Here is a 72089-nt window from a genome sequence, read left to right as displayed (position 1 = left end):
TTACTTTGCCAGATCTCAAACAGCAGTTTGTGGTGGAAGTCGATGCGTCTGATGCCGGAATAGGAGCAGTGCTCTCCCAGAAAGTTCTGAGGTGCGGGGTTCAATCCCCGTCCCCGCCTGTGTGGAGTTTGCATGTTCTCCCCGTGCCTGCGTGGGTTTTCTCCGGGCACTCCGGTTTCCTCCCACATCCCAAAAAAATGCATTAATTGGAGACTCTAAATTGCCCGTAGGCATGACTGTGAGTGCGAATGGTTGTTAGTTTCTATGTGCCCTGCGATTGGCTGGCAACCAGTTCAGGGTGTACCCCGCCTCCTGCCCGATGACAGCTGGGATAGGCTCCAGCACGCCCGCGACCCTAGTGAGGAGAAGCGGCTCAGAAAATGGATGGATGGATGGGTTTCCCAAAGAATGTGGTGTCTGATAGGGGTCCCCAATTCATTTCGCAATTTTGGAAGGAGTTTTGCAATCTCATAGGTCAGTCTGTCATCTGGGTTTCATCCTGAAACCAACGGCCAAACCGAGAGGCTGAACCAGGACCTGGAGACGGGGCTCCGATGTCTCGCTTCATAGGAGCCGCGATCCTGGTCTCAGAAACTGGTTTGGGTCGAATTCTCCCACAATTCCCTCCCCTCTGCATCCACTGGTCTATCACCTTTTCACGTTGTGCATGGTTACCAACCATCTCTGTTTCCTGCCATAGCCCCAGAATCCACAGTTCCAGCGGCATTAACCTTGGTGAGACGCTGCAGGAGGACCTGGGAGCGAACCCGCCAGATGCTGCTGCGCCAGGGAAGGTCCTACAAGGTCGCTGCTGACCGTCGGAGGACACCGGCCCCGAACTACAAAGTGGGTCAGTGAGTTTGGCTCTCGACCAAGCATATTCCACTCCGGGTGGAGTCCAAGAAGCTCGCTCCCAGGTTCGTTGGGCCCTTCCCCATCACAAAAATCATCAACCCTGTCACCGTGAAGCTGAGGCTCCCAAGGTCTATGCGGGTCCACCCTACTTTTCACGTCAGCCTACTCAAGCCAGCCCGGGAGTCCCCTCTGGTCCCGCCTTCCAGGCCCCCTCCTCCCCCCCGGTTTGTGGATGGGGGCCCTGTCTTCTCTGTGAAGCGGCTGTTGTCATCTCGTCGGAGGGGCAGGGGGTTTCAATATCTGGTGGACTGGGAGGGCTATGGGCCTGAGGAGCGTTCCTGGGTACCGTCTGCGTTTATCGTGGATGATTCGCTCATTCGGGACTTCCACGTTGCTCATCCAGGGGCCCCAGGGCCGTCTGGGGCCGGCCGTTAAGGGGGGGGGGTACTGTCATGTGTGTGTGTGTGTGTTCCGGGTTTTGTCTTCCCCCCCTGTTTCACACACACCTGCTCCTGTGAGCATCTTCACCACCTGTGCCTCGTTCACCCTAATTACCCCTTGTATATAACCTCGTGTCTCATTTCCTCTCGTTGCCAGTTCGTTGTACCTTGTTGTCGCGTTCCAGCATTCCTTGTTTCCACGTCATAGACTCACAGTAAGGCTTGACCCTGTTCCGATTATCGACCTTGCCTCTTTGCCTCATGTTTTTGGATACTGTTGCCTCTCTTGGATTGCCTGCCTGTGTACCGACCTATGCCCGTCTATTAAACTTCTCTTTTTGGAAACTGTCCATCTGTTTTGGAGTCGTGCATTTTTGGGTCCTATCCACTGTTCCGTTCATGACAGTTGCCTGACTTCGGTGCAAGCCGCGTGGGTTCAGTTTCCACTCGGTGACGGCGTGAATGTGAGTGCAAGTGGTTGTCCATGTCTATATGTACCCTGCAGCTGAAGGGTGCCCAGTTCAGGGTATAGTCTTCCTTTTGCCTGAAGTCAGCTGGGATAGGCTTCAGCACCCCGCGACCCTAAACAGGCTAAGCGGTATTGAGAATGGATGGATAGACAAAAATACCAGACAAAGTGAAAACAGAGCAATGTAAATAAACAGAACACAATACATGAAAGAAAATAAGCCCATTTTAATCCATTTGTTTTTTGCTAGGATCTGGTAAAGTAGGGTGTCATCAACAAAGCAGTACAACTGGTTTATATTGTTTTATTTACAGAATATGCCAGAGAGAGGGAGAAGGTTCAGTGGATAAAAAGTATACACATCCCTGTTCAAATGCCAGGTTTTTGGGATGTAAAAAAAATAAAGATTAGACCAATTAATTTCAAAATGGCGGCAGGGTGACTGACTGGTTAGCACATCTGCCTCACAGTTCTGAGGACCGGGGTTCAAATCCCGGGCCCGCCTGTGTGGAGTTTGCATGTTCTCCCTCTGCCTGCATGGGTTTTCTCTGGGTACTCTGGTTTCCTCCCACATCTGAAAAACATGCATGGTAGGTTGATTGAAGACAATAAATTGCCCGTAGGTTTGAATGTGAGTGCGAATGGTTGTTTGTTTATGTGTGCCCTGCGATTGGCTGGCGACCAGTTCAGGGTGTGCCCCGCCTCTCACCCGAAGGTACCTGGGATAGGCTCCAGTACGCCCGAGACCTGCATGAGGATAAGGGGTACAGAAAATGGATCGACGGATGGATAATTTTCGAAACTCAATTGAATATTGATCCCAGCTATCTTCAGGGGGGGGCAGGGGTACACCAATCACAGGGCGCATAGAAACAAACAACCATTCGCACTCACAGTCACACCTACGGGTAATTTAGAGTCTTCAATCAACCTACCATGCATGTTTTTGGGATGTGGGTGAAAACCGGAGTTTTCACCCACATCCCAGAACTGTGAGGCAGATGTGATAACCAGTCACCCATCATGCAGGCCGAACCCAAAACAATGACTGCTATATTGAACTGTTCATAATTCCCTCTGCCACTGATGCTGGCACCACCATGCTTTACTGAAGGGTTGGTGTTGCTTTGGTGATGAGCAGTGTACCCAACATACGAACCTTTTGTAACTGTGGCCAAAAGGTTCAACCTTGGTTTCACTGGACCTTAACAAAAGCTCTACACTGCACTCATGTGGAAAAGTGTGTTATAATCAAATACCATGGTTGAACTTTTTGGAATTATTTCCAAAACTTATGTTTGGCATAAACACAACACTGCTCATCAGCAAAAGAAAACCACACCTACAGTAAGCATGGTGGTGGCAGTATCATGCTTTGGAGCCATTTTGTTCCAGCTGGAACTGGGCCCTTAAACAAGGTGGAAGGAATTATGAGGTTTTATATAACAGCTCGGCGTCAGAAAACGTAGCTTCGTGTACACGAAAGCCCACATTTCAAATGCACGCATGCACAATTTTCTGCTACAAAGTGAAAATGGCACGAACAGCCTACTAGAACAGCTGATTGTTTATTTTTTGAGGGGGCTGGGGGGGAATCAGAAGCACTTTAAATGGTGGCAAATTTGTGCTGACTCCCATTATTTCAGTTATTTATTTTTACTTCACTCCAGTGTCCGTGTCGCCCGCTCCACTGCCCACTCCAACCACGTTGTCAAGCTATTCCATCAGCTCATACTCCCACTTCCTGCATGCTCCTTGTTCCTACAAACCACCATGATGCCTTGGAGATACAGACCCTGCGCTATCCCCAAATAAACCATCCATCCATTTTCTGAGCCGCTTATCCTCACAAGGGTCGCGGGAGTGCTGGAGCATATCCCAGCTGTCATCAGGCAGGAGGCGGGGTACACCCTGAACTGGTTGCCAGCCAATCGCAGGCCACATACAAACAAACAACCAGTCGCCCTCACATTCACACTTCAATCAACCTACCACGCATGTTTTTGGAATGTGGGAGGAAACCGGAGTGCCCGGAGAAAACCCACATAGGCACGGGGAGACAATGCAAACTCCACACAGGGGATTGAACACCGGTCCTCAGAACTGTGAGGCAGACGCTCTAACCAGTAGTACACCGTGCCGCCCAAATAAACCATCCATCCATCCATCCATCCATTTTCAGAGCTGCTTCTCCTCACTTGGGTCGCGGGCGTGCTGGAGCCTATCCCAGCTGTCATCGGGCAGGAGGCGGGGTACACCGTGAACTGGTTGCCAGCCAATCGCAGGGCACATACAAACAAACAACCATTCGCACTCACAGTCACACCTACGGGCAATTTAGAGTCTCCAATTAATGCATGTTTTTTGGGATGTGGGAGGAAACCGGAGTGCCCAGAGAAAACCCACGCAGACTCCACACAGGCGGGGCCAGGGATTGAACCCGGGTCCTCAGAACTGTGAGGCTGACGCTCTAACCAGTCGTCCACCGTGCCGCCCCCAAATAAACCATTATTAATTAATTCCTCTGCCTCCGACTGCTTTTGGGTCCAGTGCAATAGCGCTCGATTACAAATCGTGACAGACTACTCTGGCCTTCATGGACCCAGCAACACCGGAAGCATTGAGGGAGGCGCTCGTCCACCAAGGTGCCCACATCGGCTGATAGGATAAAGTTCTCCAAGAAATCATGGACTCATTAAGCACCTTTACACAGCAAGTATCTCTCCTGTCGTCCCAGATGCACTCCGGCAACCCCCACCTCATCAAAACCCCCATGAGTATTCCTTCCAAGCCCGTTGCCACCAACCAACCTCTCCTCCCATACAAACAACCTCACGTTCCTCCTGCCGAACCTTATTCTGGGGACCTAGGTTCCTGTGGTCCATTCCTATTGAACTGCTCACTAGTATTCGATGTTTCATAATCAACCTCCTGCGTGGAAGAGCTGCTAAGTGGGCTGAAACGCCTGCCGCCTCCTCATCACCCCACACTGGACTGGAGGAGCCCATGTAACTTGGCAAGACTCGATTAGACCCTCTGGAGCGTCAGCGCTGCATGAGTCAAAGGCTGTGTATCTACTGTGGACAGCCAGGCCACTTCATCGCCATCTGCTCACAGAAACCAAAAGACAGGGCTCCCCACAAACCGAGAGCGCCGTCGTGAGCCAAACCAAATCCTCTCCCAGCTCTCCCTCCCGCATGACCGTTCCGTCGTTTATCTTTGGTTCCGATTGCAATATTGCAAGGACGTAGTCTCTCCAGCGTGTCCTGGGTCGTCCCCGGGGTCTCCTCCCGGTGGGACGTGCCCGGAACACCTCACCAGGGAGGCGTCCGGGAGGTATCCGAATCAGATGCCCCAGCCACCTCATCTGGCTCCTCTCGATGTGAAGGTAGCAGCGGCCCTACTCTGAGATCCTCCCGGATGACCGAGCTTCTCACCCTATCTCTAAGGGAGAGCCCAGACACGCTGCGGAGGAAACTCATTTCGGCCGCTTGTATCCGGGATCTTGTTCTTTCGGTCACGACCCACAGCTCATGGCCATAGGTGAGGGTAGGAACGAAGATCGACCGTTAAATTGAGAGCTTCGCATTTCGGCTTAGCTCCTTCTTTACCACAACGGACCGATACAAAGTCCGCATCACTGCAGATGCTGCACCGATCCGCCTGTCGATCCCCCGTTCCATTCTTCCCTCACTCGTGAACAAGACCCCAAGATACTTGAACTCCTCCAATGGGGGCAGGATCTCATCCCCGACCTGGAGAGGGCATGCCACCCTTTTCCGACTGAGGACCATGGTCTCAGATTTGGAAGTGCTGATTCTCATCCCAGCCGCTTCACACTCAGCTGCGAACTTCTCCAGTGAGAGTTGGAGGTCACGGCTTGATGAAGCCAACAGAACCACATCATCAGCACAAAGCAGAGATGCAAAACTGAGGCCACCAAACAGGACCCCCTCTACCCCACGGCTGCGCCTAGAAATTCTGTCCATAAAAGTTATGAACAGAATCGGCGACAAAGGGCAGCCTTGCCGGAGTCCAACCCTCACCAGGAACGAGTCCGACTTAATGCCGGATATGTGGACCAAACTCTGACTCCGGTCGTACAGGGACCGAACAGCCCGTATCAGGGGGTTCGGTACCCCATACTCCCGAAGCACCCTCCACAGGACTCCCCGAGGGACACGGTCGAACGCCTTCTCCAAGTCCACAAAACACATGTAGACTGGTTGGGCGAACTCCCATGCACCCTCGAGGACCCTGCCGAGGGTGTAGAGCTGGTCCACTGTTCCAGGGTCAGAACGAAAACCACACTGCTCCTCCTGAATCTGAGATTCGACTTCCAGACTGACCTTCCTCTTCCATGCTTCCATGCTCCCAGGACACGCTTCCATGTCCTGTATTCCATCCATCCATCCATTTTCTGAGCCGCTTCTCCTCACTAGGGTCGCGGGCGTGCTGGAGCCTATCCCAGCTGTCATCGGGCAGGAGGCAGGGTACACCCTGAACTGGTTGCCAGCCAATCGCAGGGCACATAGAAACAAACAACCATTCGCACTCACAGTCATGCCTACGGGCAATTTAGAGTCTCCAATTAATGCATGTTTTTGGGATGTGGGAGGAAACCGGAGTACCCGGAGAAAACCCACGCAGGCACGGGGAGAACATGCAAACTCCACACAGGCGGGGCCGGGGATTGAACCCGGGTCCTCAGAACTGTGAGGCTGACGCTCTAACCAGTCGGCCACCGTGCCGCCATGTCCTGTATTATTCTAACATATTTCTCTGCCACTCCAGACTTCCACATGCAGGACCACAGTTCCTCTCTGGTGACTCTGTCATAGGCTTTCTCTAGATCTACAAAGACACAATGTAGCTCCTTCTGACCTTCTCTGTACTTTTCCATCAACATCCTCAAGGCAAATAATGCATCTGTGGTACTCTTTCTCGGCATGAAACCATACTGTTGCTCGCAAATACTCACTTCTGTCCTGAGTATAGCCTCCACTACTCTTTCCCATAACTTCATTGTGTGGCTCATCAACTTTATTCCTCTATAGTTCCCGCAGCTCTGCACATCACCCTTGTTCTTAAAAATGGGCCACCTCTCCTCGATACTCCCATACCTCCCATACCTGTGTTACTTCTTCTTAGCTCCCCGCTTTCCTTGTACAACCCCAATTCCAATGAAGTTTGGACGTTGTGTTAAACAAATAAAAACAGAATACAGGAAGTCCTCGAGTTACGATGTACTCGACCTACGACATTTCAACTTTACGACGCCCATGCCTCGTCCGCCATTTTGTCCCCAGCACCATAGTGTTTCTGCTTAGCTAGTGCATAGTGCTTGTCTGTGTGTCTGTGCACCGGGAGTATCTTTGCCTTTTTCGCCCTCCTTTTTTCACACTCTTAGCAGTAATGGTAAGTATAGCATCTTATTTTTTTATTTTAATGTATTTTAGTTTCTTGATACGAATTGTTAACTTTTCCTGCCACGGTTACCTGACCGTGGTCGGGAGACGCAGGGGAGACACCTTCTCCAGGGCCGAGGTTATCCTCCTCGGGGGTTAACTCCCTTCTCTCGTTGCACAGCTGAGCTGGGTGGCGGCGACAATAAAGGCACGAAGCACCGATTTGCTGCTTTAATGGCTTTATTCGCGCCTCTGCACATTCAACGTCAACGGGTCCTCCACTAATCGCTACTTTTCCGCCGTCGCCGTCACCACACTTGTCACTGTACACACTCGCACCTGCACGCACTCCTTCCACCTTCACAGTCCCGCCGGACGACACCTGCAAAGTCTCACTCACACATCGACGCACATGCCCACACACACTGAGCTTTCTGTCACAATCACGTGGGACAATACCCATAACAGAAGTATTTCTGTTTCACTTTAACGGTGAAATCCGATTGACGCGGAAATTCGGGTTACGTCGCCAGCCTAGGAACAGAACTCGTTCGTAAATCGAGGACTTCCTGTTCAATGATTTGCAAATCATGTTCAACCTATATTTAATTGAATACACTACAAAGACAAGATATTTAATGTTCAAACTGATAAACTTTGTTTTATCAAATAATCATTAACTTAGAATTTTATGGCTGCAACATGTTCCAAAAAAGCAGGGACAGGGTCATGTTTAACACTGTGTTACATCACCTTTTCTTTTAACAACATTCAATAAACGTTTGGGAATTGAGGACACTAAATTCCCATTCTTGCTTGATGTACAGCTTCAGTTGTTCCAACAGTTTGGGGTCTCTGTTGTCGTATTTTACGTTTGGTTTTCTGAAGTGTTCCTGAGCCCATGTGGTGATATCCTTTACACATTGATCTCGGTTTTTGGTGCAGTGCTGCCTGAGGGATCGAAGGTCACGGGCATTCAATGGTTTTCGGCTTTGCCGCTTACATGCAGTGATTTCTTCAGATTCTCTGAACCTTGTGATGATATTATGGACCGTAGATGATGAAATCCCTAAATTCCTTGCAATACGTTGAGGAACATTGTCCTTAAACTGTTTTGACTATTTTCTCACGCACTTGTTCACAAAGAGGTGAACCTTGCCCCATCTTTGCTAAGGAAAGGCTGAGCAAGTGAGGGAAGCTCCTTTTATACACAATCAGGGCAACCACCTGTTCCCAATTAGCCTGTTCACCTGTGGGATGTTCCAAACAGTTGTTTGATGAGCATTCCTCAACTTTCTCAGTCTTTTTTGCCACCTGTCCCAGCTTTTTTGGACCATGTTGCAGCCATAAAATTCTAAGTTAATGATTATTTGCTAAAAACAATAAAGTTTTGTCAGTTTGAACATTAAATATCTTGTCTTTGTAGTGTATTCAATTAAATATCGGTTGAACATGATTTGCAAATCATTGTATTCTGTTTTTATATATGTTTAACACAACATCCCACATTCATTGGAATTGGGGTTGTATGATTTCCTGTACTTTGAGGTTCCACCAGCAAGTCTCCTCTCCTTTCCTGCCAGAAGATACACCAAGTACTCTCCTGCGTGCCTCTCTGATCACCTTGGCTGTAGTGGTCCAGTTTTCTGGGAGCTCCTCCTGTCCACCGAGAGCCTGTCTCACCTCTTACCGAAAAACCTCAGAACACTCTTTCTTTCTCAGCTTCCAACACTTGGGTCGCTGCTCTGCCTTTGTCTTCTTAATCTTCCTCCGCACCACCAGAGTTATCTTACACACCACCATCCTATGCTGTTTAGCCACACTCTCCCCTACCACTACCTTACAGTCAGTTAACCTCCTTCAGATTACATCGTCTGCACAAGATGTAATCCACCTGCATGCTTCTACCGCCGCTCTTGTAGGTCACCCTATGTTCGTGCCTCTTCTGGAAAAAAAGTGTTCACTACAGCTATTTCCATCCTTTTTGCAAAATCTACCACCATCTGTCCCTCCAAGTTCCTTTCCTGGATGCCATACTTACCTATCACTTCTTCATCACCCCTATTTCCTTCACCAACATGTCCATTCCAATCTGCACCAATCACGACTTTTTCTCTGTCTAGGATGCTCAGAACTACGTCATCTAGCTCCTTCTAGAATTTCTCTTTCACCTCTACATCCTACCTGCGGGGCATAACCGCTAATCACATTATACATAACACACTCAATGTCAAGTTTCAGCCGCATCCCTCGATCTGATACTCTTGTCACCTCCAAGACATTCTTAGCTAACTCTTCCTTTAAAATAACCCCTACTCCATTTCTCTTCCCATCTACACCATGGTAAAATAATTTAAACCCTGTCCCTAAAATTCGATCCTTACTGCCTTTCCACCTGGTCTCCTGGACACACAATATATCAACCTTTTTCCTAGTCATCATGTCAACTGAAGGTGATATAGAGTTTCATTGTGTAACTGGTCTGGCGGGTAACTGGGTGTTTATTACAGTATAGCATATAATGTAAATCAGATAACGGTGTGGGAGTGTGTTGCAAGAAGGCTCCTAGCAGGGTGCATGTGGAGGCCACAAAGAACAGATGTCGAGGAAGACAATGGCTGCGGGGAGCCACTGTAAACATGAGATGCAAGACTGTGGGACGACGTCTGGAGACGGCGTCTGGAGCCAGCGGCAAATGGTCATCATTATGCAGAGCAATGATGATGTCAGATGGGACCATGGACCAATCAGACGACAGCGATTCCATACTTCCTCTTTCAAACATTGTATAAGTCCTGCCCGTTGATAGCTGGAATAGGCTCCAGCACGCCTGCGACCCTAGTGAGGAGAAGCGGCTCAGGAAATGGATGGATGCTTAGAGATTTGTCTGGTGTCCACTGCCATGCCAGCTGTTCGGCAGAAAAACAAAAACAAAAAAAAGAGCGACAAATTCCCCCATTAAATCCAATTGCGGCCCCCAGTGCCTTCCCTTTATCCGGCTTTGCCGGTCAAGGGAGCTGCTCAAATGACAGACCAATTGGAGAGGGGAAATAAAACTCCCATCAATTCCGCACGAGCCTGCATTCAAAAAGGTGGGTTAAAATACCAAAAATTGTCTTCAAAAAATTTTGAGTTTTTACAGAAACGGCTGCCCGGACTGGCTGCTGTTGGTGAAATTTGGATCCAGGGGCTGAATCAATTGACGGACAGCATGAGCCTGGCGTGTGCTGACGTATGTTTGCGGTCATCCGTGACATGTTCCCGCTCTCCGAGCCGACGGTGACGAGGCACCCGGACTACAAACCTATCATGGATCCCATTTCTCACTTTGAAAATTGCTGTCCAAAAAGTATTTGGACAGATAAGACAAGGTCATATCCCTCCCGTTTAAAGGAGGCAAATGTTATTTATATAATTGCTTTGCTTGACACATTGCCAGCTGAAGTTAGGACTGAACTTATTAAAGACCCTGACCTCATGAAAGGGGGAGATAGCTACTTTAATCGTCATGTGTCACACCATTTGAAACTTTTTGTCGACAGAAACACAAATCATCAGATGAGGTAAAGAACATGCAGGAACAACTTTTGAAGTTACAATTGGCCCAGGCCCGTAAAGTGGCCATTAAAAGAAAAAAATGGAAGCAGAAAAGCAGATGTGGATGGTGCAGGGTTCAACGAGGGGATGAGGCGGGAGTCGTGACAGGCGATACACCAACGGGGGCAGGGGAAGCGCTCGCCGACCTCCACTGGACCAAGCGTGCTTCAACTGTGGTCAGTATGGACACTGGTTGCGTCAATGTAATGCTCCCCCACTGATGCAACAGAGACCTCCAGTGGGACCCGGAGAGGCCCCACCTCAAAGAGGAGGCTACAGCGCTCCACGCGGCAGAGGTGGACACAGCCCGGCACCCTGGCAACAGCATCCGCAGCAGGCTCCACAGCAACAACAGCCATCTCGGCAGTACTACTGCGATGAGGACTGGTACGAATCCCCAACGAGCCCAGAGCCTCTTATCCCCGCTAAAGGATGACGACCACCTGAATGAGCTTTGAAGGAGTGCCCATGAGTCTGCCGATTACGACACCATTAAAGACTGAAATTGCTGGACAGACACATGAACATCAGTTTGTCCTGATGAAAGGGGGGCGGGGGGAGGGGGGCTCCAGTGAATCTGATGGGCAGAGATCTGCTTATCAAAACCAGGGCTACCATCCTTTGTAGCCCGGACGGACTGACGATACGGTTGCCCGATGGGACTGTGATGAACTGAGAGTGGAAAATTGTCCAGCGCATGGAACATGGTACAACATGAACTTCCGGAAGCGACCGCTGCAGAAACCTAGGCGGCGTCTACTTGGCCTTCCTATGGTGGAAGCCCTGAATCGACTCTCTTGCCTCCTACAGCCCTCCGATCGATCCCATCCATCTCACACTGTACTATGATAAAAATGATGATTTGGTTTACAGAGAAGCCTTTGAGTCAATGCAGGAGGAAAACTGGATGCTCAATAGTTCAGGTATTTACATAGGGAAGCAAGGTGTGGCAGCTGCCTCCACCTTGACGCCAGAGCAAAATGAGTGGTTTATGATGAGTTCGACATCTTTTCCACACATTTCACTTGCACTTGCACTTGGTCATGAAGCCTGAGAACTGGGACCGATGGTAAGAAAATGCCATTTGGCAAATGATTGGCAACAAGGTTAAATACAATGTGTTGTACTTTCTTAGTACTGAATGATTTTGTATTCAGGGTGCCACGGTAGACGGGGAATGTTGGAGCATGTGACTTTGGCGTGATTCCATGGCAGAGAGCTCTCGGACCATGAGGTCGCCGCACAGCGGTTGAACTCGCTGCCGGACTCACTGTGGTCCAAGGGGCCTGCAAATGAGGGTCTATGTGCATCCGTGACTCCGGTAACATTCGAGGTAGACCCGACTGCTTTTGTTAACGTGCCGTAGTATCCTTGTAAACAAGAGGCCTCTGAAGACATCGCGGACACCTAAATTCTGAATTCCAAACGCTTTGGTCCATAAATGATGTTATGAAACTCTCCGCTCAAGATGCAGAACTGCTGGCCATGTGCAGGGCTATGGAGTTATCTGAAAGTCAGAGTGTTACTATTTATTAATGGTGCGGCTGATGCTGCGGCATAAAAAAGTAGCAGGCTAATAAATGGATGCTGAAGGAAAATATGTTGTTAAACAGGATCAGTTAATTGACTTTCTCCCTGCAGTAACAGTTGATGTAGTGCACGGCGCCAGAGGAAGACAAACGTGAGTGGCAAGAGAAAGATGCTGATTATGATGACATGGAGAAGCTGTGATTTGGCCCGACGAGAGGCCCTAGGAGACTGGTCTTAACTACAGGAAAGTTCATGTGGTTAGTGGTTGAGAAAGCACACGGCCCGGCACATAAGAGTTATGTGTCAATGCTGTACAAGCTGCGCTTTTGGTGGCACCCTGATCTGCGTAAGGCAAAAGATTTTTGTGTTTTTTGTGATATATGTCAAGATTTTAGTGTTGGCCCTACAACGAAGAGGGAATTGCAACACACTGAGATGGGCCGATGCCCGAATGATGTGGTGGTAATGGACGGAACCGACAATGGGGGTCCCAGTCCAAGGCATAAGGTATTTATTCACGATTGTCGACACTTTTTCTGGATGGCCCAAAGGCTATCCTTGTGCAAAAGAAAACGCGCCATCTGTTGTCAAAGTGCTGGTTAACCATTATATCCCGACGCATGAGTTTCCACGAGTAATCAGATCAGACAAGTGGTTCTATGTGTCACAGACACGTCCTGCGCAGGCCTCTATTGTAAAAAAAAAAAAACATGGACTAAGTGTGAATGTTATAAATATTCTGTGTGATACGTTTTATAAATTGTGTACACAATATAAAGTTAACCCTAGAACTTTGATGAATAAAATTATATGACTATATATGTAAATAGTTATAAAGCGCTTTAAAGGGTACCCATTATATTTATTAACTAAATAAATAAGGTATATGTATTGTATGTATACATAGCTATACATATGATATTCTGGAAGATAAATTAAATAATAGATCAATTAACGCGTGTGCCCGGCGGATGTGATCAAGGCAGAGTGGCGTTGTGACTTTCTATTTCAGGGTCAGCAGAGCGGACCAGAGCGGCTCCATGTGCCTGGAATAACAGCCTGAAAACAGTACCAGTTGGTTTTTGGTGTCAGAAAACGCTTCGGAGTTTGAATAAATGGCGTGCAAGTTGCTATCTGAGCTAGTGAATGGGATTTAATATGTATTGCTTAGAGAGCGGCGACACAGTGGACGACTGGTTAGAGCGTCTGCCTCACAGTTCTGAGTACTGGGGTTCAATCCCCGGCCCCGCATGTGTGGAGTTTGCATGTTCTCCTCGTGCCTGCGTGGGTTTTCTCAGGGCACTCCGGTTTCCTCCCACATCCCAAGAACATGCATTGTAGATTTATTGACATCTCAAAATTGATGGTAGGTGTGAATGTGAGTGTGAATGGTTGTTTGTTTATGTGTGACCTGTGATTGGCTGGCAACCATTTCAGGGTGTACCCTGCCTCCTGCCCGTTGATAGCTGGAATAGGCTCCAGCACGCCCGCGACCCTAGTGGGGAGAAGCGGCTCAGCAAATGGATGGATGCTTAGAGGGCACTTGAAATGATAGAGGATCGTGAGAAGCACATTAACGCACGTGGAGACCATTTGCTTTAGTCTTGTTTGTGCCAAGAAGAGGAGCTTGGACATAGGTTGCAAAGTAATGAAAGATGTGTTAACTTATGTGTCAGAGGGAGTCATTTTTCGTTTTTTACGGAATGGCACACAAGTAAGCGGCTGGAAGACTATAATTGGGAATATACAGAGAGTCTGTAATTTTTGTAAGTAGATATACATAGAAGTTCCTGTTTGTGGCAAACCGGATTAAGAAAATTACGCGAGGTACACCAGTCAACTAAAGACATCCTTACAATATTGACTTGATACAGTATAGTGACTATTAATACAGCATAGCGACTGCAATTCTTTTCATTCACAAAAGTGAAGGATGTGCCAGAAGTGTCAAGTTGAGTTGCTACTTATGCTACATACGTCATGAGACTGTGCCTAATTTGCATCATGTACAAGGGAAATGTGTGGAGTACATGTTTTTGAGAATGGCTAATATGGTATGAGGAGTAATCTGTTTGATTGTCTCCCCAGATTCAGCATTAGAGCAGGGAGGACAAAGAGGATTTTTCCATCTGTCTGGCAAGTAAATTTTGAGGAGGTTTATTTATTTGCGTTCTGTCTCCTAAGTCAGGTTGATTACAACAATTTGTGGAATTAATGCAATGGATAGAAGCCTGGTCTGTAGTGGTAGAGGGTGACTTGATTTGAGAATTTGGCAGATGTAATATTGGAAATTAGGGGACTGAGGCTAACAGTTAGTTACAGTATATTAGCGAAAGCAATGAAGGACACCTGTAGACTTGTAAAGGTACCTGGGGAGAATTAATGTGTGGTTGGTGGAGAGACATCTCTCCAAGCCACTTCTTTTACACCTGGATAGTGATAAAAATGAATTATTATTAGCCTGAGCTATTTTAAAATCGTCACTCGAGCAGAAAGACCTAGTGTAGTGATGGTAATGTTTATTTCAAACCTATCAACCTTCAAATACAAGCTCCGTGGTTGCAGGAGATGAGTTAACTGTTTGCCCAAACAGGAATGAGGGAAGTTGGATATTAATTGGGTTAAAGAAGCCTCAGGTGGCTGTACAAGTTTCTCTCGAATTATGGATGTGGATCCGCAAACTGGGTAAGAACGCTAATGCTTCAAAATGGGATGGTTAGGTGTTATGGTTCAACCAATAAGTGTGCTTTGTTCAGTTTTGTCTGTGTGGTGTATGTGAGAGGACATTCACTCCTGGGTCCAGGTTAATGTTATTGTCTATGAAGTCTCGCTTGTCATGTCATGTTAATTATTTATGTTTTGTGTTTAATGTTTGTGTCGTCTTAATTAAAAGCAGAAATGGAGCACTACTGAAGCTGGCTGACAGAAGTAATGAAGGATGTGATCACGTGCAAGAGACTATAGAGCTTTAGTTACCAAGGACAGTGTGACTGACAAGAGAATACGGTCTACACAGACTGTTGAATGACTGAATTGTTGAAATAACATTATTTTACAGAACCCCCAGGAGGATGCAGCTTGATAGTGTTGTTGTATTGCAGGATGTTGTTGTGCTGACTTAACGCTGATTTTTATGTGATTCTTGGTTGATTGACAACACTTTTGTGAGACAAGTTAACAATTGGTTGGGGAATAATATCAATGCCGACAATTGCCGACTTGTCCCTTCTCTGGAGTATGTATACAGGAATTATATAGTCCACCCCTTTGGCAGGAGTATCTTTTGCAGAGTTGTGATTAATTTATATAAGGGTTTGTTTGCAGGTCTTGTCAGGGGCCTCTGCGACGGGGGAGACGACCTGCTTGTTTGTGTATGGTGTTGTGTGTGGATATTGTGTTTTGGCGTTAAATTGGTCATTTAACATGGGGGGAAGTATATACATCCTGTATGTCTGGCCGAAGAAGGTCATAATCATGACTCTGGTGATCTCCCTGATTATAGTTACAGGAATCTATTTCGGAATGCCTTCAAAACAAAAGGAACAAGTGGAAAAGAGGGCAGTGAAGCCAACAGGGGCCCTAGAGTTGAACTACACGCCGGGGGAAAGAATGCTGGAAGCAGGTAAATTTGACTGCTGCTACTAAATTCGAGTCGACTTAGGTCTACCAGCTGAGGACTAATGAAGGGTGAGTGTCAGCGCTGGGACCGCATGTATCCTCTAACTAAGGTAAAAGGCGCTCCCCTCTATGGTGTCGAAATGGTCCGCTCCCTACCTTGCATCTTTCAAAATAAGGGTAAGGTAACTTTAGGCCCCAATAACAAACTTTCCCGATCAATTAGCCACCCGGATCCACAGTTTCGTAAATTCACACTCTTTATTTTTTATTATGAGTTTTTATTATGAGTTTTATTATTGAGTAAGAAAAGGTCTGATTTGTGGTTGATGGTCTGTTGTGGGACTTGCTACGGAGTGGGTGGACAGGCACTTGTGCATTGGTTTCTATGATAACCCCCACTGTGATCAAGCCTCTCTCTCAGCAGGAGATCAACCATATGGTGGATTTCACCTGGGAGCATGACTGGTGTGGTGGGTGTATTATTCATTTTCTCAGGAGTCTTGTCCTCAGGTTTGCTCTCAAGGCCTTTGAAGGGAAGGACCCCCACGGCCAAGATCTGCAGCTGCCGCTGAAAGAGGACGTGGAGACCATGAGCGCGCTTGCTCCCTTCATCGACGTTCGCAAATGTGCACGACACCGCATATTCTGGTTTAACCCTGCAACACGTTATTGTAAACACAATTACTTAACGGATTATTTTACGGGTTTATCAATTTATTGCTTGTTTAGTTGAATCACTTTGGGCTTCCTTTTAAGTTTGATTGGATTAGTTTTTTTTCATTTTTAACCTTTTCCCCAAAAACCTTTTTTTTTTTTTGAGGAAGAAATATTTTGTTTTGTTTTGCCTTTCCTCCTCTACCAAAGCCAACGTCATTGTAATCAATCCATAAATCCATCCATCCATCCATTTTCTGAGCCACTTATCCTCACAAGGGTCGTGGGAGTGCTGGAACCTATCCCAGCCATCATCGGGCAGGAGGCGGCGTACACCCTGAACTGGTTGCCAGCCAATCGCAGGGCACACATAAACAAACAACCATTCGCACTCACATTCACACCTACAGGCAATTTAGAGTTTTCAATTAACCTACCAAGCATGTTTTTGGGATGTGGGAGGAAACCGGAGTGCCCGGAGAAAACCCACGCAGGCACGGGGAGAACATGCAAACTCCACACAGGCGGCCGGGGCCGGGCATTGAAATTGCCAACCGTCACCAGCAATTTTAATTAAAAAAAAAAAACATTTTAACAATTTGTTCTATTCGATTACTGCTTATACACACATTCTCAAACACTTTAAAAGTTACGTAATAAACCTTCACAACCATAGTTTGCGAACGCTATTTAAATGTTTAACAATTAATTACACCGCTTACATTGTACCTCCATTCCAAACTAGACGCACCGCTTAAACGAACTCACAATACTAACAATTCAGTTGTGCATCCCGTACAGCTACTGCACACGCAACGCAATTACGTTCAGAAAGTCCCAGTGAATAAGACAATCTTGACATATTGGAAGAGCTCGTCAATAACTTAACTAAAGACCTGCAGAATCTGTCAAAAGATGCTAGCCTTGAGGGCCTTAAAAGCTGAAATCAAGCAACTCGTGAGCGATGCCAAATACAAAACGAAAGATAAAAATCTCGCTCGAACGATCGGCTGCATAGTTTTAAACTTAGTGTCACAGTTAAAATGGAGCGATATGGAGGATAACCAAATGAAACTAAAACTAGAAGCGGAACAGCAACAACAAATCAACTTAACGGCACAGCTAGGATGCTGGATGCGAACTCACACGATGTGCACCTCACCCCCAATGCCAACACTGTTCAAGAGACACTCTCGGTCCACAGTGCAAATGAGGATCTCAAACAAGCTCAGGGATGTCAACTGAAGTTCCGGAGTTTAGGATGAGGTTCGGAGCGGCCTCCTTGGCACAATATAATCTTATTCCAAGTGTTGCACTGAGGCGACTGGTCATTACTTTTAACAAAGGTAAGACACACTTTTGTTCGCCGCCGCCGTTGGGCACAAGTACGTCTTTGTGTGCGTTCTTCTTCATTGGTTCGTCGTGATAGTTTTTGGGAAAATATATCGTCCTAAAAAACTTGCTATCATGACAGGCCTAAACACATAATATACTGAAAGAGAGCAAGAGAAATGGATAGCACAAAAATATTGTACAAACAGTATAAAAGAATAGAGTAAAAACTGTCATAAAAAAGATGCAATATAGGAGGACCACGAAGCAAGAACCGTGATATAGCAGAGGATTACTGTATCGGTATTCCGTGATGATAAATTGCAGGGACTCATTGTTCCCGGGTTTGGACTCATTGTTTCCATGACATGTGCATCCCGGGACTCACATAGTCTCAATTGTAAAATGATCTATGCATCCACAAAATTTTTATCTCAAAATGACTACAAAAGAAAATTTAAAAAATGTATATATACAACTTATACCTGAAAAGTCATTTATACCTGAAAAGTCATGTCTCAAACAGCGATGGAATAATTTTGATTGTTGGCTCCTCATCTTAAAGTTATTTATTCTTCTAGTTTGTTTTTGATTAAAAAAATGTATCAGTACCTAATACAGACAGACAGCCCTCTTTCAAATGTATAAGTTACACTGAATATAAATTCATCCCACCATCGGTGGTAAAACAGCAAAGGGTAGTAAATCTCCCAATGCACGGCTTCGACAAAATACCAGCAGCATTACACAAGAGCAAAAAGAAACTGATAATGCAACAACTGAGGGACAAGAGAGGTTTACAGTGATTTCAAGGGTCGCTGCAGTTTTTTTTTCCCATCCACCCATCCATTTTCTGTCTCGCTTATCCTCACTAGGGTCGCGGGCGTGCTGGCGTACACCCTGAACTGGTCGCCAGTCAATCGCAGAGCACATATAAACATACAACCATTTGCACTCACATTCACACCTATGGGCAATTTAGAGTCTTCAATCAACCTACCACGCATGTTTTTCAGATGTGGGAGGAGAAAACCCACGCAGGCACAGGGAGAACATGCAAACTCCACACAGGCGGCGCCGTGATTTGAATCCTGGTCCTCTGAACTGTGAGGGAGATGTGCTAACCAGTCGCCCACTCTGCCGCCCAGTTTTTTTCTTTCAGGAAAATTTACTAAATGATCAGTAGAGAAATGTGGAATGCACTGAACCCAACTGTTCTAACATTGGCCTAATTGCTGTTTGGAGCCTATTGGTCGGTTGAGAGAACAGTCCTTTTTATTTTTGTGTGACGATTAGGTTCAATTTAAAGTTTAAAGTAAATTTAAAGTGAAGGTAATATAGAATACTTTATCCATCCATCCATTTTCTGAGCCGCTTCTCCTCACTAGGGTCGCAGGCGTGCTGGAACCTATCCCAGCTGTCATCGGGCAGGAGGCGGGTACACCCTGAACTGGTTGCCAGACAATCGCAGGGAACATAGAAACAAACAACCATTCGCACTCACAGTCATGCCTCCGGGCAATTTAGAGTCTCCAATTAATGCATGTTTTTGGGATGTGGGAGGAAACCGGAGTGCCCGGAGAAAACCCACGCAGGCACGGGGAGAACATGCAAACTCCACACAGGCGGGGCTGGGGATTGAACCCGGGCCCTCAGAACTGTGAGGATGACGCTCTAACCAGTCGTCCACCGTGTCGCCAGAATACTTTATAATATTCTAATATGTAATTCTATATGTAATATAATATAGAGTTTCATGGTGTAACTGGTTTGGAAGGTAGACAAGGATGTTTATTGCAGTACAGATAAGGGTGTGGGGGTGTGATGCATGAAAGCTCCCAGCAGGATGGATACTGATCCAGCTGAAACCAGATGTCAAGGAAGACAATGACTGCGGGGAGCCACTGTAAACATTAGATGCAAGACTGTGGAGACGGCAAATGGCCATCGTTTTGCAGGACAATGAGGACAACAGTTGGCGTTGGACCAATCAGATGACAGCAATCCCATACCTCCTCTTTGAAACATTGTATTAGTGGGGGGCAAGAACAGAGAGCTTTGTTCAGTCTGTGCTGTCTTGGCTGAGGCTAGGATAAGCGTAGCTGCTGACCCAGAGCTCTGTAAAATGTATAGACTCCTCTGTCAGGAATAAATTGGTTGACTTATAACGCGTTATAATTGTAGTTCTTCCACGAAAACGAACACGCATGGAACCTCGAAAGTAATAGGTAATTATAAAATACATGGTTCCTTTAAAAGGCATTATTTCAATAACACAAATAATTAAAATTTATTATCTTTTGCAAAAAAAAACACATTTTGATGCTTTATTTGAAAATTCTTACATCGTCTTGCACCTCTCCCTAGTGCAGTCATTTACTGGTATTCTAAATATTTACTAGAGACGAGGAGCATACAAAACACACACATTGTTTCACAGTTTCTTTTGTTCTTGCTTACTCTGGTGATAATCCCAGTGAATACTGAAGAAAAAAAATTCTTTGTGTGGCCAGATTATTTTGTAGAAATCTGCTGAATATTCAACAATTTTGTGAGTTTAAGGGTACTGAAATAAATAAGTCAGAGATGCCCCATGTGCCCTTTTTCCTTACTTGAGCCCCTGCTGTGTCTGTGCACGTCCCTGTACTTCGGCAAAATATTTGCATCATAGAAGCATTATCATGGGTCACAAGTTTCCAACATTTCGATAAATCACCACGTCTTTGGCACAGTTCTGCGTAATTGACTTTGTGAGTGCCGTACCCCTTGTTTACTCCACAGAAAACAATGAGAAAATGATTATGAGCATGTTGTCTCTTTCCTAGTAGGAATAAAACTCTTAGTTGCTTTTATCCAAAATAGCCATAGAGGGGTCAGAAAAGTTGCAAAAGTGCAAGCAGTTCACATCAGCGGAGATGTGATGATACGTACGGTAACCGCTAAAAAAAAAAAACAGTTTCAAAAAAAGAATCAATAAAATTGATCATTTGCCCAGACCTACTTCGGAAATAACAGAGAAGATATGAATGTTTTTTAATGCCTATGATGTGATTTCAAACCAGTCCAGGGTGGGGTCAATTATTTCTGTAGCAGCAAACAGGAATGACCTGTGTGCAACGTGAGGAGCTAGCAGGTTGTGAATAGCGTTTTTTACTTATTAATTATAGTGTTGGAATAAAAATGAGTCATTCTCAGTTCAGTACTCGGGTAGAAGTGTGGAAAAGAGTCCAGTGTCAGTTTTGTTGACCAAAAACAAGAGTGCTTGTGTAATTCCGTTGTGTCATTCTGATTCAATGTGCATAATTGGATTTTACAGTGTGCTTCAGTGGATCGTATAGCAGCTACTATGGTTGGACATCATCCCTTTAATCTTATAGCAATGGACTCAAGTGTGCACTGGGCTGGCACAGGTACAGCGGTTATTGGTTTTGGATAAAAACGTAATTAAATTTGGACAAAGAATATGCCGGAAGTTAACCCCTGCATTACTTACGGTTTAGTTTGATTTACATTTAACGTTAGAATCAAACTCTGTCTCGTAAAGGGAGATTCGTAAATTTTAGGAAAAGTGATAAAAAACCTCTGTCTCATAATCTGAAGGTTGCTACAGGAATTAAATACGAGGCCTCGATTTCAGCGGTTTTCTATAAAACTCAAGCACACACAAAGCACGACAGCAAGTGGAATTGTATAGAAAATTTTATTAAATCTAAAAGGGAAAACTACAGGGAATCAATGCAGAGGGCTTGACTGCAAAGGGTACAGATAAACATTTGTAAAGTAGGTTAAACTTGTGATGTAGGTGTGAAGTGAGGATTTCCGGGTCGCAATGTGAGGCTGGGAATCTCTGTGACCGTTATAATTCACTTATGCACCAGTTTTTACCTAGGAACAGCAAGCTGCACTTACGTTGCGTAGAACAGAATTTAGACAAGGCTGGTCAGTCTTCCAGGTGGCTGGGCCGGGTCGCCGAACAGGTGTATTTGACAAAAAAAGGAAGGAATTAAAAAAAAAGGGAGGCAAAAACGGAGCTACCTGGTTGTGCGCCAGTTTTTCGGCAGGTTGCACAATGAGGGGTTGGAAAAATGAGAAACCTGAAAAAAAACAAGCCCAGAACAAAGGGGCTTCGGCCTTTTATGCATAGGAGAGAGAGCGTGTGGCTCAGAGACCAAACAGATGGCAGTCCACGCCTCTTCGTATACATTTTTATTTTAGGATTATTTGTGGTTTTAAACCAGTGGAAATAAAATATTAATTATTTGATGTAAGGTGAAGAAATCGCTTGCCAGCTTTGCATTGCCACACACACACCCTGGTTAGTCTATGCAATGAGTGTTTCAATTTTTATGTGGTAGCAAAGCCTGTTAATATTTGTGATGTGACATTTGTGTTGTGTGAGGTGAAATATCTCATCTGATTCAGTAGACAAACAGATTTGACATCAGACCTGTGGCAAACAATCATTAGTGACATTGGTGTCAGGATTTATACATTCGTGCAAAGTACTTAAAATATAAAACAGCTGGCAGTAACTCTCCACCGCCAGCGGGTGTCGCTTGTGTTCCATCAATTGTACCAGAGGTCCTTGCCTGCATTTCAAAGGAACAAATGGTTCTTTGAACTTTATTTTGGAATGCTTCGAACAGCGTTTTTTTTTCCAAACCTTCGGTCGTTATCTTGGTTCTGCTCACACAGGGGGTCTTTGATGACTGGAATCCAAGGTGTCTCGGGGAGCTGTTAATTAGTTTAGGGTCCTCGTAACATAAACCAGGCCATCTGGCTCAGCGGGGCAGAAGGGAAGAATGCAGAACTATCAGAGGTTTGGGGTTGCTGGGGACATCTTGTTGATGGCATGACCATTACACAGGTGAGACTTTTCACTCTACATTATACCGTGACTTTGCCTTGAGCCCGTGGCATGGGGGTTGACAGCCCAATAGAAACTAAGGGGTAGTGGCTTCATTTAGTTGGGGGAAGTATTTGCCAAGTCATAGTCAATAATGATATCTTGAAGATGGCCCTTGCCTGAAAGAAAGAGGTACTAAATAGTATAGTGTAGATGGCTGTGATCGCTTATGATGCTAAAATTAGCGTTGGCCGGCTTGGCAAGGCTGGTTGGGACACTTTATTTAGTCCAATGGCTAACCCTCCTACTGGCACACCACGACCCTGTATAACTAACAAAGGTTTTATCATGACAACAGTCAGCCGCGAGAGCTGATTATTTCAATTTCCATGATTGTGTCACTTTCTATAGAACTTAAAACGATATTGGCAACAAGGAAGTACGAACAGAAAGTCTCTTGGTGTGCGCAGCTTTGATAAAGCTGTATGAGTCTTTTAACGTACAAAATATAGTACGCACTGTATCTGGAGCTCTGTTAAATTGATTGAGGGGTAAGGAGTTTCTGAGACTTCAATGCCCCCCCCCCCCCCCCCCCCCCCCAAAAAGAATGTAAATGCAGCAGCATTAGCAATGGTCACTCCCACGCTGCAGAGGACGCTGCAGAGGTATGACGTCCTGAGGTCGACACCCTCCTGCTTGTTCTTTGCCCATTCACATCACAGAATCCTATATCTTTTCTATCTTCTGGCTCTCCTCCATAGCAGTCTTTCCATTATTGAAATTTTAAGGTAATGGTATGATTGTTTTTTTATCATCCACTGTGATTAGAATTGTACTTCTGCAGTTCTGGCCAAGGTGATCTAGCATAATCACATGCTTGTGGGTGTTGTTCTCATCAGTGAGAACATTGTGGGAATCTGTGGCAGAGTTGGTGGGACTGGCACTGCAGCTGCCAAGGCAGCAACAGAGAAGTCTTGTCACAGGTTGAAAAATAGCCCGGGAAAGACCTCGGCGGGCACTTTCGCTGACAAAACAGTAGAGAGCAGGATCCGCCACACAGTTCAGAGAGGTCAGCAACAGCGCTAGGTGGTAAAAGTTGAAAATCCCTTTTGAAATGAGAACAGAGGACAGATGATGTGACAACAGTTTTACGAAATCACGAGATCACTTCATTGAAAAGAAAGTGCACCTGTAATAAAGTTGCAGTCTCTCTCCAGCACAGTGCGTACTAACAGAAAGACATGGTAAGGGGAGAAGCAAACTAGGAAGATGAGGATGGTACTGCTGACTAACTGTCGGATTCTGGTCTTCTGATCTGGCTGTGTGCCTGCACTCTGGCCCACAGCACGAAGCACGCACAGATAGCTGATCTGTAAACCAAAAACTTCGGGCATGTTATCAGAATATTTGGAGTCGTTGCATTTGCACTTCTGAAAACAATAGAGATTTAAAAATAAACAAAATTTAAAACCCTTTTAGCACCATAATCATATATATATATATTAGTTTCACAGCTTTCAGGGGCAGTTTGAATGATTAAAATTGCACGAAGTAGCAAGGAGTTACGGTAATTTGAAATACACACGCGCTGCAGTGTCACTGGTGAGCCCCATCGTTTTAAAAGGGTTAACTCGCTGATACACTGAAAGTGGACGTGGCCAAACCTGACTGAACTCTCGCACAGTGTGCTGGGTTCGGCAACTGCATTTTCATGAGTGTTCGATTAAAAATTTTAACAAGCAACTTGCAGATTACAGCCACTCAAAATGCAGATAAGCTTTCACACACGCTAAAAATACATTTGCAGGTTTTAAGCTAGCAAGACCCAGCCGGCCGCTGTGCCGCCATACAAATACAGGGCGGCATATAAAGTATACATATCCCTATCCCAGCTATCTTCAGGTGGGAGGCGGGGTACACCCTGAACTGGTCGCACAGGGCACATAGAAACAAACAACCATTAGCACTCACATTCACACCTACGGGCAATTTAGAGTGTTCAATCAACCTACCACACATGTTTTTGGGATGTGGGAGGAAACCGGAGAGCCCGGAGAAAACATGCAACAAACTCCACACAGGCGGGGCCGGGATTTGAACCCCGGTCCTCAGAACTGTGAGGCAGATGTGCTAACCAGTCGTCCACCGTGCCGGCCGTTTTTTTTTTACTACTGCTTATCCTAATTAGGTTCACAGATATGCTGGAGCCTACCCCAGCTGACTTCAGGTAAGAGGCGGACACCTGAACCGGTCGCAAGCCAATCGCAGGGCAACAATAGACAAACATAGACAAACAACCACTCAAACTCATGTTCATACCTATGGACAATTTAGAGTCTCCAATTAAGCTAACATGCATATTTTGGAACGTGGGAGCAAATCGGGAAAACCCACCCAAGCATGGGGAGAACATGACAACTTTTCTAGAATGTAAGAATTTTATTTACATGATTATATACATTATTTTCCTATGGCGAAAAGGTCAACCGGAAACCAGACCTTACAGGTGTTGAGGTTCTTTTGGCTCTTTGTGATGCGTTTGTACTTGGAGTGTGATTAGTTGCAGTTAGCTGACTTTTTATTTGTAATAAGAGGCACACCATTGGATCATTACTCTTACTTTTCCTCTTCCTCTTTGTGAGACTCTATTATGACCGTTTCACCTAAGTGCTGGGCTATTGATTGGTTAAAATGGCTTCATGATTAGTGATTATAGCATACAGTATATGCATTTGAAAGTCTGCAAATCAAGTTTCAAGTTCTGGAGTGTGGACAGTCCCAATTCTTGTAATATGGCATCTTCATTATAAAAATAAATATATTCACTGTAGCAACACGGCTATTAGCTTCTCCATTGAAGGCAAGAGCAGTGCCCTGAATAAATTAGCCCAAAGAGAAGGCACAATTCACAAAAATCACAACCTCTTGTGACAAAACTATTTTTACAATTTCATCCGGATCTGAAGAATATGAGCAGGCTTGGGGATTAATGGGATACATGGAATGGGATTACATAATCAGAATACAGAAAAAGGTAACTGCATTCCATGACAGCCATCCATCCATCCATCCATTTTCCATCCAAGTTCGGGTCGCTGGGGCAGCAGCTGAAGCAGGGAAGCCCAGCCACTTTGTCCAGCTCTTCCGGGGGGATCTTGAGTTGTTCCCAGGCCACGTAGTCTCTCCATCGTGTCCTCGGTTGTCCCTGGGGCCTCCTCCCGGTGGGACGTGCCCTGAACACCTCACCAGGGAGGTGTCAGGGAAGCATCTTAACCAGATGCCTGACCCACCTCATCTGGCTCCTCTCGATGCAGTGGAGCAAACGGCTCTCGTCTTAGCCCCTCCCGGATGACCAAGCTTCTCACCCTATCTCTAAGGGAAAGCCCGGACACCCTGTGGAGCAAACTCATTACAGCTGCTTGTCTCCGTGATCTTGTTCTTTCGGACAAGACCCACAGCTCGTGAGCATAGGTGAGGGTTGGAACAAAGATAGACCGGTAAATCGAGAGCTTCGCCTTTCGGCTCAGCTCCTTCTTCACCAAGGCAGACCGATACAGAGTCCGCATCACTGCAGGCGCAGCACCTATGGCCTGAGATTTAGAGGTGCTGATTTTTATCCCAAATGCTTCCCACTCGGCTGCAAACGGTTCCAGCGAGAGTTGGAGATCACGGCTTAATGAAGCCATCAAACCACATCATCTGCAAAAAGCAGCGACGTGGTATTGATGTAATCAAACAGGACCGAGAAATTCTGTCCATAAAAGTAATTAACACAATTGGTGACAAAGTGTGGCGGCACGGTGGACAACTGGTTACAGCGTCAGCCTCACAGTTCTGAGGACCCGGGTTCAATCCCCAGCCCCGCCTGTGTGGAGTTTGCATGTTCTCCCCGTGCCTGTGTGGGTTTTCTCCGGGCACTCCGGTTTCCTCCCACATCCCAAAAACATGCATTGATTGGAGACTCTAAAATTGCCCGTAGGTGTGACTGTGAGTGGGAATGGTTGTTTGTTTGTATGTGCCCTGCGATTGGCTGGCAACCAGTTCAGGGTGTACCCCGCCTCCTGCCCGATGACAGTTGGGATAGGCTCCAGCACGCCCGCGACTCTCACTGGAAACAAATCCGACTGACTGCCGGCAATGCGGACCAAACTCTGACACCACTTGTACAGGGACCGAACAGCCCGTATCAGGGACTCCCGACAGTACTACCCCGAGGGACATGGTTGAACGCCTTCTTCAAGGCCTGGTGAGGCTACACCCTGCTGAGCGTGTAGAGCTGTTCCACTGTTCCACGGCCAGGACAAAAACCACACTGCTCCTCCTGAATATGAGATTCGACGTCCTGATGGACCTCCTCTCCAGAACCTCTGAATAGACAGGGAAGCTGAGGCGTGTGATCTCCCTATAGTTGGAACACACCCTCCAGTCCCCCTCCTTAAAAAGAGGGACCACTACCCTGGTCAGCCAATCCAAAGGCACTGTCCCAGATGTCCACGCGATGTTGCAGAGGTGTGTCAATCAGGACAACCCCCCAACATCCAGACCCTTTGGTAGCTCAGGGCAGATCTCATCCATCACTGGGGCTCTGCCATATAGTAGAATCAAGGGAGCTCATAATCCTCATTCATAAATAACCAGAGGTGGGTAGAGTAGCCAAATATTGTACTCAAGTAAGAGTACTGTAACTTTAGAATAATATGACTCATATAAAAGTAAAGTGGTCCTCCAAATAATTACTTGAGAAAGAGTAAGAAAGTACTAAAAAAACAACTCAAGTACTGCATAACTACTGAGTAACTTCTGATTTATTTTTAAAATCAGAGCATGAATGTCAGATAAAATAAAAATAACAAAATAAAATGAATGTGCAAATTCAGATACTGCTGAACAATATCACTTAATCTAAAACATTAAAATAAAATCCATCCATCCATCCATCTATTTTCTGAACCGCTTATCCTCAATCTTTGTAAAATAACAAATTAAGGCAAATTAACCTCCAAGAAATGATCTTATACTGTATTGTTTCTACTTGTTAAACAGCACAATACTGTCGGCTCACCAGGCAGATTACAAAAACAGGAACAAGGCTGCAGTGGGTATAAAAAGTAAACACATCCCTGTTTAAATGCCAGGGTTTTGTGTTGTAAAATAATTTTGACCAAGCTAAATCATTTTAAAGCTTTTTCTCCCATTAATGTGACCTAGAATTTTTACAACTCAACTGATTTATTTTTGTAACTTTTGAGAGGGGAAGTGAAAATAAACTGAAATGAATGTGATTGACTTGGACTTGACGTTTAACTTGCTGCCTTCTTGGCCAGGCCACCATTGCAAAAGAGATGTTATGTTTTAACTAGGGTTGGGCATCGAGAATCGAGAACCGATTGGAACCGGGACTAACGTTCCGGTTCTCCCGGAATCATTCAAATTTAAACATTTCGGTGCCTAGTTTTGATGCCTAGTCCGCCAGCCCCAACGAAGTGGCGAAAACCAACGGAGAAGAACGCGCACGAAGACGTGCTTGTGCCCAACAGTGGGCAATGTCTTAACTTTGTTAAAATTAATTACCAGTCACCTCAGTGCAACACTTGGAATAATATTGTGCAAAAGAGGCTTTCACAATGTGCAGCGCCCTCCCGCTCCAAGCCTCAGCCTACACTGCGCCGAGCTTCAGTGAAGTCATCTCAGTCAATTGGGTGAGTGAAACAATAAAATATGTCTATGCCAACATTGAGACAGCTAACGTAAACGGTTGGTTGCACTTTTGAACTGATGGTTTTTAGCATTTATGTAAGTTTTAAAACCAACGTAAGAGCCGATGACAGAAAAAAAAAGTTTAACATTGAGCTAAAATTTCACCAAAGGTCAAACTAGCAACTTTACATCATAATGAATTGGGACAAAATTCACATAAACGTTGTCTCACAGTATCACAAACACTAACCTTATGCCTGATCGATGGGTAAGAACAGGAATCAATATTTTATAGCATTTGGTTCCATCCATTACAGACACACACAAAAAAAAACACCGTTGCTGTGTGACATTGCTTTTCATGCCACAATGCTGAATTCCGGTGCATACCCTTCCAAGCTTAAAACAGGAAGTCAAGATAAAAGCTTGCATACATAAACCATTTGACGTGATAAAACAGTCACAAATAAAGATTTTAACAATGCTGTGTTTAATTTTTAGCTGAAACATTAATTAATGAATGTGAAGTCAATTGGGTTAGTTCCACACACATTGCCTTTTTGTTCATAGGTTTGATATTGATACTGGTTATAAAGAACCCAGAGTCAAATGTTCATTTCAGTCTATGCTGCGGGCTGCTAAGAAAATGGATGTTCATAATTTGGACACTGGCGGCACGGTGGTGATTGGTTAGCACATCTGCCTCACAGTTCTGAGGACTGGGGTTCAAATCCCGGCCCCGCCTGTGTGGAGTTTGCATGTTCTCCCCATGCCTGCGTGGGTTTTCTCTGGGCACTCCGGTTTCCTCCTACATCCCAAAAACTTCCATGGTAGGTTGATTGAAGACTCTAAATTGCCCTTAGGTGTGAATGTGTGTGCGAATGGTTGTTTGTTTCTATGTGCCCTACGATTGGCTGGCGACCAGTTCAGGGTGTACCCCGTCTCTCGCCCGGAGAATGCTGGGATAGGCTCCAGCACGCCCGCGACCCTAGTGAGGATAAGCGGAATGGAAGATGGATGAATGAATGTATTTGGACACCCTTTATTTAAACCATGCCAACCTTTTTCAACCAGGCCCCTAAAACAATCAGAATCGAGAATCAGAATCAAAATAAGGAACTAGAATCAGGACCGGGAATCGCTCAAATTCAAACGATAACCAACCCTAGTTTTAACCGGTCTTTTACTTGGTAAATAAAGTTTAAATAAAATCTAAATTAATCTGTTTGCACAAAGATACATTCCCTCTTATAACTGGCATGTGGCTGTGTTCAGAAGTAGCCGATTACATTCAAACTCATGTTCAATGGCAGTCCAAACACACTTGGAACCATTTAAATTTTTTTGTGAAAAAAAACAACACATGTATAGGGCCTTATAGAAACAGTATTTGCTTCATCCTCTAAAATGATTGAATTAAGAAGCTGTTTGCTGACCAGATATATTGATACTGTGTGTGTATGTTTATGTGTGTGAGACAGCGTGAAAGAGAGGGGGTGGGAGTGCAAGAGATTGAGGGAAAGAGAGAGAGAGAAAACAGAATAGAACATACTCCAGAAGATGCATATTTTACACGTTTTACACCAAAAAAAGAGCCATAATTACAGCCAAAACAACAGAAAAAAACATCTTCAATTTACCCCAAGATGTTTTCTCAAGTTAGAAGTGGGCTGAAATATCCAATTTTGGGCAATGACAAAATTACGCTGCATGTTAAAGCTGTTTTTTTTTTTCGTAGTCTGTAATGTAAACACGAGTCGCGCGCGGCTGTCACCAATAGAAGACTTTGTGTGTGGACGTGTGACTTTCTTGTGTCGTTTGATTGGTGAGCTCGAGTCAAACATCACTGTGGTAATCACGGAGGATTGGAGCAATGGCGCCCGATGCGAAAGTTGAAAACGAAAGTCTAGAAATAGATTGTGCACACAATTATTGATGGATGAAAGTAGCGAGCGGCATGTAGATTATTTTAACGAAGTAATGGTTCTCCTTAACATAAATACTCAAGTAAAAGTAAAAAGTATGCTTCATTAAAACTATACTGATGAGTACAATTTATCCACAATGTTACTTGAGTAAAGGTAACGGAGTAAATGTAGCATGTTATGACCCACCTCTGTTTATAACAAAAAAGATCATGTGTAAGTATATATTAGATAGATATAAAAGATTGTTTGTTACCTACACAGTAAATTATTACAGAACCAGCATTCCTACCAGCAGGATGGTCAGCGGGAACATGAAACCAATGGTGATGCGGTAGTAGTTGATTGGATACTCCCAAGGCTGCATAGGGTAGTGCTCAAAGCACACTGATTGGTTGTTGGGATTTTTGCTCAGCTCTTTATGACGGAAGAAAACCACGCCAACTGCAATCTCCTTAAGCCAGATGATGACACTAAAAAGACAAGCTGCACTCAAAGAGCGGAGGGAGGTGAACCTGCAGAGGAATGACAAGTTTTAAATTTGAATCATGTGAAACTTTACTTTTAAAGGTTAAATTGAGGTCTACAGTAGTTTAATGATAATAGCATACGGTACAGGCATTTTAATCAATTAAAAAGTCAAATGGTGCTGAAAAATGCAATTTTTGAATTTTGAATTTGATGCCTGCATCACGTTCCAAAATAACTGGGACTGGGGCAACAAAAGATTGGGAAAGTTGAGGAACACTCACAAAACACCTGTTTGGAAAATTCCACAGGTGAACTTCTTAATTGGAAAGAGGTCAGTGTGATGATTGGCTATAAAAGGACCATCCCTGAAAGGCTCAGTTGTTCACATGCAAGCATAGAGCGAGGTTCACCACATTGTGAACAACTGCATGAGCAAATAGTCCAACAATTTAAGAACGTTTCTCAACATGAAATTGTAAGGAATTTAGGGATGCCATCCTCTCCAGTCTATAGCATCATGAAAAGATTCAGAGAATCTGGAGACATCTCTGTATGTACATACATAAGCGGCAAGGTCGAAAACCAACATTTCATGTCCATGACCTTCGACCCCTCAGGCGACACTGCATTAAGAAAATTGACATAAATAAGAGTGCTGGCTCTAAGTTTATGGAGGCTATAGCTGTGTCACCAACTGTAAATGCAGAGACAGTTGATGAACTTTTGGATGAATTCACCTGGAAAATCTTAAATGTCATGGATGTTTTTGCTGCTATTAAAACTAACCTTGAGCCGATCTAAAACACCATGGAGATGATGGTAAAGGCTTTGAAAAAAAAGTGTAGGAAAGCACAATGTAAGTGAAGAAAAAATCCAAATTTACTACAACCTCTACAGTCAAAGTCTGTGTAATTTTAACCAAGAGGTAGACAAGGCTCGACAGCAACACTTTTCTGAAATCATAAGAACCTCAGCAATACTCACACTCTTTAGCCACTTTTCCATTGTTCTACCCCCAACCAGCCTTGCTCCGCCCCGTTGCTGCTGCATAGTGTGTGTGATTAGGCGACTGTTTTCACGAGTGGGCGATCAGTCTGCCACTGAATTGGCGTCTTAATGTCGCCGCAGATAAGCTTTTACTCATGGGGAAAAAACATTTCTGGGTTTAGCGAGCCGCGCCACCGCGCCGCATCAAGCCATAGAAATAGTCTATACTCTAAAACATCAAATATTGTGTTTTACCGTACATCAATACTTAACTATCTTCATAATGTATAAGGTACCTGTGACCAGAATGTACGTGCACGTACGTACACGCTGGTTACGTTCAAATGAATCGAGCCAGCGAGCCTCCTTTCAAATATCCACACTCGCTTTTATTCTCACCAGCACCCTCTCGCTTTAGCAACCTGCTTCTTCCTTAACTATTAACTGAGAGAGGACAGGAAAGGGCAGGGCAGGACAGGATGAAGGAAATGAGCAAGGCAGTACTACTGATAAGTGGTGCGGTGGTGCGGTGGGATGTTTTTATAGTGTCTAAGCACCTGTAAGAACCTGTGAGTTGATATCTAAATACAGCCTGTGTTATTATTAGTTGTCCCAGCACCTTAGTGTTGAACCTCATACTTGTTTAATGTTTGACATATGGTAGATTTGTCAACAGAGATGTTGGCATGTGCCATTGATTTCTGTAAGTCTTCACTGTGTATAGTAGGGATGGGGCGCTGCTGACCTCGACTCAGCACATTGTGAATAGGTGGGGAGAATACTTTGAAAACCTCCTCAATTCCACCGAAACGCCTTCCCATGAGGAAGCGGAGTCTGGGGTCTCTGAGGTGGGCTCTCCTATCTTTGTGTTTGAGGTCACTGGTAACAGGTTGTTAAAAAGCACCTCGGTGGTAGGGCCCAGCACCCGGGGGTGCATGAGGTCTGCCCGGAGTACCTGAATGTTGTGGGGCTGCCCTGCCTGACATGCCTCTGCAAAGTCATGTGGACATCAGGGACAGTGCCTCTGGATTGACATTCCTGGGTGGTGGTCCCCCTTTTCAAGAAGTGTAAGTGTATTCCAACAACAGGGGAATCCCACTCCTCAGCTGGCCTGGTACGGTCTATTCGGGGGTTCTCGAGAACGTCGGGAAGTAAAATCTCAGATTCGGGAGGAGCAGTGTGGTTCTTGTCCTGGCCGTGGAACAGTGGACCACAGCAGGGTCTTGGAGTCTGCATGGGAGTTCGCCCAACTAGTTTATATGTATTTTGTGGACTTGGAGAAGGCGTTCGACCATGTCTCCCAGGTGGTATTGTGGGGTGCTCCAGGAGGATGGTATACTGGATATGGACTGTTCGGTCCTAGTACAACCAGTCTCAGGGTTTAGTTCACATTGCTGGCAGTAAGTCAGAATCATTTCCAGCAAGGGTTGGACTCCGCCAAGGCTGCCCTTTGTCACAGACTTTATTTATAATATTCATGGACAGGTTTTCTAGGCACAGCCAAAGCATTCAGTCCAGTTTGGTAACCTCAGTATTGCGTCTCTCCTTTTAGCAGATGATGTGGTTCTGTTGGCTTCATAAGACGCAATCTTCAACTCTCACTGGAGCAGTTCACAGCCGAGTGTGAAGTGGTTGGGATGAGAATCAGCACCTTCAAATCTGAGACCATACTACTCAGTCGGAAAAGGTTGGAGTGCCTTCTCTAGGTTGGGGATGAGATCCTGCCCCAAGTGGAGGAGTTAAAGTATCTTCAGATCTTGTTCACAAGTGAGGGAAGAATGTAGCAGGAGATTGACAGGGGGACTGGCACAGGATCTGCAGTCATGTGGACTCTGTATCAGTCTGTCATGGTGACGAAGGAACTGAGCCGAAAGGCGAAGCTCTCGATTTACCGGTCGATCTACATTCCTACCCTCACCTATGGTCACAAGCTGTGGGTTGTGACCGAAAGAACAAGATGGAGGATGCAAGTAGCTGAAATTAGTTTCCTCGACAGAATGTCCGGGCTCTCCCTTATTAATAGGGTGAGAAGCTTTGTCATCCAGGAGGGTCTCAGAATAGAGGCGCTGCTCCTTCGCATTGAGAGGAGCCAGATGAGGTGGCTCGTGCATTTGGTTAGGATACCTCCTTGAGGCCTCCGTGATAAGGTGTCCCATATGTTCCACTGGGAGGAGGCACCGGGGAAGACCCAAGACACGCCGGTAGGGTTGGCATCGAGAATCAAGAACCGATTGGAACCGGGACTAACATTCCCGCAATCGTTCAAATTTAAAAAATTTGGTTGCCGGTTTCGATGCCTAGAGTTTGCCAACCCCGAAGAAGAAAGTGGTGAAAACCATGAAGAAAAATGCACCTCAAAACGTGCTTGTGCCCAACGGTGGCAGTGAACAAAAAAGTTTTTTAACTTCGTTAAAATAAATGACCAGTCGCCTCAGTGAAACACTTGGAATAAGAATGCAAAGGAGGCTTTCGCAATGTATAGAAGTCTGACGTGCTCCCTCCCGCTCCGGACCTCAGCCTACACTGCGCGGAAATTCAGTGAAGTCAACTGGGAGAGTGAAACAATAAAATATGTCTATACTAATATTAAGGCGGCTAACTAGTTAAACGATGGGTTGCACTCTTGCACTGGCGGTTTTTAGCGTTTATTTTAGTCTTCAACATAAGAGCTGATGACAGACACAAAAATAATATCCATCCATCCATCCATCCATTATCTGAGCCGCTTTTCCTCACTGGGGTCGCGGGCGTGCTGGAGCCTATCCCAGCTGTCATCGGGCAGGAGGCGGGATACACCCTGAACTGGTTGCCAGCCAATCGCAGGGCACATACAAACAAACAACCATTCGCACTCACATTCATACCTACGGGCAATGTAGAGTTTTCAATTAACCTACCATGGATGTTTTTGGGATGTGGTGGGAGGAAACCGGAGTGCCCGGAGAAAACCCAAGTGGGCACGGGGAGAACATGAAAACTACACACAGGCGGAGCCGGGGATTCGACCGCGGTCCTCAGAACTCTGAAGCTGACGCTCTAACCAGTCGCCCACCGTGCCGCCCAGAAATAATATATAAATTATTTTACCATACTGGAAAGAAAGTAGAAACTGTCGCATTACAAGCTTCACATTGAGCTAAAACTTCACCAAAGCAACTTTACATCAAAATTAATTGGGACAAATTTGTTGTCTCACATTATCACAAACACTAACCTTGTGCCTCATTGGTGGGTAGGTAAAGGAATCAATGTTTTACAGAGCATTTGGTTCCATTCATTACTCGTTTTACTTTCGTTTTCACAGGTGTCTTGTGAAGTTACCCTTCGTGCCAAAATGATTTCTGATGTGTACCCTTCAAAATAAAAGGCTACATGCTTAAAACATGAAGTCAAGTTAAAACTTGTACACATAAACCATTTGACGTGATAAAACAGTCACAAGTAGCTATTTTAACAAAGCAACAGTATATTTAACTTTTAGCTGAAAATTAATTAATATTAAGTCAATTTTGTTAGTTACACACACATTGCCTTTTAGTTCATAGGTTTGGCATTGATACTGGTTATAAAGAACCCTGAGTCAATGTTCATTTTAGTCCATACTGCGGGCTGCTAAGAAAACTGATTTTCATAATTTCTACACCCCTTATTGAAACCATGTAAACTTGTTTGACCCAGCCACCTAAAAGAATCAGAATCGAGAATCGTTTGAAACCGGAATCAAAATGAGGAACTGGAATCAGGACCGGACTCGCTCAAATTGAAACGATGCCCAACCCTACCTGAGGGAGAGACCATGTCTCCCATTTGGCCTGGGAACACCTGTGCTGTGGCATAAACTCAAGAGAGCTATTTCCACCAGATATCAGTTTTATAAAGTGGAATGGTCGAAAACTAATCCTGATCATTGTGCACGTCTGAGCTGCAACTACAGGAAACGTTTGGTTGAGGTTACTGCTGCCAAATGAGGGTAAACCAGTTGTTAAATCCAAGGTTTCACCTTTTTCCTCCCTGTCCTGTGAATGTTCCTATTTTCAATAACAATTTGAAAACCTTTTTTTCTATGGTATTAGTTTCAGCAGACTGTTGGTTTATTCTTGTTATTTAGATGCAGATCAGGCTATATTTTATGATCAGTTTATGCAGAAAATTCCAAGGGTTCACATACTGTACTTATTCCTCCCACTGTAGAAGGCATTACAATAATAAGTCTGGCGGAGGCAAAAACATGAATAACGCTCTCAAAGTTAGTGAGGGAAAAATGAAATTCTCATTAAAAAAATTTTTAAATTTTATAACAGATCTGTTGTCAGGCAGGCTTCCCTAGCTTAATTACAGTTGGTTCAGAATACTGCTGCTCGACTTTTAACTGGAGCATGCAGGCGAGAGGACATATGTACTGGAGGCACTCCACTGGCTCAATCCCCGTCCCCGCCTGTGTGGAGTTTGCATGTTCTCCCCGTGCCTGCGTGGGTTTTCTCCGGGCACTCCGGTTTCCTCCCACATCCCAAAAACATGCATTAATTGGAGACTCTAAATTACCCGTAGGCATGACTGTGAGTGTGAATGGTTGTTTGTTTCTATGTGTCCTGCGATTGGATGACAACCAGTTCAGGGTGTACCCCGCCTCCTGCCTGATGACAGCTGGGATAGGCTCCAGCACGCCCGTGACCCTAGTGAGGAGAAGTGGCTCAGAAAATGGATGGATGGATGTTTGTGTTTGCTTATAAAGCGCTGAATGGGCTGGCTCCATCCTACCTCTCTGACTTTCTACAGCCATATACTCTAGCACGGAGTACATACTGTATCTTTGTCTCTCTGAGGTCTGCCGATAGATCACACCTGGTCGTTCCAAGAGCAAGGTTGAAATGCAGGATAGACAGGGTATTTGCTTTTGCTGCCCCCAAACTCTGGAATGTGCTGCCCCTCCAGGTTAGACTAGCTCCCACCCTCCAAATATTTAAATCCCATTTAAAAAGACCCTGTATGAGAATTGGCAGTGTATGGTTTTATGTTGTGTTTTTATCTTTGTAAGAGTGCTTTTAGGTCCTCATGTTATTTCCGCTGTATTTTAATCTATCTACAGATGTACAGCACTTTGCTCAACTCTGTTGTTTTTAAAAGTGCTTCAAAAATTTGTAAATTGGATTGGATTAATATCCAGTGGAGGTTAAAGTGCAACCAAACGGACAAAAACAAAATGTCCTGCAAACTTAACACATCACAGAAAAAAGTCTTGTTAACAAGCTGGACAATGAACGAATGGATTAAAAAATTGCAAAGTATGTGAAATCAGGTTTAAAAAATGTCAATAATTTTTCATGTGCTTTTGAAAGGAGAGAGTTGAGTCAAATATAACACTGAGATTTTTTTGCTGAGTCTCTTTGGGTAATGGGACCGTTGCCAAAACTCAGAGTGGTGTCCTTAAACCAGTGACTGTGTCTAGCGGGGCCAATAATCAACAGATCAGTTTTCTCAGGGTTAAGGAGCAAAAAGTTACAGGACCTCCTTTGTTTAATCTCAATAAGAGATGCCTCCAGATTAGAGCAGTCACGTGGGTTGGTTAGTTTTAATGGCATGCAAATCTGAGTATCGTCGGCATAACACTGAAAAGTAATCTCATATCAGCGGATGATATCGCCAACCGGCAGCATATAAATACTGAACAAAAGTGACCAAGTGACATTATAATACTCAGAGGGCATGGTAATCCATTTTTTTACCATGGATTACACGGTGCTTCCTATCTGAGAGATAAGATCTAAAGCAAGAAAGTGATGGGCCTTTAATACTGATATGCGTTTCGATGCGATCTCGTAGTATGATGGACGGTATCAAAGTCAGTGCTGAGGTTGAGTAATAATACTGTCGTAATAATGAAGTGTCGCAACCCATAACGAGTAGAAGATGCTTCGTCACTTTTGCAAGGGCCGTACACCCTGAACTGGTCGCGAGCTAATCACAGGGCACATATAAACAAACCTGGTTCCTGGTTTAGCAGCAACTGCTCTGGGCACACTCAGTCAGTCGGTGGAGGGTCTTCTCTCAGACCTGTTACCACTTCTTTAAAGGTGTTCCGCAGGCTTCTATATTTGGGTCAACACTTTTCAATATTTACATCAACAATATAACCCATGCTATCGGTAATTCTTGCCTATTTGTATGCCAACAATTATTTATACCTCCAGCTCCCTTCACACTGACCTGTCTACACTCAAGACAAGTTTTACTCACATTCAAAATGCTCTTTCCAGTCTACAGTTGTCACTGAACATAAGAAAAACTAAATGTATGATCTTCAACAGAAACCTCCAACAAACCAAACACACCAGCAATATTCTGTCTCTTAACAGTGTTTTCTTATAATATACAGTATAGAGTATCATTCTGCCATCCGCTTTGTCACTGGTCCTCACTTTAACACCTGCCATGGTGAACTGCACTCCCTAGTTTATTGACCCTCTCTTCAGGCAAACAGACTAATTCACCAGCCCATGTTTGCCTGTAAAAGGTCGGCATTGCAAATGAGAATCTGTTTTCAATTGCCTTACCTGGATAAATAAGGGTTAAATAAATACAGACATGTTCTGGTGTTTAGTTTGTCAGTTGTTACAAAAAACTAGGAATCAGTTCACTTACATTTGAAACAAACATCAACACTCTTCTCTCAAAAGTTAAAAGCAGATAAGGCTCTCTCTACCGAAATATTATCAGTAATGCTAAGCTCGAGAGGGATAACATTCTGCTTCTTGTTAAAATGACTTACCTCCCAATCTTTGCGTTTGGAGATGTACTGTATAGATCAGCTTCAAAAACCCTCCTCCACGAGCTGGACACCATATACCATGCTGCCATCCACTTTGTCCCCGTTGCTCACTTTAACACCTGCCATTGTGAACTGTACTCCCTGGGTAATTGACTCTCTCTTCAGGCAAACAGACAATTCACCAGTCCATGTTTACCTGTAAAACACTCATTGGCAAGACCCCACCCTAACCAATCTCTCTGCTCACCATGCATACATTCACCTGGACTTTCCTTTTCAGCATTTTATTAACCTTTGTTCCCAAAGTCTACATTACTTTTGGTTGATCTTATTTTAAATTTCATCTCAATATAGTGGTTTAAAAAATTAGTGAGGAATACTGTAGTTAATCGCTACAGTTGGGCATTGAGAAACGATTGGAACCAACCGGGACTAACATTCTGGTTCTCCAGGAATCGTTCTAATTTAAACATTTTGGTTCCCAGTTTCGATGCCTACACTCCGCCAACCCCGAAGAAGAAGTGGTGAAAACCAATGAATAAACACACGCACGAAGAAGTGCTTGTGCCCAATGGTGGCGGCGAATAAAGGTGTGGCTTAATGACAAACAGGTCCTAGGTGAGGGACCAGACAAAGCACGGCTCAAAGACCCCTTATGATGACGACAAACGATGGACTTGGTTTTCCCTTGCCTCAATGCAGGTCACCGGGGCCCCCCTCTGGAGCCAGGCCAGGAGGTGGGTCTCGAAGGCAAGCACCTGGTGGCCGGCCTGCACCCATGGGGCCCGGCCGGGCACAGCCCAAAAGGGTAACGTGGGTCCCCCTTCCCATGGGCTCACTACCAGTGGGAGGGGCCATTGGGGTTGGGTGCAGTGTGAGCTGGGCGGTGGCCAAAGGCGGGGACCTTGGCGATCCGATCCCTGGATCGGACAGAAGATAGCTCTAGGGACGTGGAATGTCACCTCTCTGGCAGGGAAGGAGCCCGAGCTGGTGTATGAGGTCGAGAAGTTCCGACTAGATATAGCCGGACTCACCTCCACACATAGGTTGGGCTCTGGTACCAGTCCTCTCGAGAGGGGTTGGACTCTCTTCCACTCTGGAGTTGCCCACAGTGAGAGGCGCCGAGCAGGTGTGGGTATACTTATTGCCCCCCGGCTCGGCGCCTGTACGTTGGGGTTCACCCCGGTGGACGAGAGGGTAGCCTCCCTCTGCCTTCGGGTGGGGGGACGGGTCCTGACTGTTGTTTGTGCCTATCCACCAAACAGCAATTCAGAGTACCCACCCTTTCTGGAGTCCTTGGAGGGAGTGATGGAGAGCACTCCCCCTGGGGACTCCATCATTCTGCTGGGGGACTTCAATGCTCACGAGGGCAATGACAATGAGACTTGGAAGGGCGTGATTGGGAGGAACGCCCCCCCCCCCCCGATCAGAACCGGAGCGGTGTTCTGTTTTTGGACTTCTGTGCTCATCACAGATTGTCCATAACGAACACCATGTTCAAGCATAAGGGTGTCCACACGTGCACTTCGCACCAGGACAGCCTAGGTCGCAGTTCAATGATCGACTTTGTGGTCGTGTCATCGGACTTGCGGCCGCATGTCTCGGACAATCGGGTGAAGAGAGGGGCGGAGCTGTCAACTGATCACCACCTGGTGGTGAGTTTGCTCCGATGGTGGGGGAAGATGGCTGTCCGACGTAGCAGGCCCAAACGTATTGTGAGGGTCTGCTGGGAACGTCTGGCAGAATCCCCTGTCAGAAGGAGTTTCAACTCCCACCGCCGACAGAACTTTGCTCATGTTCCGGGGGAGGCGGAGGACATCAAGTCCGAGTGGACCATGTTCCGCGCCTCCATTGCTGAGGCGGCCGACCGGAGCTGTGGTCGTAAGGTGGTCGGTGCCTGTCGTGGCGGCAATCCCCGAACCTGTTGGTGGAAACCAACGGTGAGGGATGCCGTCAAGCTGAAGAAAGAGTCCTATCGGGCCTTTTTGGCCGGTGGGACTCCTGAGGCAGCTGATGGCTACCGGCTGGCCAAGCGGAATGCAGCTTTGGTGGTCGCTGAAGCAAAAAGTATGGGAGGAGTTCGGTGAGGCCATGGAGAAAGACTTCCGGACGGCTTCGAGGAAATTTTGGTCCACCATCCGGCATCTCAAGAGATGAAAGCAGTGCACAACCAACACTGTGTATAGTGGGGATGGGGCGCTGCTGACCTCGACTCGGGACGTTGTAAGTCGGTGGTGAGAATACTTGACCGCCTCAATTCCACCGACACACCTTACCTTGAGGAACCAGAGTGTGGGTTCTCTGAGGCGGGCTCTCCTATATCTGGGTTTGAGGTCACCGAGGTGGTTAAAAAGCTCCTCGGTGGCAAGGCCCCGGGGGTGGATGAGATTCACCCAGAGTTCCTAAAGGCTCTCTATGTTGTGGGGCTGTCCTGGTTGACATGCCTCTGCAACATCGCGTGGACATCGGGGACAGTGCCTCTGGATTAGCAGACTGGGGTGGTGTTCCCCCTTTTTAAGAAGGGGGACCGGAGGGTGTGTTCCAACTACCGGGTGATCACACTCCTCAGCCTCCCTGGTAAGGTCTATTCAGGGGTGCTGGAGAGGAGACTCCGTCGGGAAGTCGAATCTCAGATTCAGGAGAAGCAGTGTGGTTTTCGTCCTGGCCGTGGAACAGTGGACCAGTTCTACACCCTCGGCAGGGTCCTCGAGGGTGGATGGGAGTTCGCCCGACCCGTCTACATGTGTTTTGTGGACTTGGAGAAGGCGTTCGACCTTGTCCCTCGGGGAGTCCTGTGGAGGGTGCCTCAGGAGTATGGGGTACCGAATTCCCTGATACGGGCTGTTCGGTCCCTGTATGACCGGTGTCAGAGTTTGGTCCGCATATCCGGCAGTAAGTCGGACTCATTCCTGGTGAGGGTTGGACTCCGCCAAGGCTGCCCTTTGTCACCTTTGTCATTCTGTTCATAACTTTTATGGACAGAATTTCAAGGCACAGCCGAGGCGTAGAGGGGGTCCGGTTTGGTGGCCTCAGTATTGCATCTCTGCTTTTTGCAGATGATGAGGTTCTGTTGGCTTCATCAAGCCGTGATCTCCAACTGCAGTGATGCAGACTTTGTATCGGTCCGTTGTGGTAAAGAAGGAGCTGAGCCGAAAGGCGAAGATCTCAATTTACCAGTCAATCTACGTTCCTACCCTCACCTATGGTCACGAGCTTTGGGTCTCCCCGGAAGAGCTGGATGAAGTGGCTGGGGAGAGGGAAGTCTGGGCGTCCCTGCTAAAGCTACTGCCCCCGCGACCCGACCTCGGATAAGCGGTAGAAAATGGATGGATGGATGGATGGATGCTATATTTAACTTTTAGCTGAAACATTTATTGATGAATATTAAGTCAATTGGGTTAGTTCCACACACATTGCCTTTTAGTTCATAGGTTTTATATTGATACTGGTTATAAAGAACCCTGAGTTAAATGTTCATTCGGATGTTTGGAAAATGGATGTTCATAATTTGGACACTCATTATTTAAACCATGCAAACTTCTTTGACCGAACCCCCTAAAAGAATCGGAATTGAGAATAGTTTAGAACCGGAATCAAAATGAGGACCCGGAATCGGGACCGGAATTGCTCAAATTCAAACGATGCCCAACCCGATCGATCGCTGCAACTGTTTTCGCCTGTTAGGAACCTTTTATTCACCATATGCTATGTTGTATAGTAATGTAGTATGTATGTTTAAGATAACCTCAAAGGGTGCACGACAGCCAGGTAGCGATCCAGACTTATACAGCATAAGAACCCAATGCTGATGTACATGTTCTCATAGAGAAGAAAGCCACACAATTGACACAGCCATTCCCTGTGTCGCCAATCGTCATCCTGCAAATACAAAGCACAAACATAAAACAAAAATTTAGGGAATAAAAAAAGAACGTAAAGATAAGACAAAACTGGAAGTGGATTTGTGTTTTGGATGTTTGCTTTAACAAAGATTCACATACAGTGTCTAAAAACAATGGCATTTACCCCTTCCCCTTTATGGCTTGCACATTTTATGAACAGCTGTGTACCAAAATCAACTAAGTTGTTTTTTTCCTTCAAAATTCTACCCACAATACCCAATAATGGCAATGTGAAAGATCATTGTTTGAAATACAGTATTTGAATATTTATTAGAAGTAAAATCTTCAAATGTACCATGTGAGTCAGTATCCATGTCTTTTACCTTAACTCTAAAAATTTAACCCAGGTAAATCAGATTTCAACTGATCATTCTTAATATGTTTGACATCTTGTTTAGAGTACACCTGGGGTGAATTTAATTTACTGGTCATGATCTGTTTGTAGATGATCCCACCATTCGAATTTCATGAGAGCACAAACCAAGCCATGAGGTCAAAGGAACTGCAGATCTCAGAGTTCAGATATTATTGATCTGGGGTAGGGTACCAAAAAGGCTCCATGACCAGTAACACATTTCCCATTACTGTATTTGAAATTGAAAGTACTGCCAAGGCCCTTATTAGAACATGTCCCCAGACAAACTGAGCAATTAAGCGATAAGGGCTTTGTTCAGCAACGTTTGGTCACTTAATGATGTGCCATCCCTTCACCAATTAGGCCTTTATTGTAGAGTGGCTCAGACAGAAAATATTTCTCACTAAAAGGCACATGGAAGCCCACTTGGAGGTTAGCAAAATGCACGTAAAGGGCTCTCAGACCAGGAGAAACAAAATCCAACTCTTTGGTCTGAATACCATGCTTCACATCTGGAAGAAACAAGGCACCATACATCACCTGGCCATTACCATCCTGATTCCTTCCAGAGTTGGCTTGTAACTTACTTTTAGCAAGCTGTTGGTTTAATAAAAGTGTACAAATAATTGGAACTACTGTGTTAAAAAGACAAGTGAGATCCATCTTTATAAATCATGTGATGTTTACATCGCTCTGCACGTGTATCACGTCTGTTAAACGGCTGTTCTGATTAAATGTAGTGGCCCGTGCAGATGCTAGATAGGAATAGATCATGTTATATGTATCTTCATTAGGATTGATTTCAATCGGAATGACAAAAAAAGTCTGCAAGTAAACCGGGTTTATGAAGAATGGGAAAAACTCCCCAAATGCTAAGCATGTAGCATCAAGCCTACCAAATTTCCTGAGGCAGCAATTGCTGCAATATTGATGAATGGGGGTGAATACTAACGTGGTGGAGTGGTTTGCGTGTCCCATTGATTCTGCTAGGTTTTCGATGGCTTTATGCACCTGCTAGGGCCGCCTTTAGCAAAAGAAAGGCTAAAGACCCCTTATGACGGTGGCAATAAACAGACCAAGTTTTCAGTTGCAATATAAGCTTGTTGGTAGCTGATGGCAGGAACTTCGGCAGTCTGATCCCTGGCTGATGAAGCTCACTCTAGCAATGTGGATCATCACTTCTCTGGCAGGAAGGGGCCTGCGCTAGTGTGCAAGGAAGATATTCAGGCTGGATACAGTATAACCTCAACACACTTCTTAGTTTCCAGAGCCAGTCATCTGAACGGTTGGACTATCATTTCACTCTAGAGTTCCCCCGATGAGAGACACAGAGCAGGTGTGGGCATACTTTTTAATCTCCGACTCTGTCCCTCTAATGATTGAAATCAACCCATTGAATAAAAGGGTAGCCTCCTTCCACCTTCACTGGGAGGGTCTTAGAGGGTGCATGAAAATTCACCCAACCTGTCTACATGTGCTTTGTGGACTGGGAGAAGGCATTCAACTGTGTCACTGTTAAGTATGGGTTCCCTGACCCCTGATACGGGCTATTAGGTACATGTACAACCGGTGTTAGAGTTTGGTCCGCATTGCCAGTATTGTTTCCAGTGAATGATGGACTCCACCGAGGCTCCCCTTTGTCACTGAGTCTGTCCTTAAACTAACAGAATCTCTAGGCGCAGCTGTGGAGTTGAGGAGTCCACTTAAGTGTTCTCAATATGTCGCCATTAGGCTGTGATCTTCAGCTCACTCCAAGTCTGAGACTATGGTCCTCAACTGGAAAAGGGTGGTGTGTGTCCTCTCTGAGTCTTCTGTGCTCACAAAATGGTCTCTAGCTGTGGGTAGTGACCAAAAGTACAAGATCACCAAAACAAATGAAATGAGTTTCCTCTGCAGGGTGGCTGGAGCCAAAAGAGGTGGCTCTGGCATTGGATGCCTCCTGGTGAGGTGTCTGGAAGACACAGGGGACGCTACAAAAACTGTCTTTTGTTTGGCTTCCAAAGAGCTGGGTTCTGTTTAGGCAGCTGCCCCCACAACTCAACCCTGACATAATGAAAGATGTATGGATGGATAGATGGATGGATGGATGTACAAAATGTGCAAACATTTAAAACATTGTTTCACTTGTTTGTGTAGAATTTTGAAGGATGTGTAAAAAAAATTAAAATGGAGTGGCGGGGTGTTATTATAGGCACTGTATCCAATTGTGAATGGTTGGTTTTAGTTTACCTGAAAAAAGTACTGGAGCCAGAGTGGTAATGATGCCAGGTATAGTAGATCAGACACAGTGAGGTTTATCAAGTAAACCCCAAGCTCATTCTTTTGCTTTAGCTGCAGTGTTGCATGGTACAGAGAGTACAGGTTGGAGGGAACACCCACCTAAAATAAGGAAGACAAATGTGATTCTCTTAATTCCTGATAAGTCTTTCTATACTGTATCAACCCTACCCTACCACCAAACAAACAGATATATAGACCTTTTCCAAAAAAATTGAATATCATGGAAAAGTGTATTTATTTCCATAATTCCATTTAAAAAGTTAAACTTTCACAAATTATAGATTCGGGGCCCACATTTTAAACAATTCCAAATATTTATTTGTTTATTTTTACATAATTTGGGCTTCCAGCTCATAAAATCAACACACAGAGCATGAACGCACACATTTTAAGACTGTACACAAGAACTCAATAGCAGGATGGGGTGAGCACCTGCACAGGTGAGAGGTTGACTGCATGATGTTAGCTCATACTATACTTCAGCAGCCACTGTGCCCTTATCTTTAGTTAGTCATGCTCAAAATTCGTGCTGTTTCAGTGTTTGCGACCACAAATGCACTAGTTTAAATGTGATTATGCCTATAGTTCATTATTTGTGATGAAATTAAAATACAAAATTGTTTTGGGTTCAGAGAAGGAAAGGCTAGGTCACCACCCTCACATGGACAAAAATTAAACACTTGGAAGATAAAAGTGCATGTGGAGTTTCTGTTTGACAAATGATTTTGTATTATATACTATTCACATTACTATTCATTTGTTACTATTCATATAACCTTAAATAAGCATACGGGGGGGGGGGGGGGGGGGGGGAATCTCATTCCTACTGTATAACGAGAATGTCACTCAGTAGAATATAGACCTTTCCTTAATAGTCAGAAGGCAATTTCTGAGAAGTGCTCCTGTTAAGATTTTTATGGATGTTTTGGGCAAGCTGACAGTTTTTTTCTTACTGAGACAAGACCTGAAGGTGAAGTTCTAGGTGGTAAAATAACTCACACTCTGTACTTAAAGGTTAAAAAAATATATTATATGATATTATATAATATTATACCTCTTGCTGTTTTCTTTTTGGAAATGAGAGTGTTAGTGCTTCTAATTTTGAGAAGCTACAGTATGTACTTTGTTGCCAAAGCATAATGCCTCTTCTTATTTTGAGGATCCATGACCCCAAGACAGGTGTTTGACTAACTGCTTTTACATCATGGTGCTGCTGGTTGGCTGCTGCTAGGAGACGAACTGCAATGGCCCCTTCTGATTGGCTGCTGCTGAGGAGAACAACTTAAATTATCCAGCTGCTGTCAGTGTCCCCGTCAGACAGTTGTCACGCTACTTGTAGTGGTGCCATCAATTTGTTAGTGATTTGCGTATCGTTTCGCTGTTGTATTTAGTTGATGAGCTATTTCTTTTTGTTTCCTTAATTCATCTTAAAAAGTGTGAGCAATTTTAGTTTTAGTTAATGGAGACTTATTCCTTGGATACCTGTATATTGAGCACAAAGCCTTAAGGTTAAGCTGCTATTTTCCTTCAACTGTTTTCTTCTGTGTTTTTTTTTTTTTTTTTTAATTAGAGAATCAGGTTGTATTCTGAATGTGAATGTAATCTAAATGTATTCTGGTTTGGTTTTGTGTCACATATTTAGATTGGTTTTGAGAAAGTTGGTTGGTTGGTTTTGTGTTTAAGGTCTGCAATTGGCTGGCAACCAGTTCAGGGTGTACACCGCCTCTCACACGAATATAGCTGGGATAGGCTCCAGCACGCCCACGACCCTAGTGAGGATAAGCAGTACAGAAAATGGATGGATGGATGTTTAGCTTTGGCATTTCGGCCTTAGCTTCACCCCGAATAAATACTTAATCTTTTCTTGTGTGAGTTGTGTGTGTATATATATATATATCCCCGCCGTCACTAGGGTTGCGGGTATGCTGGAACCTATCCCAGCTAACTGCGGGCAGGAGGCGGGGTACACCCTGAACTGGTTGCCAGCCAATCGCAAGGCACATATAAACAAACAACCATTCGCATTCACATTCATACCTACAGACAATTTAGGGTCTTCAATTAACCGACCGTGCATGTTTTTGGGTTCTGGGAGGAAACAGAAAAAACCCACACAGGCGGGGCCGGGATTTCAATCCCGGTCCCCAGAACTGTGAGGCAGATGTGCTAACCAGTCGTCCACTGTTTCCACCATATCAAATAAGTATTTAGGTTTATTTAAATTAAATCAAATTATTTTGACAAATTATTTTGAAAAAATAAGACCAAGTTTAGTCACACACCAATTGAGCTCAAGTCCACGTGTATGTATATATATATATATATATATATATATATATATATATATATATATATATATATATATATATACACACACACATACATACATAAACACACAATAGACCCTTTTGAAAAAAAAATAATATCATGGATTCAAATGTAGGGAATAACAAATTTATTTATTTCCATAATTCCATTCAAAAAGTTAAATTTTCATAGATTATAGATTCAGGGCCCACAGTTTAAACAATTTCAAGTATTTATTTATTTATTTTTACATTATTTGGGCTGCCAGCTCATAAAAAGCACGAAATCAGGAATTAAAAAAATTCAAATACTGTAAAGAAATCCGCCCAAATTTTGTAGGTCATAAATGTTTTAAACTGAGTGTCACACGCTAATCATCTACTAAAGTCAAAGCACCTGCACAGGTTTCCCCAGGTGTCATTAAATTGCTTCAGTTTGGTTCAATTGTCCCAGTTGGGTTCAATATGGGGAGGACTGCAGACTTGACAACTGGCCAGAAGACCATCATTGACACGCTCCATTGGATGGGTAAGCCACAAAAGTTCATAGCTAAGGAGGCTGGCTGTTCACAGTGTTGTGTCCAAGCATATCAATGGAAAATCTAGTGGAAGGACAAAATGTGGCAGGAGAATATGCACCAGCAAAACAGATGACCGTGGGCTTCAGCGGATTATCAAACAGAGAAGATTCAAGAATCTAGCAGAGATCCAGAAAGAGTGGAATGAGGCGGGAGTCACAGCTTCAAAAGCCACCACATACAGGCGCATCCGGGAGATGGGCTACAACTGTCGGGTTCCTCGGGTCAAGCCGCTTCTGAGCCTGAGCCAAGGTAGGATGCATCTCAACTGGGCCAAGTAGAAGAAGGATTGCACTGTTGGCCAGTGGTCCGAGGTCCTCTTTTGAGATGAAAGTAAACTGGTGAGGAACAGAACCCAAGCTGCTTGAGGTCCAGTGTGAAATATCCACAGCCAGTTATGATTTGGGGTGCAATGTCCAGTGCAGGTGTTGGTAAACTCTGCTTTCTTAAATCCACATTCACCGCAACAGATTATTTGTTTTTTAACCCCAAATAAATCTTGACTAGGTGGGTATATCGCGCCAATCAGCATTTTCCTCGTCGGTTCCCCCTAAAAACTGAAAAAAATTAAATAAAAAATACAAAATTTAATTAAAATTTTTTATTCAATTTCATTGACTATCGGATAAGCCAACGTGGAGTCAAAGGAAGCTGTAAAAACTAGTTTCCAAGTAAAGATGAATAGCAAGTGATATAATATGGCAAAAATGTTTCATTTTTAAAGATGACTGTAGGAAATAGTCAAGATTAACTGTGTAGCAGATATGAGTTAAATAAAAATGTAATTAATTTAGGAGAAAAGAGTAAGCCGGAAGCGACGCCTGCGTTACTTCCGGTTTAGCATAATTTTAAGTTTAATCATTAAAATCAACTATTTTATCTACTAAAGGGCCACCATGTCACTTTTTAGATGTATAAAACTTCAGGACAAATTGACGGCAAACCTTTTTTCCTCAGTCTCGTAATTTGAAGGTTGCTACATGAATAAGATAAGAGTTCTAGACAGCCAGAGGTTTTTTCTCGAACCCAAGCACACACTACTGATGCAGGTAGAAAATTGTTATAGAAAATTTTATGCGATCTAACATGGGGAATCTACAAGGGAAACAATGAAGGAACAAAAACAAAACAAAGGACAGATGAACATTGCCAAAGGAGACTAACTTGTGATCTGAGTGTGGAATGAGCGTGTAGTAACAATGCACATAGTTGTGGGTTCCTGTTCTCGTTAATTTAAACCCAAATATGCACTAATCTGTACTTTTAGTAACAGCATCTTGGACTTACGTGTGTTGAACACAAGTGAGGTAGACTGGTCCAGCTTCCGAATATTTGGCCGCCCGGGGCAACAGGTGGATTTGGTGGAAAGGAGGAGAGAGAAAAACAGGGAGCACAAAAGGCTCCCAGGCGACGGGTGTCGCTGCTCGCAAGACGTTCGGAGCTGTCATGTCCTGTCCGCTTCCGTCCCCACGGAGCCCTGGTAGGATGCCCTGCAGTGGGGAAGGGTCCAATGTGTCCTCGCCACCTCATGGTGCGAAGTGGGGCATCCTGGCTGGGCCAGTCTTCGGCAAGTTGGTCGGACGAGAAAAGAGCAGAGAGCGAGAGCCCGAGCAGCCTAGGGGCTCCAGCCTTTTATGGCCAGCCGCAAAGGGGGTGGTCCCCCCCACACCTTTCTATCTCACCACCTCCGGGACCAAAAGGGAAGCTGGACCGCCTCTGAATGTTACTTTTCCATTTTAGGATTATTTTGTAGTTTAAACCCAGTGGAATTATTGGAATTAAGATAACGAGACCATTTTCCAACTTTGCACTGTCACGCGCCCATCAGTTTTAATCCCTGTAACGAATGTTTCAAGTGGATGTGGTTGTTGAGAACACTGTAATATTTGCAAAGTGGCATTTGTGTTGTGTGTGGTGAAACATTTCATCCGGTTCAGTTGACAAGCAGATTTGACATCAGACATTCAAATTTGCAGAAATACAATCACTGGTGGCGTTCATGTGAAGTTCTTAAAATATATCACATTGAAATCCAGTGAAGATTGTAATTAGTTAATCCAGTGTTGCAGTCGCTTTCTGTGACCTGTGGGTGTCGCTAGTGCCCTGTCCATTGTCCCAGCCCAGATGAGTAATTGTCTCTAAAGACAAGAAAGAGAAGTATTTGTTGTTGAGGCTCTTCAGGCTGGATTAATTTTGCGTCCAGGTTCGAAACCAGTTGTCTGTGTCTCAGCTTTGGTGCTCCTTGGGACTGGTTTGTGATTCATTTAGCCTCCGTGTGCAAAGTTAAATCTCGCATCCCCGTGGTCGTCTCTCTTGGCGGGGGAGTGGCGACAGCAATGCCGCCTGGTCTGGAGTTTTGGGCCATCGGGCGAGAGCATGTCCGTTACAACTGCTAGAAAACCATCTGAGAATGGGCTGAAGTGTACAGGTGAAATACAAAGATGTGATGCTCTGAATAGAATCCAGGGGTTTCTGGACAAATGGGACAAAACATGGTTTGCTGCTTTTACCAGTGTCACGTTTTTCTGTGTGGGTACGGTGGCGGACTGGTTAGAGCGCCTGCCTCAGATTTCTGAGGTGTGGGGTTCAATCCCCGGCCCCGCCTGTGTGGAGTTTGCATGTTCTCCCCGTGCCTGCGTGGGTTTTCTCCGGGCACTCCGGTTTCCTCGCACATCCCAAAAACATGCATGGTAGGTTAATTGACAACTCTAAATTGCCCCTAGGTGTGAGTGCGAATGGTTGTTTGTTTGTATGTGCCCTGCGATTGGCTGGCAACCAGTTCAGGGTGTACCCCGCCTCCTATCCGATGATAGCTGGGATAGGCTCCAGCATGCCCGCGAGGAGAAGCGGCTCAGAAAATGGATGAATGGATGGATGGATAATGGCAATTTTCTGATCTTTTCGCCATTTATTTATAAACATATTTTCTATGAAAAAATACTTAAATGGATAAAAGATAAAAAATTCAATTAAACACAGATCCAGTGTACAAATACCATTCAAAATATCAAGTAATAAAACATTGTTGTTTACATTGTAATGCAGTGTAATATACACTACACTGTCTACATACAGGCACCACGGTGGTCGACTGGTTAGCCCATCTGCCTCACAGTTCTGAGGACTGTGTTTCAAATCCGCCTGTGTGGAGTTTGCATGTTCTCCCCGTGCCTGCGTGGGATTTCTCCGGGCACTCCAGTTTCCTTCCACATCCCAAAAACATGCATGGTAGTGATTGATGACTCTAAATTGCCCTTAAGTGTGGATGTGTGCGCGAATGGTTGTTTGTTTATATGTGCCATGCGATTGGCTGGAGACCAGTTCAGGGTGTACCCTGCCTCTCACCCGAAGTTAGCTGGATAGGCTACAGCATGCCCGCGAACCCTTGTGAGGATAAAGCGGAACAGAAAATGGATGGATGGATGTCTACATACAGAGCATGACGATAAAAAGACACATTATACTTTTTTTTCTCGACTGTCTGATATGAAATCACAATAAATTTTTCGTTTTCGGTCAATTAGGATTATCAAAATTATTTCTACTTGCTAAAGACCAGAATAGTAAGAGGATTTTTATGAGACAAATATATATAATAGACGTTTTTTTTATTTGAATTGAATTTTTGAGCACGACTGTTCATGCTCCTCGAGCATTGCTGTAAACGAGTATTTGTGGGCAATGTAAACACACCACTGCAAAGTAGCAGCGTTTCTGCAGTGACATCAACCTTCATTCATTCTTAATAGAATGTTAGTGCTGTGTCCGAGGTGTAGGTTGAGCCCGGGCTGCTAACCCACTGGCTCGCGCTACTCTTAATGCTCTTGAGTAGTGGTGAGGTTTGATTAACGTGCTTTTGCATAGTGCAAGCTATTTTATTGAACTAAGCTCTCAAGTGATCAACAGCTCTTTAGCATGTCATTCCCCAGGCATAACAAATCGATTTATGCTTTAGCGTGGCTTGATTGGGTTGGTTGCTCTATTGTGGGAAAGTTAAGAACCAAAACAGATTTCTTGCGTGTGACGACATCACTCATTTGCGACATAGAAGGAATCAATAAGATGACTTGTCAGGCAAGCAAGCCAAATATTCCTAGGAACATAGGTGGAAAGTAATAAAGTACTTTTACTTCACTACTATACTTAAGTAGATTTTTAAGGTATCTGTACTTGAGTATTTAGTTTTGTAGCGACTTTTTACTTTTACTCCTTACTTTTTAAACACTTATGATGTTACGAAATATACCGAGTCATCAAAGCGTGTGTCGGGTAATGAAGGGGGCATTTTCGTAAAGCGCATATCGAGGCTTGCTTCCATAAATATGAATGGGTAGATACTAGGGTTGGGCATCAAGATCGAAAACCAATTGGAACCAGGGCTAACATTCCAGTTCCCCCCAGAATCATTCAGATTTAAAAAAATTCTGTTCCAGTTTCGCTGCCTACAGTCGGCCAACCCACAAGGAGAAAGTGGCCAAAACCAATGAAGAAGTGGCTAAAACCAACAAAGAAGAACACGCACAAAGCCGTGCTTGTGCCCAACGGCAGCGGCAAACAAAAGTGTTAAGATAATATTGTGCAAAGGAGGCTTTTACGATGTGTAGAACCCTGATGCGCTCCCTTCCCCTCCCAGCCTCAGCCTACACCGTGCGGAACGTCAGTCAAGTCAATTGGGTGAGTGAAACAAAATACGTCTATGCAAACATTGAGGCAGCTAACAAGTTAAACGGTGGGTTGCACTGCTCCACTGACGGTTTTTAGCGTTTATTTTAGTCTTCAAACCAATGTAAGAGCTGATGACAGACACAAAAATAAAATATAAATGACTTTACCATACTGAAAAGAAAGTAGAAACAGTCGCATTACAAGCTAAACATTGAGAGCTAAAACGTCACCAAAGGTCAAACTAGCAACTTTACATCACAATGAATTGGGACAAAATTCACAAAAACGTTGTCTGACAGTATCACAAAGACTAACCTTGTGTCTTATCGGTGGGTAGGTAAAGGAATCAATGCTTTAAAGAGCATTTGGTTAATTCATTACCCTTATTCTTGTCTCGTTTTACTTTTGTTTTTACCGGTGTCGTGAGGAAATAAGGAATCGGGGACTGGAATATCTCAAATTCAAACGATGCCCAACCCTAGTAGATACACCAGCGCTACAAAGTAGCCTGGCTAACCGACGTGCCGATATAGCGGCCATGTTGGGGAGGTGGACATTCCCGTAGAAAGCAATGCATGGACACTGAAATTAAGTCGTAACTTGCTTAGTCCTCAATCGATTTTCATGGGGGTTACTGTTTTGTCAACACCTAAGCGTATGCTATCAGTAAACATAATTTTTTTTTAAAAAGCAAAAGAGAATATATTTAAATGTATTCTTTCATGTGAAAGAGACTCCCAGTTCCCTTGTCGTAATTGTACGCTGTTTTACGCAACTGTATGCAGCACAATGTACCGGAATACTTGATCTTTTCGTTTTCTCGCTGTACACACTCACTCTGTCGGCACAGCTCAAAATGGGCGTGTCATATCTACCAGTACATATTTGTGCTTGATTCATTTATGGGAGGAGTTGGAAGTGATGACATTCGAAGCCTCACTGCCCAGCTGTACCACATAACCGATTTGGGATGAATCAGATTTTGACATGAGGTTTGAGAGCAAAATAATCCCCTCTTACAGGCTCCTGATAAATAACTATCATGACTTGAGGCTTATTAATTTGGTTTGTTCATCAAGAACTGTGATTTCCACAGTTTCTTCTTTTATTCAAAGGTGAGGGGTTTATTGTGTTCCAAGAAAGTAGGGTACAAATAAAACCTCACTGGGAGAGGAAAAATGACTGTACCCCAATTTATATAATCTTGCTCTCGAATGAATCAACAAAAACACAAAAAGGTGTTCATAAACAATTATTTCTGAACAAGCACTTCCAAAGTTACTTGGTCAAACATTGTTTTGTAACACATAGTCTTTCACAAGAGCCAAAAAAGACAAAAAACGCAACGCATCACACATTATTTGGTTAAGATACAGCTGCCTGTGATTATACAGATGGCCAGCAGGTAGTTTCGTGTGCACATCAAGCATCAAGAAATGTTAGGATGCCTTATGAAGCTTCATCTCGCCATCACTATTAAACACAAATATCTGTACTTTCTACTACAACCCCAATTCCAATGAAGTTGGGACGTTGTCTTAAACATAAATAAAAACAGAATACAAAGATTTGCAAATCATGTTCAACCTATATTTAAATGAATACACTCCAAAGACAAGATATTTCATGTTCAAACTGATAAACTTTATTGTTTTTAGCAAATAATCATTCACTTAGAATTTTATGGCTGCCACACGTTCCGAAAAAGCTGGGATAGGTGGCAAAAAAGACTGAGAAAGTTGAGGAATGCTCATCAAAAACCTGTTTGGAACAGGGCCACAGGTGAACAGGCTAATTGGGAAGAGGTGGGTGCCATGATTGGGTATAAAAGGAGCTTCTCTGAATTGCTCAGTCATTCACAAACAAAGATGGGGCGAGGTTCACCTCTTTGTGAACACGAAAATACTTTAAGGACAATGTTCCCTAACGTACAATTGCAAGGAATTTAGTAATTTCATCATCCATGGTCCATAATATAATCAAAAGGTTCAGAGAATCTGAGAGCGAAATCACTGCATGTAAGCGGCAAGGACGAAAACCAACATTGAATGCCCGTGACATTCGATCCCTCAGGCGGCACTGCATCAAAAACCGACATCAATGTGTAAAGGATATCACCACATGGTCTCAGGAACACTTCAGAAAACCAATGTCAGTAAATACAGTTCGGCGCTACATCTGTAAGTGCAACTTGAAACTCTGCTATGCAAAGCAAAAGCCATTTATCAACAACACCCAGAAACGCCGCCGGCTTCTCTGGGCCCGAGCTCATCTAAGATGGACTGATGCAAAGTGGAAAAGTGTTCTGTGGTTCGACGAGTCCACATTTCACATCTGTGTTGGTATGGGGCTGTTTTAATGCCAATGGCATGGGTAACTTACACATCTGTGAAGGCACCATAAATGCTGAAAGGTACCTACAGGTTTTGGAGAAACATATGCTGCCATCCAAGCAACGTCTTTTTCATGCTTATTTCAGCAAGACAATGCCAAACCACATTCTGCACGTGTTACAACAGCCTGGCTTCGTACTAAAAGAGTGCGGGTAGTAGACTGGCCTACCTGCAGTCCAGACCTGTCTCCCATTGAAAATGTGTGGCGCATTATGAAGCGTAAAATACAACAACGGAGACCCCGGACTGTTGAACACCTGAAGCTGTACATCAAGCCAGAATGGGAAAGAATTCCACCCACAAAGCTTCAACAATTTGTGTCCTCAGTTCCCTCACGTTTATTGAATGTTGTCAAAAGAAAAGGTGATGTAACACAGTGGTAAACATTACCCTGTCCCAGCTTTTTTGGAATGTCTTGCAGCCATAAAATTCTAAGTTAATGCTTATGTGCTAAAAATAATAGTTTATCAGTTTGAACATTAAATATCTTTTCTTTGTAGTGTATTCAATTAAATATAGGTTGAACATGATTTGCAAATCATTGTATTCTGTTTTTATTTATGTTTAACACAACGTCCCAACTTCATTGGAATTGGGGTTGTACTTACATTTTAAAAATTAGATTGTTGCTTTTTAAACCTTCTAAAGTTAGCGACGACGCTAAAGCAGAAGGCTGTAAAAGCGTAAACCGTAAGTAAGCGAGTTGAGCGCAATAATCATAGGCATCGTAGACGCTTTGAGCTGTGCGCCTACGGGGACACTAAGCAAGTAGGGGCCAAGTACTGCCGCATTCCATATAGGTAAACTTGTGCGGGCAAAGTGTCGCCGCATTCCATGTTTGCGGACGGCATGGTCAGTGTACTGTTACACACACGTCGTGCAATCACAACAAGGGAACTCTGACCTGGGAATAACCTTTCATCGGTAAGGATATTTTTTTGGCTCTTTTTTCAAAAGTGCTGCAATGCTTTGGGTGAACCACGTTAGTTTTTTTTTTTTTTTTTAAAGCTAGCTTGTTCAGTCTAGCTCACTGGCTGTAAAGTATGTCATGTTTGAGCCTTATCATGTAATATTTCCAACACATTTATTTGCCCACTGCCACGTCCAAGATAATGTCCTTAGGAATTGGGACGACACTTGAATACCGCCACGTCATCACCCCTCACCCCCTGCTAGCTTTCTCGTAGGCAGATGCAACAATTGTTTACATTTCCGAGATGCCATCTTGTGTCATATGAATGCTACTATTATAAAGTGGTTTTTTATTTACATTTGTCTGGCAGTTTATGGATATACAGCATGCTATTAAATTTCTAAAGGTGACTATCTGGTGTTTTGAAGTTGTTTACAATAAATGTTTCCTACTACATGGTAAGGTGCATACCTGTCTATATTTCCTTTTCATCTACTCTAGGAACACATTTTTATGGAACGAACACATTTTGACAAATTGACTTTTATGGAGGCGGCACGGTGAACGACTGGTTAGCATATCCGCCTCACAGGTTTGAGGACCCAGGTTCAAATCCGGCCTCGCCTGTGTGGAGTTTGCATGCTCTCCCGGTGCCTGCGTGGGTTTTCTCCAGTACTCCGGTTTCCCCCCACATCCCGAAAACACGCGTGGTAGGTTAATTGAAGACTCTAAATTGCCCGTAGGTGTGAATGTGAGTGTGAATGGCTGTTTGTTTATATGTGCCCTGCGATTGGCTGGTGAAAAGTTCAGGTTGTACCCCTCCCTCTCGGCCAAAGACAGCTGGGATAGGCTCCAGCTCTCCCGCGACCCTAGTGAGGATAAGCGGTATGGAGAATGGATGAATGGGTAACAAAACATGTTGCAATGTGTGTATTTTGTGTTGTTGTTTACATTACTTCTGGCAATACTGTACTGTGATAATACCTGTCATGGTTGTGCGAATTATAATAATATGAAATATCCGTACTGTATCATCTACAGTAGACTGGAAAATAGTATGCCACTAGGCTCACTTACAAATATGAAACACCCACACACAGAAACACATACACACCTCCAAATTCACATTAACACACACACACACTACAGTAAGACGATGCTAACTTCAAACTGAAGTGCCCCATAGGGTTGCCAGGAAGATGAATATCCATTCTGAAAACATTCTGTCCTATTAACAGTGCAATTTCTGAAATATGTGAATACTCAGTAAATATTTAGTGCAGGCACACACTTACCAATAGTACGAAGATATACACAAAGCAGAAGACGTACTGATGGATTTCATGGCTGATGGTACAATTCATAATGCCCTCCTCGAGCATAATGAACACCAGCACAGCCTTCTCTTTCTATCACTACTTCACTGCAACAACGCGTTCATGTTTCCAGATGTATTTACTCCCACACACAAACATCCATACACAAATAAATATTCTTGTCTCCTAGAGGACTCAACAATGGCCGAAATGCATTAAAGGCCTGAAACCCTCTTTGCTGCGTTTTCTTCTTGGACAAGGTTGTTAACGTTTCTTGCTGCCATCCTAGAAGAAAGAAAGAAAAAAATGTTTTAGGTATTACTATTACTGACAGGACGGGGAAAGCAGGATATTATCCGCATTACAATGAAACTGGAAGTCGCATTTATGGATTATATGCAAGGGTGCACATAAGAGTTTTGGTCTTGTTCTCAAAGGAGCACAAAGGAGTTGTTGCTTTTCTGCTATTTTTTTCCCCTGACCCCTGCAGTTCTCTTGGGCAGCGGTCCCCAACCTTTTTTTGTACTTAGACCGGTTTCACATAAAGACATATTTAGACGGACGATTGTAGCCGCTGTGCAGCAAGACCGAGACGCCCACGAAGCCTATTTGCGGGGGAGTTTCTCGTGCATCACTCGCTCACGGCTGAGCTCACTTGAACTGAGAAAGGAATGAATTCCATTCACTACATTCACTCAAAACATTACTTCATTTGAACGAGTCATTTGCAAAGGATACAATGTTATTCAAACCCTATCTACCGTTTTGCTCTCCATAAAAAAAAAGAAAGAAAATGCAAAATAGTTGGTATGCTAATGCACATTGACAAACTTGAATCTGGTGTGCTTTTATTCTCAGTGCACTTGCGCACCTCTGAGCATGTGACTGAGAAGTCTTGGTGTACTTTCAACACAGGTGGGGTGAAAAGAGAGCTTTGGGTTACGCCAGGAAAAATGTGTGTGTGTGTCAAAGGCTATACTCATTGACTGGAATTGTTCACGATCACTTTATTTTATCAAAGTATTTGGCTGTTATCTTAGCTCTCTATTTTGTTGTGGTTTCATTTGAAATGTTTTTTTTAACTGTTGAATATTTTTACTGGAAAGGGGAAAATGGTGGAAAGACTAAAAACCTGACCCAGAGACTATGACTATTTGTGTAAATTCCCCTTTTTTACTCCAGTATATTTTTCAAATAAAGACGAAAACTATTGTTCCAACGTTTGTTATCTTGCTTGTTGCTTGTTTGACTGAAATTCTAACTTGACAATTTGAGAAACTATCAGGACATGCACTACTCACAAAAAATCACGGCTATTCAATTTTCAGATTACATTTCAGGAGGTCCCAAAATGCGCTATACCCATTACACCTAACCAATACTAAAATGCACAATCACAACTGATTTTACTTTTTTAAAACCTTAGACTGTACATGCCCAACTGTTCAGTGTTTAAATACTGTACCTTTTGCACAACTTACTGTCTATAACAAGAAGCAAAATTCATAACAGGTGTTTGATCCATGAATCGACCAATACGTTTTCTCGGATGTCCACTTCTATGCCTTTCTGTGACTCTTCCCATCCATTTGTACAGTATCTCTTTTGCATCCTGCTGATGACACTCAGTGACTCTCAAGCTCAGTGGCTTGTTCCCTCTTAAAACATCCTCTTTGAAGCCACGCAATGGAAAGGTACTGTAGATCAGTTGTTAGGTGTGTTCTTGATCTCATGATGTCAAATTGTTCACAGCAGTATGACGAAGACTGTTTAAATGCCAATTCTAATTTAACAAGGAAATGTATTGCTCAATTCATAGATCGTGCACCTGTTGTGAATTTTGCTGTTCAATTTCTTGTTTGCAAACTGCAAGTTGTCAAAAAAGTACTGAAACATTGAACAGTTGTTGGACCGACATTCAAAAGTTGAGAGAAGGTCAAATTAATTAGACTGCAAGCTAACTGATTTCATTACTTTGAGCACTTTTAAGTCCAAACAGAGTTCTTGTGATTTTTTTTCAGAATGTGTTTGTAAACTTCTGTGTCGTATCTGTGGAAATATGTAACTGTATTTTATGTTTGCTGCTGGCTCTTGGCTAGGACTCCCTTGAAAAAGAGGTTTTTAATCTCAATGGGATATTTCCTAGTTAAATAAAGGTTAAATTGAATAGTATCCATCCATCCATCCATTCTCTACCACTTATCCGGGTGGGGTCGCGGGGGCAGTAGCTTCAGCAGGGATGCCCAGACTTCCCTCACCCCAGCCACTTCATGCAGCTCTTCCGGGGGGATCCCGAGGCGTTCCCAGGCCAGCTGAAGGATGTAGTCTCTCCAGCGTGTCCTGGGTCGTCCCCGGGGTCTCCTCCCGGTGGGACATGCCCGGAACACCTCACCAGGGAGGCGTCTGGGAGGCATCCGAATCAGATGCCCCAGCCACCTCATCTGGCTCCTCTCAATGCGGAGGAGCAGCGGCTCTACTCTGAGATCCTCCTGGATGACCGAGCTTCTCCCCCTATCTCTAAGGGAGAGCCCGGACACCCTGCGGAGGAAACTCATTTCGGCCGCTTGTATCCGGGATCTTGTTCTTTCGGTCACGACCCACAGCTCATGAACATAGGTGAGGGTAGGAATGAAGATCGACCGGTAAATTGAGAGCTTTGCCTTTCGGCTTAGCTCTTTCTTTACCACAACGGACCGGTGGCCCGCGTCCGGGCAAGGGAAAACGAAGTTCATTGTTTGTCGTCATCATTAGGGGTCTTTTAGCCGTGCTTTGTCTGGTCCCTCACCTAGGACCTGTTTGTCATGGGTGACCCTGCCAGGGGCATAAAGCCCCAGACAACTTAGCTCCTAGGATCACTGGGACACACAAACCCCTCCACCACGACAAGGTGACGGCTCAAGGAGCTATATAGTATAATAGTATATTATAGTTCACCAATAAAGGTTAAGTCCATTTTAACTTCATCCTGAAATTTGATTCGAAAGCCGAATATCCCTAACTTTTTGTGAGTAGTGTATATTGTGTATCACCATTAAGAGAAAAAGAGTATTTGTATAGGTCATACCAAAAAAAATTCAGCACAGTGAAAAGAAAGATTTCCCTCAAGCATTAAACAGTATCAGGGGAAAAAAAAACATTTCATAAATGGTGTTGTGTGTATATATGTATATATATATATATATACATATTATTATTTTTTTTTTAACACAGTTTATACACGTACACAACCCCGTTTCTTGTACATTTGTGGATGTCAAAAGCCATGCGATCGTTGTACAGCAGTGGCTCTGGTCAGTGTGAGAAAATGAGCCTTCTTGAAAATAATGATCATCATGATCATTCCTGCACATATGTTTGCATATACAGTACCTTAAATAAATATGCTTTCAAATGGCAACTTGTCTAAATATCTATTTATTAATGTTCATCTTTTAAAACAAATCAAATTGTGTTTCTCCTTCTAGCACAAAGAGAATACAACTCTGCAATGATGAGCTAATATCTGCTATGTTCTACTGTAACAGTTAGGCAGTGTGTGGCCATGGCAGTGAGACAACTTGCCTTTAAGGTTGCAAATTCCACCACGATGAATCACATCAACACATTATTCAATTTGCCTCTTTGGTTCAACAGTTAGTGCTGTTTTTTTTTTTTTTGCAGTAGGTTATCAGCGCAGTGAGTTCAGTGAATTAATCGATTCGCATCAACCATTAATCAAGTAATACTGACAATATACACTCATGGCCATACAGTATACAGGAGTTGGTAAACTTCCATTTATAAAAAAAAAAAAAAAAAAAAAAAAAAAAAAGAAGAAGAATGGTCTCTGAAATAAACTTAAAACTGACAAGACTAGAATGTGACAAAATACATAATGACAAGCCACAAAGCTGGTTAGAGCATCTGCTTCACAGTTCTGATGACTGGGGTTCAATCCCTGGCCCCACCTGTGTGGAGTTTGCATGTTCTCCCCGTGCCTGCGTGGGTTTTCTCCGGGCACTTCGGTTTCCTCCCACATCCCAAAAACATGCATGGTAGGTTAATTGACAACTCTAAATTGCCCGTAGATGTGAATGTGACTGCGAATGGTTGTTTGTTTGTTTGTGCCCTGCGATTGACTGGCAACCAGTTCAGGGTGTACCCCGCCTCCTACCTGATGATAGCTGGGATAGACTCCAGCACTCCCGCGACCCTGAGGATAAGCAGCTCAGAAAATGGATGGATGGATGGATTTTCAAATGCAAAAATGAAGCACTCTCACACTAACGTGTATGTGTTCACTGTGATGGGTTAAATGCAGAGAACAAATTTTGTGTACATGCATGCATGTTCATGGCAATAAAATGTGATTCTTCTTTTTCTTCTTCTTCTACTCTGGCTACTGTGAAACATAAAGGAAATTATGATCTGGTGCTGCTTTGCTGCATCCGGCGCAAGGGTGTACTGAATCTGTGCCAATGTAATCAAGACAATCAAGGTATACTGGAGCAAAATATGTTGCCCAGTGTCAGAAAGCTTGGTTTCAGCTTTAAAATTTTTTAAAAAAGACATCAGTCGGACAGCGCTTGTCGTGGTTGGCTTGTTTCAACTTGGTAAAATTTGCCACTTCTTACAACTATGTCTGACTATACCTAGCACAGCTAGAAAAAGAGGATGGAGTTTTTCTGTAAATAATAAGCATCACTGGTAAGTACGATGTATTTTATTAAAAGTTTTTCAGGTTTTTCTTATGTTATTACAAACCCCAATTCCAATGAAGTTGGGACTTTGTGTAAAATGTAAATAATAACTGAATACAATGATTTGCAAATCCTCTTAAACCAACATTCAATTGAATACATACATAATTATCAGTTAACACAATTCATCGCTACATCTACAGATGCAAGTTAAAACTCTACCATGCAAAGCGAAACCCATACAGTATATCAAAACTAGGCTTTATACAATCACCGATCAGCGAGTTTAAAAACCGATCACCGATCCGATCACAAGATGGAGGAATGTGTCTATTTAAATGACCTGTTCATTTACTGTATTTACTTGTGTACTTAATTGCTCAAAAAACTATATTTTCAATAAATAATGTATCTTTGTTCCTCTATTTATGCCAGTGAGGCATAGTGACAGACAGAATAAATGAATGGTCTTCTATTCGATGGCAGGAAGTAAATACAGTAATTAATGTGTCAGGTCAAACCAACCTTACAACATGACAGAAATAATGCTAACTTACTGAAATTAAATTACTTCACCCACACCAAAACTTTAGAGCATGATTCGACAGAACGGCGCCATGTTTACGTCCAACCGTTCGTGCTATCACTAGCTTGCGAGGCTACATAACATTTTATTGCCTGCTTGTAAGCCGTATCGTATTAAAAGTACAGGAACATACCTCAAGCTAACCTTAAACAAATGTCCTCTCCTGTCCTAAGCATCGGTGACCACCAACACATGTTTCAAATATACTATGCACGTGGCGACGCGGAGTAAATGTCTTTTGCGGAGCCGATCAATTATGTTATTGATCCGATCGGCGAATTATGACATTATAGCCGATCATCATAAAATATCGGCCAGGAATACTAAATATCAGCTGATACCAATCAGCCCGATCAAATCGGTGTAAAGTCTAATCAAAAACACTTAGAAACACCGCCGGCATACCAGCTCATCAGAGATGGTATGACCCAAACTGGAAAAGTGTACTGTGATCTGACGAGTTCATATTTCTAATTGTTTTTGGAAATCATAAACGTGGTGTCCTCAAGGCCAAGGAGAAAAAGGACCGTCCGGATTGTTATCAGTGCAAAGTTCAAAATCCAGCAGCTGTGGTGGTATTAGTGTGTGTTAGTGCCCATGGCATGGGTAACTTTCATATCTGTGAAGCCACCATTATTGCTGAAAGGTACATAATGGTTTTGGAGCAACATACACTATGCTGCCATCCAAGCAATGTCTTTTTATGGATGTCCCTGCTTATTTCAGCAAGACAATGCCAACCCACATTCTCCATGTGTTACAACAGCGTGGCTTTGTAGTAAAAGACTGGCCTGCCAGCAGTCCAGACCTGTCTCCCATTGAAAATGTGTGGCGCATTATGAAGTTCAAAATACAACAACTAAGACCCCAGACTGTTGAGCCACTGAAGTTGTACATCAAGCAAGAATGGGAAAGAATTCCACCTACAAAGCTTCTACAGTGTCCTCAGTTCCCAAATGCTTATTGAGTGTTGTTAAAGGAAAGGTGATGTAACACAGTGGTAAACATGGCTCTGTCCCAGCTTTTTTTTGGAACATGTTGCAGGCATCAAATTCAAAATGAGTGAATATTTGCAAACAAGATTAAATTAGTTGTCTTTGTAGTGTATTCAATTGAATATCAGTTGGCAAATCATTGTATATTGTTTTTATTTACATTTTACACAACGTCCCGACTTCATTGGAATTAGGGTTTGTATTCACACATTCTCCTTATTCATACATTTAAATACTGTTAATGGAAATTTTTTTAGGTTGAGTAATCACAATCACACACTGATGTCGCAACATAAAGCACAAGAGATAGGCAACATATTTCTCCTGCTTATGTCTTTGGAGGAAAGAGATGGCCGTTTTGAGGATAAATTAGGTTAGTGTACACAAAGAAACACTGCACTCGATCAAACTGGTGCCCGATGTCTGAGTCTGGGCCCAAAGATTTGCTCATAAAGAGATTAAAAAGGTACCTGAATAATCCATGGGAAACAAGTCTAAAGAAAGTAAACTATGATCATCATTTGCTGTCAATGTTGGAGATGAGTTCTATTCTGTGACCATGTGTTTCTCATTGTACTTAATTTCCTGTACCGTCTGATTTGACCTGCCTTTATTACAGAAATGATCATTATCATATCTCAAAGTCATACACTCACTGCATTGTCTCTCTGCAGCTCCTCAGTTCATTCCAACCAAGCGAAATAAGTAAGTAAGTCTACATGTTGGTACACTTCAATTAAACAGATAACTTGAAAGTGATGAAAGCAACAAAGACCAAAACGTTTAAAAATTAAAATCATGCATTGTTTTGTTTGTGGTCCAACAGAATTGTTTAAAAATAATAATAATAGGGGCTGGGGGGACACTTTTTAGCCTATGTGCCCCCTTTTTTTGTTTTTTTAGCCTAATTGCCCCTAATTGCCCTTCGTTCAAAATGTTGTGCCCTCTGAGGGACAAGGGGAGTCGCACAGGGTGCCATTCGAGCCAGCACCACTACTGCCTATAATAATATTGTGCTGGATGTAAATAGGTAATATCCTGGTCACAGAAACATTTAAAGGTGTATTGCATTAGGTGTAAAGAGCCTATGGCCCCAACTGGAGAAGCGAATCAATGGAAGCAGCATAGAATATGCCTATAGGTAGTACACAAATCATTGGAGTGTTACTGAATTAGATTTCGATCACGGTCATTTTTTTTCATGGATATTCTTGCACAGCTGGTAAGCAGTGGAGAATAAAAAGTGCCTCTGAAAATTTCCGCCCACCCCGACAATTGATATCGGAGGGGAAAAAAGGCCCCATGGAGCGGGAAAAAGTGCCTCAAAATTACAGCCTACTTCTAGGTGAGACCCTGAACTGGTCGCCAGCCAATCGCAGGGCACATACAGTATAAACAAACAATCATTCACACCTAAGGACAATTTAGAGTCGTCAGTTAACCTACCATGCATGATTTGGGAATGTGGGAGGAAACCGGAGTGCCCAGAGAAAACCCACACAGGCACGGGTAGAACATATGCAAACTCCACACAGGTGAGGCTGGATTTGGACCTGGGTCCTCTGAACTGTAAGACAGATGTGCTAACCATTTGTCTACCGTGCCAACCCCGAACATAATTGTTTCTTAGAAAAAACATTCTTCTTAAAGTAATATTTTTCAAACTGAATACAAAAATGTCTTTACCGTTAGGTGTCCGAAATGAAGTTTCAGGATTTGCAACATGTTTTCTGAAGATGCTAATTTCATTTTTGGATATATAGGACTTTTCTCCTATTGCTTAATATGCCTTTTCCATGAAAACTAACACAAATGCATCTTAGTGTCTTCAGAGCTCCTTGTTTGGGGGGGTTCTTTTACAAGCGGTCCGTCCTTCTTTGTCACTCAAGCTGTCTTTACCGTTAATGCAACTGGAGAGAGTCTCATTATGTTGAGGGATCTTTGAACTGAAGTGACAGCCATTTTGCATTCACACAGTAGAAGAGAACAAACAAAATGTTGTTATTTCTGAATAAATATGTATGAATTTGTGACAGTGTCTGAACTATTACATGTCTTTACTGTTATTATGATTGAAAGACAATGGTGTAATGGGTTTGATGAGTAGTTTGGATCATTTATGCACTTGTGTCTAGAGTTTGAAGGGCAACACGTACTGTAAATGCAACGCAGACAATTTTTATGAAGCTGTTTGTCTTTACTCTTATGCACTTTTGCATTTACCATTATAAAAACAAGTGCTTGCTCTGTCAATAAACATTGCCAATAATATGAATGCCAAAATGTTTAATTATCAATAACGTTTTGAACATTTACGACATGATGTTTCAGCATGGGAGGCCCATATACCCAAAATCAGGGTGGCATAAAAAATAAAAATAATTGCTAAATTAGAATTTACATTTTATATTGTCTTTCCCAATATTGAGACAAATATATGAAATATGACCCTAGTAGAACATTACTGAATTCTTAATCAGAATGTTGTTGGTTGGAGCATTTAGCCTGAAAGGCAATTTAAATTGGTCCCCCGCAGCGGCGGTTCTCGGGGGTGGGGGGCACTGGCCCCTTAACACTGTGCCCACTGAAGTAAGGCAGCATCATGAGCAGCTCATGCACACAAACTACACGTTTGCACAGAGCACAACCTACACTTATGGTACAACAACACAACAAAAACAAAAAACAACAGGTGAGTAAAACACACAAGTATTATCATGGACAAACACAAAAAAAACGTCTAACATTACCATTGACACATAATTACCACATGTACAACATGCCACTAAGCATGCTGGGAAGTCTGCTTCCACTTCTCCCAGCACTACAGTTAATATCTAAGTATTAAAATTGTGATACTGCAGTAATGCAGAAGATGGAACTAATGTGTGTCACACTTCAATATTCCTTTTGTGCATTTTGTGGGAAGCCCGAGCACAAAGTTCCCATCCAACGTGGAAAAAGCAATCAGAACCAAGAAAAAAATGACTACGAACTATAAGGAAAGACTTCTGGTCAAAAATTGGTGTTTGAATTTGAATCACAGTCTGTGAGTCCAATTGATAAAGTCAGCGTTAATGTCAGTTCGAGTTGATTGCACACTTCTACCTAACATCAGTTAACAAAACAACAAGCAAGCCCCATTCAATGACTTTTCAGACCCCTCTAGAGCCATTTTTTTCGAAAATAGTCATGCGCAACAAAGCTCGCAATTTTTTTTATATCTCTGACACCCCCCAAATTAAGTGTCACTGTAATCGATGTAAATCAATCCTAAATATTTTTCACAGTCAATCCTCCATGCAGCATCTGCCTCCATTGTATTTAGAGGGAAACTGTGAATAAGTGGATTAGACTAGACCAGAGTGCCTCGGACTAAAATGTTGCTACCTCCATTCCCCCATTTTTCTACAAATACAATACAATATAAAGATAGGAGGAAGGAATGAAGAGTTTATTTGAAACCGTTGTAGTATTAACTCCAATTGCATTGTTTTTAGGTCAACCTAATGTTTGTTTGTGAGTATGATAACATCCTACCAGTATTACAAAGCTTTCCAATCCAACATAAGGAAAGCCATTAATAATGTGAATTGAACCAACAGCTATCTACTGGCTTGCTTTTTTAACCCTCCTTTGCGTTTCAATCTTTCTTGATAGTGTGTGCTTTGTGCAATTTATTTAAAAAACGCCTTTTTTTTCAAAAATTATTCAAATTCAACCGTAATGACTCCTCAATTATAAAACAACAGCAATGTAACACATTAGTAGAAGCAGAACTATTCCCATGTGAGATTTTGCCTACATTTAGAGACTCACTAGAGGGCGAAAAGGCGAATATGACTTACCGATGTGAAGGCTGCGTAGAAATGGTCCCGGTCTCCGGTCTCTCCCTGTCTGCGCTCTTCTGGCTGACTGCGTCGTGTTCGCGCGCTCCTCCTGACGCGCGCTCGCGCCAAGGCTCCAAATTGAAAAGTTCATCTTGTGTGCGTCGTGTGCGCGAGTGTCAACCACAAGGAGCAGATGATGCCATTGATGTCAGTTCTCGTACAATAAAGGGTTCGCGATTGGAGTATTGTATTGTAAACAAAGCAAAACAAATGTGTGGTTAATATGTATTGGATTGGATTGGACTACACTAGGCTGTATCCATAGACTGGCATTTACCATCCCTAACATGCGTTCATGATCCATGGGCGGGGTGGGAATCAGGAGAACTCCCCAACGGCAGGTCCATTCCAGGCCGACCTGTCCAAGCGCCTTTTTTTTCATTTATTTTTTTGAATGGATGATTCCTACATAATTTCCTACATAATACACACAGCCGTATTTTTAACAAAACATAATTACAGACAACTTTTCAACAAATACAAGACAATTTATGCCATGTCTCGGGCCCCATTGTCGTGATGATTTTCCTCAGAGTGCCGCGAGAACAGTCACATCACCAAAACATATTATTACCATTACACAACAAATTGAGGGATAACTAGTTTTGAAATCAGAAGACAAGGATAATAGTTGGTTCAAATATTGTTTAAGTTACTGTAGAAGAAGGCTTTGGTAACAGAAAAATGCATATCTCAACATTATTGTTTATTATTATGACCATTTGGGTACAGATTTTACCACGAATCACAGAGGTTGACGAGCATGATTTGCTTTCGCGGGCCACATGAAATGATGTGGCGGGCCGCATCTGGCCCCCGGCCCTCGAGTTTGACACCTATGACTTATAGGGTCGCCTTATGTCATCAAAGCGGTGCACGAGCGCATCGGTCGCACACGCCGTGCATGCCTAACCCGGCACACCCGCCGTACGTTCCTGGTCCATACATATTAATTAAAGAAGGAATTGTGTGCATTTTTCCCACAATTTTACACAGCTCCCTGGTGTCTTCATGTCAAATTAGCCAAAGGATCAAATTATTATTTTTTTTATTAAACCTTGATTTATCCAGGTAAGGCAATTGAGAACAGATTCTCAATTGCAATGCTGACCTGGAGTAAAACAAAGCAAATACAAACACAGTAAATACATGTACAACAAACTGTACAATGTAATGAACACAAAACTACACTACACTGCTACACAGGGGGCCAGTGGGCAAGGTCCTGGCACATCTGTGTTGGTCTGCGGGCCGGTGGCTCCCCTCCAGTTTTAATGCATCATACACCCATCGGTAGGGCACCCTGGGTGGGGGGGTGGAGAATTGGGCATGGGGGGGTGTTGACCTCTTGCCGGTTGGGCTGAGGGAGTGCCCTGGGTCCTTGGGAGTGGGTGGCGTCAACCTGACTGGGTCACCCACGGGATGGGCGCGCTGGCTCGGCCCCCCCCCCCCCCCCCCTTACCGGTGTCGGTATCAAATGTGATTGGGCTGCAAGATTGGATCGGGGTCCTTCGGTGGCCTGCGTGACTGCCGATGACGTCACACTACGGCAGCTCCACTCGAACAAACTACATTGCGTGAGTCAGATGTGTCAGACTTTAAACCCCCTCGAAATTTGTTTTTCTTTTTTTTGTTTGCTATTTTAATTCATCTCGAACATTTGTCTTCATATAAAGTACAGAGAATTTGAGGCTTTACACGATCAGGATTTTTGGGGCCGATCACCGGTATCACTGATCAGCGAGTTTAAAAAAAAAACGAAAACCGATCCGATCACAAGATGGAGCAATGTGTCTATTTAAATGACTTGTTCATTTACTGTATATACTTGTGTACTTAATTGCTCAAAAAAAATATATATATAATCAATAATGTATCTTTGCTCATCTATTTATGCCAGTGAGGCATACTGACAGACAGAACAAATGAATGGTCTTCTATTAGATGGCAGGAAGTACATACAGTAATTAATGTATCCACTTTTTGTGACATTTTCGTTTGTTGGTGTGCTGTGAGATTTTTTAATTATAAAATATGTGCCTCGGCTCTATAAAGGTTGGAAATCACTGCTCTACTGATCATGTATTCTAATTAGTCAGGTCAAACCAAGATTACAACATGACAGAAATAATGGGTGCTAACTCACTGTAATTAAATTACTTTATTGTCATTAAATTACTTCACATACACCAAAACTTTAGAGCATGGTTCTTTTTCTGAGTTGAAATGTTATTTACATAAAACACGCACACAGGAACAAAAAAGCTGGTAAAAATGTCACAGAGGATCCCAGTGTCTGCTCCTCTTGACAGGCAGGGTCTGGGATGCGATTCTGGAGATGCGGGAAGAGGAGTGACAACATACATAGGTGTTATGTCGTTGTTACATTTGTAACGGACACATCCATGCCCTGTTTAAGAATTATAAAAATTATCCATCCATTTTCTTCTTCAAAACAAAGCACAATCAAGAAGTAAAAAGTAAACTATACAAATGAACATACTTTCACTTTAGTGTAAATCTATTCTAATAAATAAGATGGGTCAATTACTTTTTTAGACCTTCATCGTCCTGTACATCTTTCAGTGCGCTAATTTATTCTAATATCCTGTAAATTGCGTGTGTGTAAACTTATGATTCATTGAATACACTGGTTAACAAGTGAATTCAGAGAATTGACATTATTGAAATCAAATGTTGTCGGGTATGAATTGTTCGTCAGTGCTAATTGCCCATGTGTCTCTGATGTGCGGATTTATTATAACAGTTTCCCAGCATTACCTGTAAGTGTCGCCAAAGCACCGACAGCTGCAGAAACATGCGTACAGCTGTGATAGGCTCCAGCAGCCCACGACCCTAGTGAGGAGAAGTGGTACGGAAAATGGATGTTACTTGTATATCGAGACCCCCGCACTCCTTTTCCTCTTGTCCGTTCTGTCAGTTGGTCTGTCCCCTCAAACCGTTTTCTGTCCAACTGTATTTTCAATAATAATAATAATAAAAAAAATTAAAAAAAAAAATTAATAAAACAATGCGGTTGTCATATTCTTTGTGTATAGATCTTTATGATTATTCTCTTTCATGGATAACTTGATTTTCTTACGTTTCTTGTTATACAGTATACTGTACATTATATTTTTTATTTACAAATTCTTAAACACTGTGGAGACATGAATATTGAAATGAATGCTGAGAGTTATGGATATGTTTCATTATTCCTCTATCCCATGAGTTAAAACAAGGGTGTCAAACATACGGCCCAGGGGCCACAACCGGCCTGTCAGGGGGTTCAGGCATTGTTCTGCCAGTCAGCCAAGTTTTAGCTCATTTATACACATAGACTCTTCTTTCGAAACTCTTGCTTTTGACACAAGCACCGTAGAGCTGGATGCGCTGTGAGTCGTGTGACGCGACATGCACAAAGCTGAGAGAGAGAGAGAGAGAGAGAGAGAGAGAGAGAGAGAAAAGATCGCCTTCAATCCGTATGCATTAAGAGTGTTTGTGATAAGCAATGCCTATGTATGTATCATCTCATGTATTGTTTGCTAAGCATTTTCATATGCAAATGTGTACACTTGCAGTTAAAAATGAGTTTAGGAAGTTTATTGGGATAAAAATAGACGAACAAATTATGCGAATGACTCGCTTTGGCTACGACCCCTTAAAAGGAAAAGCTGGAAGTCACATCTTTAGACGCGACAATTGTTTACATTTGCAAGAAGACGTCTTGTGTCAAATGAATGTTACTATTACCCATACTGCTTATCCTCATTAGGATCTTGGGCGTGCTCGTGCCTATCTCAGCTGACTCTCGGCGAACCTATCAGTTTCAGTTTCTAAAGGTGACTGGCATTTTAAAATTGATTATAATAAGGTTTCCTATCATGTGACAGGGTGCATACATTTCTATATTTACCGCCTGAGTGGAGTTTGCATGTTCTCCCCCTGCCTGGGTGGGTTTTCTCTGGGCACTCCGGTTTCCTCCCACATACCAAAAACATGCGTGGTAGGTTGATTGAAGACTCTAAATTGCCCATAGGTGTGAATGTGAGTGCGACTGGTTGTTTGTTTGTATGTGCCCAGCGATTGGTTGACGACCGGTTCAGGGTGTACCCCACCTCCCGCCCGAAGATAGCTGGGATAGGCTCCAGGAGCCTGCGACCCTAGTGAGAATAAGTAGTAAAAAAAAAAAAAAATGGATGGATGAATGTATCTTTATCTACTCTAAAAACATTTTTATAGAAGGATCATTTTGACAAACTTTATGGACTAACGTCAGCCTTGAAACAAAGGCCTAAGGGGTAGAATTGGGATTGGTCCTTTATCACCTGGCTGCTCAATTATACTAGTAATCAATTAGTGTGGGGATTTGTCTATGGGGAACAGCGGACACATCGCCAAACATGAATACACCGCCACAGCGTCGACAACGTCAGAAGCTTATCAGAAGCTAACGCTAATGTGAGCATTCAACCAAACTCACTACAGCTCTGCTTACCTTTTGGTTTTGATCAAGCATTTCAGACTGAATCTAGTCATCACTTGAAAGTGACTTCTGGATCTTTTGGCCCACCTTGTCAAGTCATGGGAGGAATTAACTCAGTTTAGAGACGGTTATTATGTAAATTCATAACGG

At 43.6% G+C, this 72089-nt stretch overlaps 1 protein-coding gene across 1 annotated transcript; it reads right to left on the bottom strand.

Annotated features, from left to right (window-relative positions):
- Nucleotides 1-23352: 23352 nt before the first annotated feature.
- Nucleotides 23353-57582, bottom strand: LOC133487326 (ovarian cancer G-protein coupled receptor 1). The gene is made up of 6 exons (XM_061793692.1): nucleotides 57283-57582; nucleotides 45082-45231; nucleotides 42341-42474; nucleotides 30664-30886; nucleotides 23939-24119; nucleotides 23353-23855 (listed from the first exon to the last, which is right to left on the bottom strand). The coding sequence occupies exons 1-6, from the start codon at nucleotides 57367-57369 to the stop codon at nucleotides 23533-23535; spliced, it is 1098 nt and encodes a 365-aa protein (XP_061649676.1). The 5' UTR covers nucleotides 57370-57582; the 3' UTR covers nucleotides 23353-23532.
- Between the last annotated feature and the right edge of the window lie 14507 nt (nucleotides 57583-72089).

This window comes from Phyllopteryx taeniolatus, chromosome 13 (genome assembly GCF_024500385.1).
Source record: "Phyllopteryx taeniolatus isolate TA_2022b chromosome 13, UOR_Ptae_1.2, whole genome shotgun sequence".
NCBI lineage: Eukaryota > Metazoa > Chordata > Actinopteri > Syngnathiformes > Syngnathidae > Phyllopteryx > Phyllopteryx taeniolatus.
This window is presented reverse-complemented; position numbering and strand designations above follow the sequence as displayed.

Excerpts from the sequence above, each read along its gene's own strand:
- LOC133487326 (XM_061793692.1), bottom strand. The coding sequence starts at position 57,369 with ATGCTCGAGGAGGGCATTATGAATTGTACCATCAGCCATGAAATCCAT. Across the intron at positions 30,887-42,340 it reads GCTGTCGTGCACCCTTTGAG|GTTCACCTCCCTCCGCTCTT; the intron begins GTTATCTTAAAC and ends ATTCCTCTGCAG. Across the intron at positions 24,120-30,663 it reads TCCCGCTGACCATCCTGCTG|ATCAGCTATCTGTGCGTGCT; the intron begins GTAGGAATGCTG and ends TTTGGTTTACAG.